This window comes from Mesocricetus auratus, unplaced genomic scaffold, assembly GCF_017639785.1.
Source record: "Mesocricetus auratus isolate SY011 unplaced genomic scaffold, BCM_Maur_2.0 Super-Scaffold_100010, whole genome shotgun sequence".
In the NCBI taxonomy this organism is placed as follows: Eukaryota; Metazoa; Chordata; class Mammalia; order Rodentia; family Cricetidae; genus Mesocricetus; species Mesocricetus auratus.
Window position 1 is genome coordinate 58761303 of NW_024429194.1, and position 72089 is coordinate 58833391.

At 43.3% G+C, this 72089-nt stretch overlaps 1 long non-coding RNA gene across 1 annotated transcript; it reads right to left on the reverse strand.

Annotated features, from left to right (window-relative positions):
• Window positions 1–33396: 33396 nt before the first annotated feature.
• Window positions 33397–47089, reverse strand: LOC110343620. Its single transcript, XR_002385917.2, has 3 exons — window positions 46984–47089; window positions 40068–40234; window positions 33397–33501 (listed from the first exon to the last, which is right to left on the reverse strand). It is a non-coding gene; the product is annotated as an uncharacterized LOC110343620 (long non-coding RNA).
• Between the last annotated feature and the right edge of the window lie 25000 nt (window positions 47090–72089).

Consider the following 72089-nt stretch of genomic DNA (forward strand, 5'->3'; position numbering starts at 1 on the left):
GATTTTATTTTAAAGTCTAGTTTGTTAGATATTAGGATTGCTACCCCGGCTTGTTTCTTGGGTCCATTCGATTGAAAAATTTTTTCCCAACCTTTAATTCTCAGGTAATGTCTGTCTTTAAGGGTGAGGTGTGTTTCCTGTATGCAGCAGAAGGAAGGGTTCTGTCTTCGAATCCAATCTGCTAGTCTGTGTCTTTTTATGGGTGAGTTAAGGCCATTAATATTGAGGGATATTAATGACCAATGATTGCTCATCCTTCTTCGATTTGCGATGGTTGTTGTTGGTGGAATTATGTGTGGAATTTCACCCCTTTGTTCTTTTGGCTGTTGGTAGAGAGAGATTCTCTAATGCTTATGTTTTTCTGGTTGTAGTTAGCTTCCTTGGGTTGGAGTTTTCCTTCCAAAATTTTCTGTAGGGCTGGGTTAGTGGACACATATTGCTTGAATCTAGTTTTGTCATGGAATATCTTGTTTTCTCCGTCTATAGTGATTGAGAGCTTTGCCGGGTATAGTAGTCTGGGCTGGCATCCGTGGTCTCTTAGTGTAGGTAGAATATCTATCCAGGACCTTCTGGCTTTCAGCGTTTCCATGGAGAAATCAGGTGTAATTCTGATAGGTCTGCCTTTATATGTTACTTGACCTTTTTCCTTAGCTGCTCTTAATATTCTTTCTTTATTCTGTATGTTTGGGGTCTTGATTATTATGTGGCGAGGGATTTTTTTGTGGTCCACTCTATTTGGTGTTCTGTAGGCTTCTTGTACCTTCATTGGCATGTCTTTCTTAAGGTTGGGAAAGTTTTCTTCTATGATTTTGTTGAATATGCCTTCTGCCCCTTTGAGCTGGATTTCTTCTCCTTCTTCTATACCTATTATTCTTAGGTTTGGTCTTTTCATGGTGTCCCATATTTCCTGGATGTTTTGTGTTAAGGATTTGTTGGATTTAAGGTTTTCTTTGGTTGATAAATCCATTTCTCCTAGTGTATCTTCAACACTTGAGATTCTCTCTTCCATCTCTTCTATTCTGTTGGTAATGCTTGTATTGGTAGTGCCTGTCTGTTTGTCCAGCTTTTCTATTTTCTGCCTTTCTTCAGATTGTGTTTTTTTTAATGACTCTATTTCAGTTTTCAACCCTTGCAGTGTTTGCATTGCTTCTTGCAATTTTCTGTTTATCTGTTCGTCCGTTTGTTGCCTTTTATGAATTTTTTGGTTTGTTCTTTCTTCCATTTCTTGCATTTTTTGGTTTGTTTTTTGTTCCATTTCTCGCATTTTGTGCTTTGTTTCTTCTTCCATTTCCTGCCTTTTTTGGTTTGTTTCTTCTTCCATTTTTTTCATTTTTTGCTTTATTTTTTCTATCATTTCTTGCATTTTTTGCTTTGTTTCTTCTTCCATTTCCTGCCTTTTTTGGTATGATTCTTCTTCCAATTCTTGCATTTTTTGCTTTGTTTTTTCTTCCATTTCTTGCATTTTTTGCTTCATTTCTTCTTCCATTTTCTGCCTTTTTTGGTTTGTTTTTTCTTCCAATTCTTGCATTTTTTGGTTTGTTTTTTCTTCCATTTCTTTGAGGGATTTTCCAATATCCTCTTTTAGGGCCTCTATCATTTTCATGAAAGTGCTTTTAAGGTCGTTCTCTTCTGTTTCGTCTGCATTGGAATGTTGGGGTCTTGCTGGTGTGGAGTCTCTAGAATCTGGCGGTGTCATATTTGTTTTTCTGTTGCTGACTGTGTTTTTGTATTGTCTCTTTCCCATCTCTTCTTCTAGTGGGTACAGAAAGAGCCCCTTACTGGTCTGGGGACCAGCGTTCCCTTTTGGTGGGTGCTAGCAAGTCCAATAATCTGGTGGTTCTTCTATTCCTTGTCCGAATGCTGGTCCTGTGGGTGGAGAAGAAGAACAGGAATCTGGGGCGCTTATCCTCTTACCTGGTCCCCTGGACCCTATGCTGGGTCCTGTTGTACTTGATCCCGAACAGCTACTCCCCTGGTCTCCCTGGGTCCTCTGGTTTCCTGGTCTCGTTGGTGGGAGAGAAGACCTGGGGTCTGGGTGCTTGGCTCCCGCCGGGATTGGGAGCTCTGTGCAGTTCCCAGGGGATCTGCAGGCACTGGAGCACAGGCCGGGAAGCCGGCCTGTTTACCTGATGCTGCTGGAAGAACCGCCGCTTCCCTGGACTCCCAGCCTCCTCTCCTTTCCTGGTCTCGTTGGTGGGAGAGAAGACCTGGGGTCTGGGTGCTTGGCTCCCGCCGGGATTGGGAGCTCTGTGCAGTTCCCAGGGGATCTGCAGGCACTGGAGCACAGGCCGGGAAGCCGGCCTGTTTACCTGATGCTGCTGGAAGAACCACCGCTTCACTGGTCTCCCAGCCTCCTCTCCTTTCCTGGTCTCGTTGGTGTGAGCGAAGATCCGGAGTCTGGGGTGCTTGGCTCCCGCCGGGATTGGGAGCTCTGTGCAGGTCCCAGGCGATCTGCAGGCACTGGAGCACAGGCCGGGAAGCCGGCCTGTTTACCTGATGCTGCTGGAAGAACCGCCGCTTCCCTGGACTCCCAGCCTCCCATTAATGACTTTTAAAATAATATTTGAATGTTTTCAAGCAGTGTATATCCAGCTTATTGATCAGATTGAGCTCAAGTTTAATAGGAATGACTTATTGTTTTAAAAAAATATATAGACACAATACTCATGATCCTCAAGAAACATACACTATTTGAAAGAACTCATCCAAAGAATACATATTGTATTATTCTATTTATATGAAACCTCAACAACAGGCAAAGACAGAGAGGTGGGAGCAAGGCAGTGGTTATCTGGTGGGGAAGAGAGTTTTGTACATGATCTTCTGGGTAAATAAGGGATTTCCTTTGGGGTGATAAAAATGTTACAGACTTACATCATAGCGATGCTTGGGTACTGCTAATTCATACTCTATTATCTAGATTAAATGGTGATTTTAATGTTATGCATATAAAATAAAGTAAGTATGAATAGAGAAGATAATAGCAACCCTCTTCTCAGTGGATGAAGACTGGCAGTTCTCAGGTATAGAAAACAATGTGTTGCATAGGCTGATGTTCAGGTGTATCCCACACGGTTGTGCGAAGTGGCCAAGTTTGCAAAACGTCAGGTTACAATTTTGAAAGTCAAATCTCTCTTTAGCTACATGATTTGGCTTGCCAGTAAAATAAAATGAAACAAAAACAAAGTCCAAGGTCACTTATGATCAGGCAAGCCCAGTGTGCACATATAATTGCATGTGACACACTCACGTGTCAATCTCAGGAGGTCAGCTGGCCCAAGATAGCAGGGTGTAACTGGTTCCTCACACAGCAAGACAAGAGTGAGACTGCTGACTTTCCTCTGCCCTGAGCCCCTCTCCACCAAGTCCCATGGCAAATACAGCTGTTTTCTCACTGTGCTGATTTAATGATCTTCAGTGCCCGTATGAGTGCACATGAAGGCTGTTTAGTCTCACTTTATTCCTTCAGAAAGCCTAGAGATAGCTACAGCTGAAGCCTCAATTCCTGCCTTTGCTATTACTCCCGCCCCCCCCCCCCGCCACTATCTAGGAATCTAATCACCTTTCAAAAAAATTCATCAGATCCATCAGGTTTAGGTGAAAAGTGGAGTGGGAAGAAGCTTCCCCTGGAGAATCGGAGAAGGTTGTGAACTGCTTTGCAGTGAGACAAAATGGTGTGTGCCTGCCCTCTGTGGGTAGCTCTTTGTGCAGGCACTTTTGTGAAATACTGGCACCCATGTTATTCATTTCAATGCTCCCAGCGTCCACATATCTGACTGGGGGAAACATTGCTGGCACTATATTTAGTCCCTTACCTCCAGTCTTGATTCAAAATGCCAGTTCTTCCTGCAGCCTAGAGTGGTGAGATCAGCTGGGGAGAAGCCTTAATTTAGATCACCAAGGAATTTAGGAAGATTGGAATTAGGAAAACGGAAGCACCGTTTATAAAGAAGTGGGAATAGGTGTTTCCAAACACTAATTTCAGAAGCACACTTGGACATTGTTTCTATGGTGATGATCTCACCGTGTGACTATGTATTGTGTGTATCCATGCAGCAGACCTCTGTGCCGCTTCTGGGACATGACACCAGTCAAAGATTTGATATAATGCTAATGAAATTAATAAAAAATTTAAACCTGCTAAGCGGGGAAGATGTTTGCCCTATATTAGTGACGATCATTTTGATGTGAAACCTACTTTAATGAATACCTGACAAAGAAACCTTTTAAAGGAATGATTATCTTTGACATGAATATATTCAGTTACTGTTTATATGAAGAAATCTTAAGTACCTAGTAAAAATGGCACAATATTACTATGCATGTGCAAAACACGGCATAAAGGAAATGTAAAGCTGGCCTGAAGAGTTAATAACTAATTCTGTTATCTGGGTTGGTGCGTCAGTGATGATTCATTCTGAGAAATGGTGATGGTATTGTGGATGCAATCTGTACATACGAATTATACCAAGGGCCTTATTAATTCTATGAATAAAATTACAGAAATTACCAAACAGGAAAGCTTTATGCTTGCATTCTGCTTTCAGATGAAAGGCAAGGCAATTATAATTTATGAGCCAGTGGCTACATTTTATGTCGCAAACATTAAATGGGGGGAAGAACAAAGTACTTACATGGGATGGGAATGTAATAAGCCTTAAAAACAGGAAGGCCTCACTCATAAGCATGGCGTCTTTTGTCTCCGGATGGCATGTTAAAGCAATGGCAAATACCTCTTCTACTGTCCAGGGGTCTTGTGTTCAGAGAAGGGGAATGAAAAATACAAATAGTTATAAAATATGGACCATGATGACAGGTTAATTATGTATGATTAGCTCAAAGAAAACAAGGCCAGATTATGAATTTGTGACTCTCCCCGATGAAACGAAAGGTAATTAAGTGGACCATCGACTCATAGGTCTCCAGTCCCACTGGTTGAGGCTTAAACTGACCGAGCAAAAGGACAATGCTACTAAAGTAATAAAGGAAAGTATGAAACACTTCTTGTTGATTTTGCAGATAGAGAACATGAATCTATTGGCAAGGACTCCTCTGGTATCAGGTCAATGGTGTGAGTCTATGAACACTGTCTCTAAAATAGCACAATTTTGCTTTGTCTCCAACAGGTGGGGCTGTCTTTTCTGCTTAATGGAAATTAAATGCCCTTGGTGCTGAACCTCACCATCTCAAGAAGTTCCCTGTAGTCACTGGGAAAAACTAAACGAGGAGTCGTAGATCCTGGTGGGTGAGAGGTTGGGGTGTGAACACCAAGGTTGGGAAAAGATAACACCAGAGTACATGCAAATAACTTTAAAAATAAGAGAATCAAGCCCAGCATTTTTCAATTTTCATTGTAATTGGAATCAGATACAGGCCTGTGCTGTTCTTTGCTGGTTTTCCTCCTTAAGAGAAGGTACCTATGCAATGCCTGTGCTCTGCTGGCCTGGGTTGAGCCCTGCCGGCTGGATTTGAGAACTGAAAACTTGCAAAGGCTTCTGCAACCTCATGAGATGAGGTAGAGCTCTGGTTCCATCGGTGCTGGAGCACTGAGAAGGTCATTCAGCACTCGGCACTTCCGGCTTCCATGTATGGGAGTGAAGGAGCTGCATGGGCTGAGGACTCTCCGGTTTCCAAGTCTCTAGAAATACATGGTTTTTTAGCTTCTTTCTTTCCTTCTCTCTCTCTCTCTCTCTCTCTCTCTCTCTCTCTCTCTCTCTCTCTCTCTCTCTCTCTCTCTCTCTCGTAGGAATATGTGCTAAAACCTATCTTCCAATGTGAGATTTATAGACCCTACCTTATACTAAAGGGGGTGAAGGGATCTGATGGCCACTGGCTTGCTTAGGCCCACTCCTCAGGTTAGAGATAGTATTATGAAAGACTTTGTTCCCAGCACTGTTGGAGTCGGTGATGGTGCAAAGACAAGGAGGACACAGTCCTATTACCCAGATGTCCATGGCTGGTGGGAGAGACAAAGTCGATCTGAAAGCTGGAATCCAAGCTCCCAGGGCAGCGGGGGTGGGGGAGGGGTGCTTTTTAAGGCACCAGTCTTCTCATCAACACTCCATGAACAATAGCATCAGCCTGCAGGGAAATACCATGAGAAATCTGTTCTGTCACTAAATTTATTCCACAAATAATTTCTGTAACTCTCTGAGGAACCTTCCAAGCTGTCGCCTGCATTGTACTTGAGCTACCCCCAAACCTCCAGCTAAGTTACAGCATGGTCCTGGCCGTGCTCCGGGGCTTTAAGGGAACACTCTGTGTACAGACGAAGCATGAAGCAGAAAAGAGCAGCAGCGGCGTGGAATAAGCAAGTGTCGATGTCAAGAGATGACTTGTGAGGCCTGAACTGCAGCTTCCAAGCTCAGGATGGCCAGACAATGGAGAGCTGCCATTTGGACAGCTCAGAACTCAGCTGCTCAAAATGCCTTGGTCTCTTCTTCCTGTTGGTGTTGAGTGTAAATGGATACATGTTCACTTATTGACTATTGGTCACTGATTACGCATTGAAGACTGTTTCACGTGGCAGGCCTGTCCTGACAGCATGGTGGTGTTCTTATACTTTTCTTCAGCCATGGCAAGGAGAATTGGAATTCCCCCTTTCTGTTCATCTCCAGGTTCTGTTCTCCCACAACAATACTTCACTTTTAATTAGCAGGTGCCATTCAGTCTCAGGGCACAGACAAGGCCATAGTTACAGTTTAAAGACCATATTTCAAACTCTGAATAATTCAGTTAAAACACACATATGTACATATGTATGCGTGCTCGCACGTGCAGATGCACACAGATACACAGACACGCACACGCACGTGCATACACACACACACACACACGAGTCTGTGATGCCAAAAGCAAAGCCAGCATAAAGTTGTCCCCAGACTATTCTAGATCTACAGTGTGATAGTAAAAAGACAAAGGAAAAAAGAAACAAAACAGAAACCCGAAACAGAACTAGCTCCTAATAGAAGCTGTTCTAAACCAGGACAAGAGGAAAATCTTGCATAAAAATTAAGAGTGGTAAAAAGGCCCAGTTGTTAAAGGCCAGGCTCACAGCCCAAAAGACAACATTATACATATCCATGGGTTAGGGGAAGACTTTTGTTCTTAGTGGCAAAAGTAGATCTACATATGGAATTAAAACAACAACAAAAACTCAGCAGGGGCATGTTCTACAGAAGGATCAGAATTAATATTGATTATGATTCGTTATAATTTATTACCAGGCTAGGAGTGACATCAAATGTACCAGGAGCCCTAGATCATTGATAGGTTACAGAAGTGTTGTCATTTTCTAAACAGAACTGACAGAATCAACATATATTAAAGGGGTTTATTAGCTTACATGATGGAGCTGGGCAATTTAACTTTGGCTTTTTTAATGGCAGAGACTAAGACCCTGGTAGCTGCTAGTCCCAAAGCTAGATACCCAGCAGTTCCAGTGTGCCGCTGGGTGGGACTTGGAAGGTTCTTAGAGAGCCACTTTTCACTCCATGCTGCAAGACTAAGATGCTGGATTCTCATGTGAGCAGAAGATGACAGCAGCAGAAACGGCAACGGTAGGCTAGGGTGCTCCCAGCAATGGCAGTTGTAGGCTAGGACACTCCCAGCAATGTCAGTAGCAGGTTAGGACACTCCCAGCAATGGCAGCAGCAGGTTAGGACACTCCCAGCAATGGCAGCAGCAGGCTAGGACACTCCCAGCAATGGCAGCAGCAGGCTAGGACACTCCCAGCAATGGCAGCAGCAGGCTAGGACACTCCCAGCAATGGCAGCAGCAGGCTAGGACACTCCCAGCAATGGCAGCAGCAGGCCAGGGTGCTCCCAGCAATGGCAGCAGCAGGCTAGGACACTCCCAGCAATGGCAGCAGCAGGCTAGGACACTCCCAGCTATGGCAGCAGCAGGCTAGGACACTCCCAGCAATGGCAGCAGCAGGCTAGGACACTCCCAGCAATGGCAGTTGTAGGCTAGGACACCCATTACCAAGCAGCAAAGGCAGGCATAAAAACAGCACTGAGTTTTTCTCAGACCTCTTTGTATCTGGGTTGACACTACTGGAAGGTGCCAGACAACCCTTAGTCAATTACAGCGCCCAAATAACCATTACAGCACTAAAAATATGAACCAGTTTTCCCATTAGCACATTTTCCAATGATGTGGGAAAGCAAGCTTGGCTTCATTTGACACTTTGCTATAGCTGTGTGTCTTAGTTTGTTTCCCTGTAGCTGCTACAAAACTAATGCCAGAAGCTGTGGAGGAGGAGGTCTTATTTGGCTTACAGGTTAGTCCATCACCAAGAGAAGCCAAAGCAGCAATTTAAGGCAGGAACCTGGAGGCAGGAACTGAAGCAGAAACCATGGAAGGATGCAGCTTAGTGGCTTGTTCCCCCTGGCTGGCTCAGCCTCTTTACTTACACAGTTCAGGCCCACCTGTCTAGGATAGCCCATCCACAGTGGGCTATGGCCTCCCACCCGCAGGGGACCAGTCCCTCCCATCCTCCGGAGCCAGGTCTTCCCACTCACAGGGTGCCTGACCCTCCCTTCCTCAGGGGCCAGGCCCTCCCACTCACAGGGGGACAGGCTCTCCCACCCTCAGGGGACCAGTCCCACCCAAATCATCCAGCAACCAAGAAAATGCCCACGGGCATGGAAGCAATTCTTCAAGTGAGATTTCCTTTTCCCAGATGTCTAGGTTTGTGTCAAGCTGACAAAGCCAATTACGACAGTGGTGAGAACTGGGTAGTACTGGGATGGACAGGAAGGTATCCGTCCACACTGGGGTAGATGAGGGTGAGGTTAGAGGTGCTTGGTTTGGGAACAACTGAAGGTTGGGAAACGGACGGACAAGACAGGGCGGGCCACAGGTGTGTGCACCTCGGAAGGGCCAGAGGAAGGTGACTCAGAGAGGAGGTGACAGTTTGGTTGAGTAGTTTTGACATTCACAGCTACTTCATGGCCTCTTAATCCCCAGATGACTGAACTTTCAATTTTGAAAATTACTTAATCTTTTGTAAAACAGACACTCAGTTTCTATCCTATCGTCAGTCCAAATGGAGATGACACCAGGGAGGCATGGATAGATTCAGGTTAGCAAGTTGTACACTACATAAAAATATGTATGGAATACATCAAAATGGGCATATTTATTTCCTAAAGCCTTGCTACAAAGGCTTCTTTCTCCATCTCCAACACTGTTATGTAGTAAGTGTTTTATAAATGTTGCCGGTAAGAATGGTTTGGGGAATCTGTGAAGGATTTTAACAAAGTTCATCAAGTGAAGTGTCTCATTTCTTTTTTTTTTTTTTTTTTTTTTTTTTTTTTTTTTTTTTTATTAATATTTTTTTATTTTCCATTTTAAATTTAGATAAGAAACAAGGTTGCTTCACAAGTCAGTACGAGGTCCCTCTCCCTTTCCCTCCCCTCCTCCCGTGCCCTCCCCCCATCCCCCCCCCCCCCCGTTATCCCCTCATTCCCCCAGGGAGGGTGAGGCCCTCCATGGGGGTGAAGTGTCTCATTTCTTACCACACAAATATCCAAATAATGAATCCAACTACTATAAGAAGTAATTTTGATATACTATTTCATTCAGTAATCACAACATCTTCTGGAGCACGCCACCTAATTTGATTTTATATATTTAGAATCCTAAGTTCCTCTGGCAATGAGCTGTTGGATACTTGTTCATTAATTTGAAAATACAGATGTTGATAAGTTAAGCTTATGGATAAAAGCTATAATTCTAGTCCCAAATGGAGAAAGGTTATATTTTCATGGTTTATATATAAGCTACAGAAAGGTCCCTGTCCCACCAAGGTGAGTAGGAAGGGATGTTAACTCATTATGCTGCTAGTTTGCCATTGGAATATTGCTCAACAATTGTGTTCTTTGTATTTTTTTGTAAGAAAATTTGAAAACATTTGACGGAATCCTTGATACTACCAGTGAGCTACAAATCAACATTTTTGGAATAAGGTTATTGTAATTTTGAGACTTGAGCTTTCATTAATTATTCTTAACTCAGTGATAGGAACTGTATAATCTTATAATGGTAACCTACCAATAAAGCTCTATACTTTTCTAATGAGACATATTACAAACAATTTGAAATATATAATTAATGAGCAATTAAGAAGAAAGGCTGCTAGACAACCACGACTCTGCTGTATAGAGGAAGGCAGACAAATTCTGAGTTACAAATTAAACTTCCTTCTTGGGGATATAGGGGATCCACAACACAGGTTTTAAATAACAGAATGAAATATCATGAAGGCAAGAAATACAGACTCTTGATACTGGGCAAAATTTGGTTGAAATACTCTTAATTCCGTGGAGACACTCTTTAAAGATACTTTTCTGTTTTGTTTCATTTTTGTTTTGCTTTTTTCATTTAATTTATGTGTATGGGTACTTTGCCTGTGTGTATGTCTTGTGCAGTGCCCACTGAGGTCAGAAAGGGTCCCTGGATCCCCTGGAACTGGAGTTACCATGTGGGTAACTGGATCCTGAACGTGGGTCTTCTGGAAGATCAGTCAGTGTTCTTCACTGCTGAACCATCTCTCTAGTCTGTCTGTCTGTCTGTCTCTCAACCCTTCTTATTCTCTCTCTCTCTCTCTCTCTCAAGAACTCTGTGACAGGGATGTAGGAAAGTCATATGACTTTCCCTTCATTTCTTCATCTACAAGGTAAAATCCATGCTCAGCGGGGATTCAATGCCTTTGACTGTGGGAAATGGTGTAACTGTACAGATGTGAACTGCTGTCTTGGCCTGCTGCATTCCAGTTACCTGGCCTGGGGCCAGGCCACTTCTACAAATTTCATTTCTTTAGGCATAAACAAGATTGACAACAATACCCATATCCTAGATGAGATAGATAACTAGCAGAGTGTTAGTACTTTTATGGAATTGTGTATATTCCAGAAATTAAATTATTTTACAGATTCAGCGTGTTGGTTGTTTTCATCAAAACTATAGTCAAAGTGGTCCTCAAGGGAGTCACTGTGCCTCTCAGACACTCATCCAGGCTAATTCTTGTTAGAGACCAGCATCTGACTTCTCTGTGAGAGCTGCCAAGGACAGGAATGTCTCAGCCTATCTTTCTTGCTGGTTGTACAGTTTGGAGAGTAGCATCATATATCTTGTATGATTAAGTCCTCAGCTGCAATTACATTGTCTACACATAGTTGTACTGTCAGCAAAGACAAGATTCCAGTCAACAGGGGCTGGGGAGATGGCTCAGTGGTTAAAAACACAGGCTGCTTTTTCAAAGAACCCAGTTTGGTTCCCAGCACGCAGTCTGTAACTCCAGGGGATCTGATGCCCTCTTCTGGCCTCTGCGGGTACAAGGGAGTGCACAAACAAATGTAGGCAAAACCACATGTACATAATTTTTTAAAAACTCCAATTAATAATTTATCTGCAAAGTTGAAACACACTTTTGAGCCAAACAGTAGAACATAAAACCAGGAAGGTGTTTGCAGGTATGTCCATGAGGAGGCTGGCTGCTTTTCTAGGTGTATGTTAGCAATGGGTGTGTGGGTCCCATCCACAGCTGCAAGGATCATATGGCAAAAGCTCTCCAGGGATGGAGCAGGCTTTGCCTTTATCTGTCTGCAGGAAGAAAGTGATAGAGGGGACTCTTGATGTCACTGTGGCTGCTGAGGTCCTGTGTCTTCTCAGAACTGAAACATTGAACTCATCCTCCCCTTGTCACTTTTGCTTTGTCCAAAGAATGTTTATGATAAGATTATAAGAAGCTGAAAATTTGGCTATAAATTCAATTTTTTGTTAGTAAATCTTGCCCTTTAAACCCAACACAAATACTCTGTCTCTCCCTCTCTCCTTCCCTCCCTCTCTTCCTCCCTCCTCCAGTGTTAGCCCTGACCCAAACTATAATTGAGCTTCTTTATAAATCACTTTAATAGCATGAAATTGCATGGAAACAAAATTAGAAAATGTGTCACGTGGTATGTTTATTATAATGCATAAGTATATTCATTTTAGAAGTGGGTGGTATTTTACATGGCTTTTTTGTATTATTTGAGGATAATGATTGCTTAAGATCTTTGTTGATTTTCTATAGTATTCTGGAGAGAAATTCGAAGGTTAAGAATAAGTCACTTAACAATCTGGTTGCAGTTCAGTCAATGTACCTAGCCGAACTGGACAATATTGAGTATATGCAAATGAAAAACCGGGCGTGGTTCTTGTTCTCTAGGGAAACAAGTTAGCATTGCTACTGTCAGAGTATTTCTTGGATGAAGAAATATGCCCACAGGCTAGAAAGCTGCTTAAGCTGACATCAAACATCTTCGACTTTTCTTATGGAAAAACATTTTTAATTAAAAAAAGTGGCACTTGAGTTGTTTTGTATGCACATGGGTATGCATGTGGGTGTAATCCCCATGGCTCACTACGGCGGTCAGAGGACAAACTGAAGAGGGTCTTCTTCTTCTAGTGAGTCCCGGGGTCTCAGTCATCAGGTTTGGAAGCCAACACTTTTACCTGCCGGGTCATCTTAAGCCCTTGGATAAAAAGTTAAAGCATGAATATAAGATGTAGGGAATTTCTATGAGTTCTTATTGGCAAGTAATACAAAGCAATAAGTATGACAATTAAATTAAAATTGTAGTGGCTGAAAGGTTCAGGCAAATGCCAGTTCCATCTAGAGCGTTCTTAAACAAAAGAATATCTAGCATTATGAAGAATGAGAATATTTGTGTTTAGATCTTCTGATGATGAAAAATTCGTATTCCTTCTAAGTAGCTAAGTGTAGCCAGTCTTGGTTGTGTTTTCTAAAATAGACTTCTCATACTGTACTCTGTGTGCCAAACATAAGACATTCCTAACCAGCCCGGGGCCCTGCTGGATCATCGCAAAGCGTGCCACGGAGCTCAGGGTGATGTTGAGCAGTAGGCTCATCCTTCAAACCAGGTGTGGTGGTACCATGCCTGTAATCCCAGCACTCAGGAGATGGAGGCAGAAATTCAATTCAGCTACACAGCAAGTTTAAGACTAGCCTGGGCTACAAGAGCCTGACCCAAAAAACAAAAATAAGACCCCAAATATACCACAAAACAAAACAAAATAATAGCAATGAAAACAAACTGAATGCAAAGGCTGAATGCAAAGCCCAAATCTGCAGCTGTGGGAGATATCTCAGAGACATGGTTCAGGCACCAAATCTAATCCCACACAATAAATCTGAGTGTGTAGTTATTTGAGTGAAGCCTGGCAACTGTCTTGTGAGTATGACTATTGAACCAAGGCCACCAGAGTTGTGCGAGCCATTCTGGCTTGCAGCTTTTCAACAGTACAGGAGCTGTGTTTCCACCGATCCACATGTGGAGGGCCTACTACCCCCAACCATGTATCTTTATGAGAAATGGAGCCTCTATGGAGGTAATTACCATTAAATAATGAGATCGTAAGGGTGGGGAGAGCAGACACTAGGGACACACACAGAGCAGAGACCATGTGAGCACAAGCAGATGGCCATCTTCTAGCTAAAGAGAGGCCTTTAGAGACAGCCATGATTGCCCTTAATCCTGAGCTCTGGATTAAGCTGGAGGAACTGGCTAGGTTACCAGTGGAGGAACTGGCTAGGTAACCATTGTCGTGTTGCCCCTTGCTGACTAATAGAGCAGACAAATGGCTGCCAGAGGGTGCTCGAGTCCTTCGGCACTACCACCGCTATCACATGCTCTCTCCGCTCATCCGCTATCTAGGAAGTTCTGTGCCTCTTGGCTAGTTCATTCCTCAAGTTCAGTTGGTGTTTTACTTAACCAACCACCTGGCCAGAGCTAAGCACTCCATCCCTATACCATACACTGATTTTGCTGCGTTAATTTAGTCTCCTAGACCGTCATAGTCTTCCCAATTCCATGCCCCAAAGGCACCCAATATAGTTTTGCTGATTAATGTAGCTAGAAATCCATAAAGCTTAAGAATTGGAAGGAACTTGTCTTAGTGTGTTTCTGGTTCTGTAACTGAATACCATAGACTGGGTAAGTTTTTAAGTGGCATTTTTATTTATTATTTGAGAATATTATAGACTCATACAATATATTTTGATCATATCTGCCTCTATGCCACTCCTACCTGGCCACTGAGGAGTTTTTAATGAAAAGACATTTACTTGACTTGAGTTCCCAGGGTTGAGAAGTGTGAGACCTGGCTGACATCTGAATCTTGGTGGCTGGGGACTCTTTACAAGGTATGACAAGGCTAGGTCAGATGTTTCCCCTTCTTCTCAAGCCACAGTCCCACTATATTAAGGCCCTAAACCCTGAAGCTTTGTTTAATCAAGACGTATATCCATGTAACATAGAGGAATTAGTTCCCTGTGGTTGTATACAGCTTGAACTCATGAGAACTTTACCCATGTGACATATTTTTAAACCCTCAGAGTACACATTCTGAGGCTGTGAATAAAGTTGACTATTGTATGAGACTTCAGGCCTCATCTATCGGCCATGTTCTCCCATGTCCCACCGTCTCTAGAGCAGTGATGCCTCCCAGTTTTCATTGCCTAATTGATGATGCATAGGCTAGCAACATAAGTTGATCTTTGTCTAACAGCAGTTTCCCTCATGCTGAGCAAAACAGAATTGTGCAGCACAAATCCTGGGCCTTGGTAATGGCGGATGCTTGGCAGTGGCACATAGACCTCTTATGTCAGAATCCCCAAGCCATCATTCCTAGGGTCAGAGCAGGAATGTTGGGCATCCCCAGACACACGACTTTCCCTGACAAACTGCCAACGATAAGTCACAACAGGCATTCTTTTCTAGTCCATCCTCTCCCAGATGCACTTTCTCTTTGATGCGGAGAGAGAATACTGAAGCTTGTGAAGATGCGGTAGCCTCCTTGCCCTAACCCTGGAGCAAACTGGACTTCATAAAGTAGGTAAACGGACCCATTGCCTTCTCTTTGGGTGGGGGGAGGGGAGCCTTTGCATCTACAGAGACAAATGCAAACAACAGCAGGTTTAAAACAACCAAAAAGGCACAAAAGAAACTGAAAATCCTGTCTCTGTAATGGAAAAAAACATGCTAATGTTATCACTAGTCAAATAAGAGCAGGGGTGGGTGGTAAAGTAAGACTCTAGTCTGCAGGCAGCTAAGTACCCGGGGCTGGGTGAGTGGAAGTGTCAGTTTCCATTGTTCAATCTTAGGATGATGATTCCCTTTGTGAGCCTCAGTCTCACTATTTGTCCTAATGGAGAGGATGATGTCTTTCTGTGGACATTGTTAGGAGGCTTTAGCGAAACAGTAAGATTCTCCAAGGAGGCCTCCTCTTCCCTTGGTAATGGGATTACAGCAACTCCATGACACACCAGTGACAACCTGAGCTGACTCTCCCGTTGCTCAGCATCACTGTGAAATCCAGAACCTTCAGGAAACAGGAGGAGTGATTTGTCTTCAACATGGGAAGAAACTTACCTACACTCCAACCTCTGGAAGATGTCAGACAAAGGAAGGAAGCACAGAGGAAAAATGCTGGGCAGTGTCCTTGTACCTGGCTGGTAGCAGCATACCTCTGCAGGTTGAGCTGAGCAAGGAGAGGCACTGCTAGCCCGGGTCAGAGCTTCCAGCCTCCCACACTGTCTAGGAGCCTAAGGAAGCAGAGTGTGGACAGTAACCAGGACTTAACCCCAACATTTTAAAACCATTGCTGGTAGTGGGAGTTTGCGGTAAGCGGGCTGTTGCCTTGGACAGAGCGGGGCCTGCTGTCACTCCTACATGGGAGCTCCCTGAAACGACTCCTTTTCATTCTTGCAGGTTTGAGGGAAAATGATGAATCTCCAGTGTCTCAAATTCTGCTCTTCTCTACACCCAAGATTTAATAGGTAGCTAATGACCATGGATGCTCTCAAGTTTGAAGCACAAGCTGTCTTTAATGATGGGAAGAAAATTCTCTTAAGAATTGTGGTTTTTCCAGATTTTCAAGCAAACACAATACAGAGAACTGGGGGTTGGGGGGAGAGAAAGCTTTGGCAGTGTGAGAGTGTTCCTCCACAAAGGGCACTGAAGTGAAAAAGGAAACACAATGGGAAGAGGGGAAGGAAGGATGGGGGCGGAGGCCGATGAGTCAGCCTGAGGGGGCTGGGGTGAGCATGTGGGCAGGGCTGTCTGAGTGTGAGGTAAGCAGGCGGTTACGACTAGCATTGAATGGAGATAATTAGGAGCAAGTTGGTACCAGTAACTGCCAGCGAAGGGAAGAGAGTGTGTCCAGAAAAAGCATTTCTTTATTTCAGTACTGAATTCAAACACCCACCCATTTTGGGCTTGAGAATTCCATTTTAAAAAACAGTTCTGAAAAAAAACATAGATGGTTGTGAGACCTGACATGCTTTCTTCCTGATGGGAGGGGAGAAAACAGTATTGAAATGGGTGAAGCTACGCCAGACCACACTTTCATGTGAAGGCATGTATATTTAAAAACATCAGCCATTGTCTACAGTACAAAGCAGGGCTCTTTAAAGTCCCATGCAAGTTATCAAATTTCAAGAGGGTATCAGCCACATGTATAAATTTCTCAGTCGTTCACGGGAGCTAGGACTGGAAATGCAAAGCTTTGGGATCCTTTAAATAGCTTTTCCGAGTGAGGAACATTATAATTAAGCTGCATCAAGTGTCACTGCAGAAAAGCTTCTAAATTATGGGTCTGAGTGGGGGCGAGAAATGCTATTTGATTGCCTGACAATCACCAGCAGAAGATGTTCGCATATGCATAACCCAGACTTACTGTAATTACATCAGATGCAGAAGTGGGAGGAACGGGAGCAGCTCTGGATTCGGTAATCACTTGTTTATCACTCTTGAAAAAAAATCATCTTTAAATCAGTCAGATACTCCAGGAAATCAGATTTACAGAGTGGCTTTGTATAAGTGACCAGTCCTTTCCCTGTGCCTCAAAAATAGGTGGTGAAACAATGACCAAGGACACCCCAAGATGATACTTAGACTGTAGAACCAGTGCATTTACCTGTCCATCAAGGGCTTCACTTGAAACACAATGTCAGAAATTGTGTTTCCCTGGGCACTGAAGTCCACTTGTTCCTGTATTTTATATCTCACCTCTACCCAGCTCTTTGTTTGCTTGGAAATCCTCCTTCTTTCTTAAGGAAGAAGGGTATGGAGGAGAGGCTATCATAATACTGCTCAGGCTCTAGAAACTTTCTTGCCTCTTAAAGAGGTTCAAAGAATGCCTCTGGGGGGGGGGACCTGTGACATTACTGTCCTCTCTTCAGCCCAAGAAACTGGCACACACAAGAACTGTTGGACTTCATTGAGACACAAGGGAATCTAAAACTGTCTGGCTAGAAACTGTCAAGAGCCTTTGTTTTATGAGAAGCCAAGACCTAACACACACACACACACACACACACACACACACACACACACACGAACTACATATGCAAAACCCCCACACCAAACCCAACCCAACTCAAACAAACAAACAAATGATCTCATGCAATACAGTCTTCTAGAATGTGACCTCCCTGGAAAGACAAATACTGCATGTTCTCTCTCAACTGTGCTTCCCCGCTCCAAATCTTCAGATGTGAATACACATCATGTAGGAACCAGAGAAACCAGAAAAATAAAAAGGGACCATTGGATTTGGTGAGGTTAGAGAGGGGAATAGCAGAATATAGGTAGTATGAAGGGGGAAATGGAAAAAATGGGAAGGGATGATGGGGGAAGTCCTGTGTATATGTCAATAAAGCACTGTTGGCCAATAGGGAAGCAAGATAGGTGGGACTAGGAGTCAAGGAGGACTCTGGGTAGGAAAAACACAGGAGTCAAGATGTAACGCCATGGGATAGGAAGCCCGGAAACTTCTCCGGTAAGAGAAATACTTAGATTAACAATTATGGAGTAATTACTTAAGTCAGAGCTAGCCAGTAAGAAACAAGCAAGGCCAACAGCTTCATAATTAATGTAGCCTCCTGTGTGTTTATTTGGGACTGATGCGGCTCTGGAACCAGGATGGTGGGAAGACTTCTCTTTACAAAGGGAGGTTTTACTGGGGAAGGGGGAGAGGGGAGGTCAACACAGAGAGGGAGGAAAGAGGGGCAAATTGCACTAAGAATGTTTAATAAAACCTCTAAGAATTGTATCATTTTATATTTACCTAAAATTATAGGTATATATATGATATACGTGTGTATACATAAGTGTTATATAGAGAGTATATACATATCTAAATATATATCTCACTTGGGCTGACAATGCACCCTATAAAAGCCACAGACTTCTAACAAAAAACTGAGTATATGGTATGAGAAACTTCAATTCTAGTTGATCAGAGTAGTTCAAATGACCCCCCCAAACCAATACAAGCTACTGCTGTTGCCCTTGGTGGCCTCTTCCAGGTTTGAGGATAAGTTCCTTGTTGAAGAGACCACATGATTCAAACACAGGGCTAGGAATATTTGAACTGGATCTGACCTGAAAGTCTCTTTCCTGTGACCTAGCTTTCATGGTACCAGAAGGTTCTGTAAATGCTGTCAAGGAGTGAAAACAACCTATAGTCCTATTGGGTTGTAATGTTTATGAACTACAACAATCACCATTGTGACAAAATGTCCTTATAGATGCAATAGTGACACACATACCTGTCTGGTAACCAACAGCTGTCTAATTGGACGCAAGGCCAACTCAACATGAGGGACACCGTGCCTGATGCTTGAAACCTAGTCAACTACTCATGGCTAGTCATGGATCTTAAAAGAGAGCCTATTACTACTGCTTTACTAAACCAGCATACACAATTCCTAACTGCATTCTAAATACTTTGACATGTGGGCACAGGGAAGTGTATCTCTTACTCTGCATCAAAGAAGCTTTGCTTCACTGCAGATAGAAACTATTACAGAAAGTCACAACTGCTCCTGATGCAAATTTCCATTTGTTGAGGTTGATAGCTCTTAAAGGAGATCTTTTAACCCCTGTCATCTCTGCTCGTCCAACAGGAGCTCCTCAAAGCGAGAGCTGTGAGTTTTAGAAAGCAAAGGGAAGCTGTGTGGGCTGTTGGAAGGCAGGGACACACAGAATTGGTAGAGGGAAATCTTAGGAGATATTGTGCTGATAGCTGGAAGCGTTGGAAGGCTAATCTAGAAAAGGCATCTTGTTACAGTGGCTCAGGACTGAGTCAAGCCCACATACACATACTTACTAGCACTTGTCTTTCCCACTTGGATGCCTGTGGATGGGCAGCAATGCTCTCTCTCCACTTGTCTCCAGCCCATTCCTGCCACTGGCTAGCTTCACATATTTTTATAACCTGCCTTTTTGCTTTACAGGATGCCACACCAGGGGAAATAATTATTTAAGATCACAGGGAGGCTGAATAGTCTTAAACCCCTCTGCTATGGGTGAAATTCTACAGTGTGAGGCAGGATGTCGGCTCCCTTTCAATTCTCACATTCTATGATTTTCTCCTATGCTGTTCATTTGTGTGTGTGTGTGTGTGTGTGTGTGTGTGTGTGTGTGTGTGTGTGTGTGTGGTGAGAAGGATTGAACCCAGAACCACGTGCGTGCTGTCTATACAAGTTCTCTACCACTGAGAGCAGCTGGGACCCTTGTTTGTTGAGGCAAGTTCTTGTTATATGGGCCAAGCCAGCCTTGAACTCCTAAACCCCTTGCCTCAGCCTCTCAAGTCTGTGAGTACAGTGTGCATATACCCCACATACACTGTCTTTAATGTTCTTCAAGACAATATAGGTCTAGAAACGATATTTATTCAAATGAATTTTGTGTTTCTAAATGCTAATCAATAGCACAATATTCATGTATACGACGGGTGTCCCTTGGGAGTGGGGGGAAAGTGGGCGCAACACCAATAACACATGCATGGGAACAAGTTGGAACAACAAGCTCAGCTTATTTCAGGAAGGGGTAAGTCTTATATACTCCCCAACCCAGACCCAAGGGAGGGAGATCCATTGAGGTGGCACTTGCTTGAGGCGATATGGTCACTGTTCATAGGCCCACGTCATCTTGAGTCTTCTGTTGTTATGGCCCTCTGGCAGACCCAGGCTGGCTGCTAGGAGATATCTACTGCACATGCTCTTACTATGGGTCTAGGCTGGCTGTTAGGTCCATTGAGGCTTAGTTATCCCACAAATACTATTATTATTTTATGCTGTGAAGGTTGTCTGAGCTAAACCATCAAAAGAGATTCCTGAAGAAATTGCTCATTACTCTTCAGGTTCAATCTGGGGACGGCTGCCACACTTGAGTGAGCTTGCTAAGATGAATAAGGACATCAATGTTTGTTTCAGCCTTACATTATTAGGAAAGACGGCATTGTCAGGGAACATTAAAAATAAAGCTTTGAGGGACTAGCCTCACACTGTGTTAAAGCAAAGAAGTCAGACTCAAAGGGCTTTGTTCTCTTATGTTCTGCTTTTGTGATGTTCTAGAACTGAGGGACAGAAATTAAAGCTGTGGCCATAGGGGGATAAGACCAAAGGGGAAGCAGAGAAGTTTGGGGAAGCTAGAAGCACTGTGTCCTCACTGTAGTGACCGTCACACTTCCCTGCACAGCTTTCAGTCTTCACCAGACCCTTCGTGGAGAAAGTGTGACTTTACCATGTGTGTATGAAATCTTAGTACATCTGACGTTTTCATAACTGAAAAGCATAAACATCCAAGTCCCAGGCCTTAGCAAGCTCAGCAAGTACTGCCACTGCAGTGGCTTTTTCAGCATCTGGAAACTTGGAGACGTTTCCCTTTGAAGTGAGCAGAGGACTCCTTGCTCCTGAGGAACGTTCTTCTAACCCTTTGGACTCCCTGTGCACCTCAAACAGGATGGAAAGTGTCCGCAGAGGAAATAAGATTGACCTCGCCACTCTCACCTCTCTGCAGTATTGTTTCCCCCTCCATTCTAGTGCTGAACTCATGTTTTGTTTTATTACCTCAACACATGCCTTAGTTCAAAGGAGAGTGCCAGTGGCTTTCCCTAATTTCCAAGAGAATTCCTGGGATATAAAGGCGGTAATTTGATAGGAGAGGTGGCATACTTGGACCCAGCCTGAAGGCTTTCAAGGTTGCACATCAGAGGCTGAAGGGGTCTCCTTCCTTGTCAAATCCCATTCTCTTTTCTTGGATCTGCTGTGTGCAGTGTGTTCTTGTAGGCCCTTGACCTAGATTCTTCCCACTGCAGAGCAGCTCTCCGAATGTGGTTTTCTCTGAGGCTGCTGCTAACGGTGGAGACCTGGGGAGTGAGGCGGGACAGTGGCTGGGGCCTGCCTTTGATTTTTCCCTAGCTGACAAGAACAAACCTTACTCTGTGCCTTGATGGGGAGGAAGCGGAGGTTGCATCCACAGCAGGCTGCCCACACAAACCTGGGGCAGACAGCCACTCACCCCATCCCAGCCCGCCAAAGCACCTAGCACAGTCCCAGGCCTCGCACCGAGTGCTCTACGGCTGTTCGTGATTTGACCAACTGATACTTCTCTCTCTCTTCCCCTAGATTCCCTGTCTTTACTTATTCCAAGTAGTTTATTCTCCTCCCCTGTAACCCTGCTGCACAACCTAAATCTCCAATGCAGCCCCTTTCCTCTCTCTCCCACTCTCAAAGGCTGTGCTAGGGGCTGTCCCTTCTCTGAGACCCCTAACAGCTAGCCTGGCCTAACAACAGTCTATTTGAACTATATCTTGACTTGTTTTCCTCAACTCCCACAATCCCCCATCTTCAATGGCACTAGACTGTAAGCCTGTAGAGACCAAAAGACAGACTTTAACATTTTCCCAGCAGATATTTCTCCCCATCTGAAGCATCATATATTTCTTAGAAATATTTGTTTGTGCTTGAAGAATTTGCTCACTCTGTTTTTGGAGGTCTTCTTGGTCAGTTGGTAATAATTTCAACTGCAAGTACAAGAAAAGCTTGCTGGTATGGCTTGGCTTATTTATTTTTTATTTAAAAAATAATTGGTGTGCAGAATAGAAGTTGCTGATCTTGGTTGAGAGGAGGAAACAGTTATGGATAGGAGCTTTGAAATTCACTAGTCTTGCCTTCAGGAGTTCAAGGTGGCTATGAATACATGATGGTCAAGGTCAAGCAGAAAGGAGCTGTAGCAGTGTTACTGCTGGCTAACAATTCCCACATGCTAAGCACCTAAAAATGACGATTGTGGTTTCTATGATCAGGGGTCTGATCACTGGTTAACTGAGTCCTCTGTGTGGGAAATCACCCAGCTGCATCATCTCTGTGTCACCTGAGTCTCAGGGTCCTCTTTCAAGCTCACTGATTATTGAGTCTAGGCCCTCAGTTTCCAGAAATCATTTGGGGCCGGTTGGCAGTGTGGTTTCTGGATTTATCTCAGAAGCCAACAGGAAGCTGGCTTTCTTGCAGGAAGCTTGCCCAATTGTTTCAGGCTCTTCTGATTGACAAGTCAAGTGTGATAATCTTCTTGTCCATGGAACTGAAGAGGAGGGGCTTATACAGGGCACACATACTTGGGGCTCCTCTCTTAGAGCCTTGTGGACTATGGAAGCAATAACGGCTGTGCCTGCCTCTGCCATCTGGAAAGTAGCCTACCTAGAATTCTTACAGACCTCTTTTTAGAAGAACTTAGTAAGAGTTTTATTCTCATTGGCTGAGACTATGTCACATGACCACCACTAGTGCAAAGAAGGTTGGTAAAGAAGATATTTATAGTTCCTAACTTCTGTGGAGAAGATGAGGAGAGGAGCCAGGAATGAGGCTGGATTACCGTATGACAGATCATTCCAGAGATTCAAATCACTTATACCCCTTAATTCTAGAATAGTGAATCTCAACCTTCCTAATGCTATATTATCCTTTAATACAGTTCCCAGTGTCGTGATGAACCCAACCATAAGATTATTTCATTGCTACTTTACAACTGCAATTTTGCTTCTGTTATGAATTGTAATGTAAGTATCTGTGCTTTCTGATGGTCTTAGATGTGAAAGTGTCATTTGACCCCCAAAGGGGTCACAACCCACATGTTGAGAACCATTGTCCTAGAATGTTAGATGAGGAAGAACATACAAATATCATTTAATACAATGTTTCTGTTTTCCAGATAATTAGCTAAAGTCCAAAGATCTCACAGGAAGTTCTCAAAGCCATTTATTATTTGCTCTTTCATCATCAAACAGAAATTACTACTACCATATGGAGGCAAGGTAGGACACACTTGTAATCCCAGTTCTAGGGAGGAGAGGCAGGTGGATCCTTGGGGCTTACTCGGAAGCCAGACTGCCCTGCTTGGTGAATTCCAGGCAAGTGAGAGACCCTGTCTCAAAAAAAAATAAGGTGGGACTAGAGAGATAGCTCCTAACTAACAGCTATAGTTACTTGTCTTAGGGTTTCTATTGCTGTGAAGAAACACCATGACCACGGCAAATCTTACAAAGGAAACATTTTGTCGAGGTGGCAACTTATAATTTCAGAGGTTCAGTCATTGTCATCATGATGGGGAGCATGGCACCATGCAGGCAGATGTAGTGCTGGTTACATCTTGACCACAAGGCAACAGGAAGATGACTGACTGTGACACTGAAGGAAGCTTGAGCGAGAGAACCCAAAGCCTGCCCCCACAGTGGCACACTTCCTCCAACAAGGCCACACTTCCTAATAGTGCCACTCCCTTTGGGTGACCATTTTCTTTCAAACTACCATACCACTGTTCCACCGGAGCTGAGTTCAGCTCCCGACACCCATGCTGGGCAGCTCAAAGTCACCTGTAACTACAGCACCAAGGGACCCAATGTCTTCATCTGGCCTATGAGGCACTCATATGCACACATCACCACTTCCTCAGGATACACATAATCAAGAATAAAATAAAACCTTAATTTAAGAAGAGAAAGGTACCTGGGGAATTACACCCAAGGTGTCTATAGAGACAAGCACTGCTCACATGTACACTTTACGGGTCTGTATACACACACACACACACACACACACACTCTTTATGGGAATGTTCACACACATATATGCACATGTGTACTTTATGGGCATGTCTACATACATGTATACTTTATGAGCATGTACACACACACACACACACACACACACACACACACACACACACACACACACGCTTAGTAACCCTAGCATGCTCCATTTCCCTAGAAGTTTATCAAATGTCCAGGTTAAATGTTCAGCATTTGACTACTGAAGGAACCTCTTACTTGGAGTTGACACCTGGTCATTTTTCTAGCACACGACTCTGGTCTCTAGAGTCTAATCGCAACTTATAATGCTCCTATTGTGGGCAAAAGGGGTGCCTAGTAAAGCAGTGTGAGTTCAAAACACACAAGAAGGCAGCAGAGCATCGAAGAGAGCTGGGGCTTGATGTGGACCTCAAGGGACAAACAGGGAGCAGCCTGGGGAGATAAGAGGAGGGGATTCCAGCTAAGGGGAGGCAGAGAGGAGCCAGCGTAGGCAGAGGGAGGCTCTACTCTATTTGATTCAGTTGTTTGTGATCCAGACCCCACTCCTTTCATCATTACAGGGTCTTACTGTGTAGCCCTGGCTGGCCCTGGAACTCATAATGTAGACCAAGCTGGCCTGGAATTCCCAGGGCTCTACCTGCCTCTGCCTCCTGAATGCCGGGATTAAAGGTGTGCACCACCACTTCAGCTTTGAGAAGTCTCTCAAGGGCTAGAGAAAGGAGGAACTGGCTCGACAGAGGGGTGATAGTTGGAAAAAAAGGATGGAAGTGATGATGGGAGGAAAATCATGCTCATTGACAGTCCGTGCTTTTCCCCTAGTCTGTTGGTTCAGCTGTGGTGAGCAGTTTCATGATCAATACCTGCACATACTAGGACATGTTTGTTCCCGTGACCTGCACATACTAGACATCCAGAATATGTTTGAGGTTGAATATGTGAGTGAGCTGGCACAGGAAAGGAAAGGATGGTACCCAGGCCATCTGAGGCTGAGTTGGAGATGTAGAGAAGGAAGAGGAGATGTAGACTAGAAAAGATGCAGAGTTCGGTTCCAGACATACTAAGTTCCAGGTGAGCCCTGGATCCAGGGGCTGACATCAGTGGGCCATGTGAATGAGGCACATGAGGTGGGCCTGACAAATGAATACATCATATACCAATAGTTACATTTTGGTCAACGGTGGACTACTTGCACGATCGTGCTCCTAAAGATTATAATTGAAGCTGATCAGTTCATTTTGCTACTTACACTTGCAGCAGTTGAAATGTCAGTGCAACTCATTACATTTGTGAGGATACTAGTGTAAACAAACCCAGTGTGCTATGAGTCATCTAACAGTGGGGCACATGCAACCAGGCACAGTATACAACACCCGGTAATGATGGCAATGGCTGTTACCGGCATAGGGGTTTACCGTACCGTACTTATTTATTTTAGCATTATCTTAGCATATAACTTCCACTATAAAAAGACATTTAATGTAAGGCACTGTGTTGTTTTATGCCATCAGCCTTATGGTCTCCTGTTTAAAAAGTTTCTCAATAGCATGGAGGCCACGTGGCATGACTGGCCTACACCATCTAGGTGTGTCTAAGTACATGCCACGATGTTTGCTTAATGACACAATAAACCTACTGATGTTGTACTTATAAAGTATCCCTGTCTCTCTGTGTTACATGGCCATATGTTCAGTTTGCAGCTATGAGCCCAGGAAGAAAGGCAGCAGAGAGCTTTGTGGACACCTTCATTTCAGAGGACGAAAAGAAGCCAGAACTTGGACATGCATACCCGTGCAATCCATGGTGGATCTAGCAAGACAAGGGACAGGAGTTTTTGAGATGTCATGCAACTGGAGTTTGCAAGTCAAAAGCCACAACTCTGACTGCCTCAGTAAAATTAGCCTGTCACTCACCCCAAATGACAGTTAAAGGAGTAATTGTGAAGAGCAGAGAATGGCAATGTAATGGACACCTCCATGAGGAGGCCGGGCAGGTCAAGGAGTCCAGTTTGCCTTCAGGGTAGCATATGAGCTGTAGGGTTTAGACAGAGCAAGAACTGGGACAAAGGTCAAGAGCTGTGCATAATTGAAGAGTTCTGGCCATGGTGTGGTCTGGTTGATCATTGTCTCAGCTCTGGGTCAGCGGGGTGATCTAATAAGGCCTTATAACTGGAAGGGGCAATCTGGTTCTTGGGAGATGATCACCAGGGTACAGCCTCACAGTGGTGAATAATTGACCTTATCAGGAGGTGGTCTGTCTGGCAAGGCTCTGCTGTTCCCGGAATCCAACAGAAGACATTTTAGGTGCCTTTCGGGAAGGGGGCTGGACATTGTAAAAGGATGGCAGTAAGATGTCACAGTTGCCATTGCCTTTGGGTCTTAGCCTCACAGGGAAATGAGACAGGTTAAGGATGGCTGGCGTTCAGCCACTCCTTGAGTGAGTCTTAGATGCTTACATGCACAGGAGACACACGCAAAAATGAAGGCAGAGATGCTAGGCTCTCCCCTGCTTTCTGTGAGGGCCCGGTACTTTTTGGTGACAGCAGATTTGAGGTGGCTTCTTTTAACAGTAGCCAGCAACTCCTAGCACACAGCTTCAGGAGGGAATGTGTGAAGCAGACTGCAAGGTTTCCAGGCGGGAGGCCAGAAAGCGAGCTGACAGCTGGTGCAAAGCTCCTTGAGAAATCAAACGATAAGAGGAAAATCAGAGGGGACAGAATCCAGGGCAGGTGGCTTGCTTTGTTTAAATTTTAGACCCAGGGTGACAGTTTCCATTTGGGAGAATAGGTGAGGAGAGAGGGAAAAAATGAGAACGAAAGGGACCATCCAGCATAAGGGGAAATGCCGGGATCTTGAATATTCCAGAAGGTGGATTTAAGAAGACCTAGCCTCTGAAAAGCAAGAAGGGGAATGGACGAGGGGAGGACTTAGGGAGTGCTCCCGTCTTGTACTCCCCACCGCTCCCTCACTCGGCTGAGGAGGACCATGAGGTCTCCAGTGACTCCTCTCTCTCTGCAGCATGAAGCCATTTGCTCAGGGTACAGTGGGTCTCTGTGTTCCAGATAGTGTAATTGTGCTCCCGTCTTCCTTGCCTGCCTGCCCTTCTCAGCCAGTGGCTGCCAACAACGGTGCCAAAGGCAGCAACACTGGCCATGGCTTTCTGAGCGACCTAAAGGCCAAATATGAATGAGATGAGACTCCGAAAGCTTCACAGTCAAGAATCGCTTGAATGGATCTTGAAGGAGGATCTGTCTGCACCCTCTCCTCCTCCCCCTTCCCCCATCTCTGTAAGAAATTAAAACCCTCAACACATTTTCTCTAAAATCTTATAATGGAGTGTAATGGGTTCCCTTTTCCCCTTCTACTTAGCTTCTGAGTTCGATCAGTCCCCATTTCACTTCTCCTCAGTTTGTGACTGCTTTAACAAGTAGTTTCTGAATTTGTGATTGAGGCTGTTTTGCACACTCCTAACCACAACGTTGAGAAGTAATTCACTGTGGGGTGTTGCCATTCTCTTCCATGCTGCCATTATTCAGGCTAGAGAACCTACCTAGATGGATGGTTTGGATACATTTTGCTTTAATTTAGGGCTCTCATTCAGCTGAGGGCTTGATCTCCACTTCCCTGAGCAGGGCTGGAGGCTGGGGTGCTTCAGGATTCCTAGTTCAAGAGCGCCCTCTTTTGTCAGTGTAGCAAAGACAGATTTTTTTTGTTTTGAAAAGGATTTAATTTTGGTTTTTCTACTGATTTTGAAGGACGTTTCCTCAATCATTGATCCCTGGAGGTCATCTGATTTCCTCCCTACCCTTTTTGTGGCATGTCTTGCCTTTCCATGATGGCCATTTGAAGAGGACCAGCGGAAAGAACCCTCAGTGTTACCAAACTACCCCTCCCAGGTGTGGCTTTAGATCATCTTAGGTTTCCCACGGTCCCCCAGGAACTCCCAGAGCAAATGTAGGAGGCAACTTTCTGGGATCTCCTGTTTACTTTCCTATTTACAATTTTTTGACTTTTGGAAACTCTGAATTCTGGTTATAGGGGCCCTGGGGGCTTCAAACAGTTTCATCTGATTTGTTTGTTCTTTACTGTTTGAATGTCTGCGTGTTGGGAAATTGAAATTTATATCACTGTCTAGAACTTCTCTGTAACGCTGACTCGGAATCTGATTTGTCCACATAATACACAAGAGTCCCCTGCATAAATGGCCTGAAAGAGCTATTTAAATCTGGCATTAGTTGTACTTTGAGTTGTGTTGCTGGAGGTGGTGACCAGCCCCCCAGAGATGCTGGGGCTGAATCCTCTGTGGCATCTTGACTTCCCTCTTTGTTGTCTGTCACTACACAGCTGCTCTGCCTTCAGCATCAGACTGGGGACCTAGTCAGGAGAAAGGCCAAACAGTGAAGGACTAAAGGCATTTTCAACTGCCAGCTCCATTTTGAAGTTCTTGACTGGAAACCCCAATCTAAAACGTTTGCTTCCCTGACTAGAGCAGGATTCAGAAGCGCTATCTTTAGAGGACAGTGGGAGCTATAGCCGTATTTTCCCAAGTATGCTACTGTTCCCCAAATGGGAGTGTGATCAGTGAGAAAAAGGGGAAGGATAGAATAGGCAAGCAGCAATTCCCCTCTACCTCCCAGTTGCCGGAGCTAGGAGCCCCTGAGACACACCACTGGCTTGGAGGTAACATCTAGGTCAATAATTACAGGGACTGTAACTCAAGAGGTCAGAGAATGACTGATCAGCTATGTGGAAAGGGGCCAGAGGCAAGTCAGAGTAAACCCTGGCCCAACATTACTGGCCCTTGCCTTGGGAGAGCATCTAATAGAATAAACATCCTTTAGGAGCAGCACATTAGGGGATTCCCTAGTTTGGAGATTTCTAAAAACGATACTTGGTTGCCTTACCCACTACCACTGCATGAGTTTACCACTGCAAACTCACATGCAAGAGTTTAGGGGCTTCCGGAAGCCTTTGACTCTCACAGATACTTGTGGTTAGAAAAGCATTAACTTGGCTATGAACACTGAGATCCTATCATTTACTTAAATGTAAACACTATTTTGGGTCTTAAATAAAAGCTACTTTTGTATTCTATTATAAGGCAAAATAGTTTACAGTAAGGACTTAGATACTTGAGTGCTGGTGTTCACAGCACCATTTATAACATCTCAAGATAAAAACAACCCATGTCTATGAACATAGAAGAAATGAAAAATTTGGTAATCATATCGTCCCCAACTGAAGATGACTTGTGGCTTTTGACTTTACACTAGTCCATGAATGATATATACTCAGTAGCAAACACATGGATTTTGAACTTTCCAAGTTTAGTAACATGGAATATAATTCTCTCAACAACTACCTACGGCTGAGGTGAATACTCTGAACACATTAAGGGCAAGAAAGACTAAACTACAATGTTCACTAGGTTAGGTGTTCAGTGATGAATAGTGATATGAAAATATAAGGCAAATAAACACCCCACCCAAGTTGATCATGGTGTTTTATCACAGCAATAGAAACCCTAAGACAAATTGGTACCAGAATTGTGGGGCATTTCTGTGACAGACCTGACCATGTTTTAGGAAGGATTGTGGGAGCACTTTGGAGCTTTGGGTTAGAAAAGCCATTGAATGTTGAGAGCTCAGTGAGCTGTTCTGTAGGAGTTTGGGAGATAAGAATGTTGAAAGTAGTGCAGACAATGGAGGCCTGGCTTGTGAAGTTTTAGAGGAAAGCAAAGACTCTACCATGCCAAGAGTTAAGAATCTGGTTTGCTGAGGCTGAATAATCAGCAACGAAGAAGAAGATACCAGAGCCACTAAAGTGAAACCTTTGTTGTGCTGGGATAATGGATGCTGGTCAGCTGGGGCTGAAGAATCGCTTGAGATTAATAAGAGGCTATCATCATTGAGGTGAAGTCTTCTTGGAAGTGTTTCCTCAGGGTCAGCACACAGAAGTTGTGTTCCAGAATCACTGAGGTTGTAGTTCCTGTTGGCAGAAGAACTTGGTCATGTAAAATCTTCCAGGTGGCACTGGTTTTGAAGGCATGAAGGGGTCATGGAGAGCTGCTGATACTTGGCACTATGAGGCAGGGTTGGAGTCCCTGAAGAGAGCCCAAGGGAGGCTACTGGTAAAAGCGCATCCAGCTGCAGCAGAAGACCGCAGCATTTTAGAAATGTCAATACCATGCGATAACCACCAAGAACAGCAAAAGCAGTAGACTGGAGCAAGGGGGAGCATAAAAGACAAGCTGTGTGCTACAGAGGGCAGAGCTGGAGAAGTGACCAAGTCCTTTGGAGGAGCCCAGGACTTGGCTCCTTGCAATAGACTGTTATTTAGTAATAAGGAGAAGTTCTGATATATGCTACAACATGGATGAATGTTAAGTGAAATAAGCTAGGCACAAAAAGACAAATATTGCACGATTCCACTTACATGAAATATCCAGAATAGGTAAATTCATAGTGACATTCAATAAGTTAGAGGTTACCAGGGACCATGGCCCATGAAAGCTGATCCCTGGAAATCTGACTGGGAGCAGGGGGAGACTAAGAAAGTCAGAAACGGGCAAAATAAAGCTGGGATCTAGTGAGCTGGCCACTTGAATGAAGACTCACCAGCAGCCGGATTCTTAGTGAGTCTGTTATATGTAACATCAATGAATTGACAGGTTACCCAGTCTCAGTAGGGGGAGGAGTCTCAGGGGTGTGTGATCAAGCAGTTATCCAGAACAAGGAGTCAGTACTTTTTGCTTGTATTGGTTTTAGCTACAGGTTGACTGTGAGCATCCATACTTAGACTGAATGAAGGCCTTGTCATTCCCATGAATCTGAGGCATTGGTGTCCTTGACATGCCCATGCATGTCAACAAAATACATTCACTAAGGACTTGACTTGCCTTTCACAAGGGGAGTCCAGCCATGGACTAGAGGAGGACAACTAGATAGTTATTGCTTAGTGGCTTCAGAGTTTCTGTTAGATAATAAAGCACTGGGGGAACCAGATCATGACTGCTGTTTGCCCAACAATGTGAGTGTAATTGATGCCATTGAAAGGCAAACCTAAAAATGGTTGTAAGTGGAAAATTGTAGGTTACATCTTCTTTTATGCAATAAAAAGAAGTCAGAAGCTAGGCATCTAATCTTATCACTCAGGAGGCTGAGACAGAAGGGTCAGTAGCCTGAGTGATAAAATATTGCCCTGTCCAAAACAACAACAACAATAACAATAAAACAAAATCAAAGACAAAAATGATAACACTGATAAATGGGAAACTTTGGAGACAGACAGCCATACTTTATAAGGAGCTGTTGGCTGATTCGAGAGACAAACACATACACACACACACACACACACACACACACACACACACACACACAATACCCATTCACATATAAGTATATTTCACACCAAGAGTTACATACCTCTTGATAAATGCAGTCATATTATTAATATATAGTTTATATGAGTTAATCTAGAATTGGGGCCAGCTACCCACAGAGTATAGCATGTAACAATATAGTTATATAGGTTAGCCAAAGAAACTGTTTATCTATATAGAAAAGCATGCTCTAAAAATAGAAGGAAGCGAAGGCCTGAACACTTGTGACATCCCATAGGTAGCTGTGAAGCATAGTTTAACAGTGCCAGTGTGCAAAGGCATGCGGATGGAGCCATTGGGAGGTGTGTGGGAGACTCAGTAATAATCAGTGTTGGTGAGTGTGTTGGAGGCTGAGTGTTCTGTGGAATGGCGGGCATGGGAAGGCAAGGGGCGGGATGGATGACACGAGCAGATGCTTAAGAACGCATTCCACCACAGCTTCCTTAGCACATCCAAACCATTTTACTCTTTCTTGTGTGGCCATCAGAGATGAACGTGTCTACACAGGTCCTTGGTAGCTATGTTAGCCCCTCCCACTGGTCCCCAGTAGTTCTCAGGTGACAGCGAGTTTCTCTCTTTAAATACTTTCTTCTGCTCACTGTGACCGCCATCTCAAGTGTGTCCTGCCTTCAGCTGTGGGGAAGCACAATGCTGGCTGGCAGCCAGCCCAGGGCCACAACTGGAATGGAAATCTCAGAATAGCCCAAGGTCCTTTACCAAGGATAAAGTGGCGGACATGACAGGCTGGGAACCGTGAGTCAGGAGCAAATGGCTCAGGCCACTCCAAGGAAGGAAACGGGGCAACAGTGCTGAGATATTACCGAGAGGCCACCTTAGAAGACTTTCAGCGCTGACCCTGGTAGCCTTTGTGATGACAGGCTGTACTGAGCAATGTGGTGGCTTACTGGAATACCCAGCTAGAGGCTGCCAGGAATCATGAGGGAGGCATGCGGCCTTGCAAGGGTCAGGACTCCACCTGTAACCGCTGTATACTCACTTTATTTCCCTCAGGGGCTAATTTTCCATACCTCTGATTAAAATCCCAACTGATTATGAAGGTTGATATCATATATTCTGTTAGGAAAGAAAGCTCTTGATTTGACAGTATTTGGATGAGCTATAGATTACTATCAGCCTTTCCAATTTTTAGGCTGCCTCTGAAAGACCAAGAACAGTCAAGACGAGTACGGGTGCAATGATTTAGTAAATACATGACACTCAAGTATGTTCTGTGTTTCTCTGAATTTCATAATAATTCTCTGAAAAGTATACAATTTGGCTTTCCACTAGAAAATCAAGAATAGTTTTGGATTTTTGACTGTATGCAATATCTTTGAAAGACTAGATGACTTTGAATTAACTTATAGGTGGGAATAATTAGGCTCATCAGAGACTAATAAATTTGGGGAAATGTTTATATATGCACGGATGACATAGATGCATGACTTTGCCAGGTGAGCTTTGTAGTTCCTGAGACCACTATTATTATTGAAAATGATTGACAGCTTTTCCATCTTTCAAATGTTACAAATCTATTGCAGGTTATCCAAACCATGTAACACAATGGTTCTTAGAGGAAATTGCCATATTCTTCACTGCACTTGGAATTCATTCATGGTAGAAAATTTTTCTGTCTTTGAAAATAATTTAGCTTCTGTAAGCATCATGCATGGATGACTCCAGGATGAACACATGCATGGATGACTCCAGGATCAACAGCAAACCTAAATGCTGACACCTCTCCTGACAGCATGCTGACTTTTCCTAGAAGAAATCAAGTCAAAGAGAAGTAAGAAGCTCATGCCCCCTTTCCGGTATAGTACCGATTTAAGGACGTATTCTTAACTTGGAGCATCTAACAAAGGATTTGAAAGGCTTTATATGAGATCTGCATATAATCCTCATGTCTACAAAGAAATAGCATACTGTGGTCTCAGAGGACAGAGAGCAGCCCATTGTCAGAGTGAGGGAGGTGAGGTGTGGCCTTTCTAAGTGATATAAACTTGGAGCAGAGTCAGGAGTCTACCCAGGAGCATGGTGCTTACCCAATCCCAGCACACCCAGGACTCCTCACAGGTTCAGGCAGTGACCAAGAAGACAGTTTATTGCTTCTTGTCTAAGCAAGTGTGAGTAATCAGGTAGTATTTCTGGTTTTTTGTTTTTTTCTTCTCTTTGATGTATCTAAGGGATAAAATGCAGTAGTTCTTAAATAGGAGATTGTTTTTTATAAACAGAAAAGTCTAATTTTAGACAGATATAATTTGTTTATATAGAACACACAGACATGCAACAGAGAAAAATATTCAGCTAGATTTAGAATGTTTAGGCAAAATAATGCAAATAATTTTATATTTACATAGCATACATTCATGTATAGTTAGTTTTTGAAAAATCCAAATGAGAGCCTGGTGTGGTGTAATTTCCAATGCTCTGGAAGAGGAGGCAAGAGGGTCAGGAGTTCAAGGTCACCCTTGATTACAAAGTGAGTTCTAGGCCTGCCTGGGCTGTGTGAGATCCTGTCTCAAGAAAATCTGAATAAGCCAAAAAGAAAAATTAAAAGGGCATATTGTTGACAAAGAGCTTGTAAGAAATGCCACTGAATATTACTAAACAAACATCATTGTTCATGGCTGCATATTATGTTGTTAGATGTAGCATCATTACCGTGTCTCCAAATGATGAACATTTATGTCATGAAAGTGTTCACCATTATAAACACTGATAGAGTAAATAAACTTGTACACACATCTGTTTATACCAGTTGCTTGTTTCCCTGGGACAAAATTCTACAACTAGAATTGTTTACTTTTTCAAGGATTTTGTTGTTGTTGTTTTATTTATGTGTTTACTTGAGATAGGGTCTCATGTAACCCAGGCTGCCCTCAGAGGATGACTTTAAACTTCTGATCCTGTATCTTCCACTTCAGAACTGATAGGGTTACAGTCATAATCTATCATACCTGGCTGGCTCTTTAAAGTTTTGGTTTCGTATAGATAAGTTAGTGATGTTTTATCAGTTTATATTCCAACCTGCTGAGTGCTGTTGGCTTGGCCTACGAATACCATCCTTCCCAAACAATGCACCTAGCAACCTTTGGTAATATAGGATCCCACTTGCCTCAGACTGAACATGCATGCTTTAATCGATGCAAGTAAGTTACTCCCATTAGCAACCTTTCAGTAATAAAAAACATGTATTGGGGCACACCTTTAAGGCAAGAGAGATGGGCTAATGTGGCCTGGATTGGTCTTGAATACATGTACAATGAGGCAAACTATGCTATCCCAGTGAACCTGGGGAAAATACCCTATTTACTATCTTATGCTTATGCGTAATCAGGCACACATACGATTATAATCAGATGCATCTTGGGAAAGGACACCTGCAGTGAGCCAAGGCTTATTTAATACAAGTCTGTCAATCAAAGTAGAGAACTGCCCACACTGTGCCCCTTAGGAATAAAACTTCTCCAGGTCTGTGGTAATTCTTGACAGCATATTTCTCTCTGATCTGTGCTATTGAAATGCTTTTGAGTAAAGTTTCCTTGCTACATTGCAAATCTATATTGGTTTTTACTTCACTAAGACCTAGAACCTGGAAATACCCAGCCCAGACCCCAACACTGCTAATATTATCATATGTATTTCTGTATTAATGTTTTAAGGAACTGATTTAAAAATTAAAATGAACTTTTAGAGAAACAATGTATAAATACCAATGGTAAAATAGGAACAGTGCAGTAGAAATTGCATTTCCCTCAAACACAAGAATTTTAGTCAGGTTTGCTCCCCTCATAAGTCCCGCTGCTACCTCGCCCTGTCCTGTCCTAAGGCACATGGTGGCAGAGAGTGCTGCCAGGCCTGTCACCTTCCCTGAAGCACACACGATGCTTTCCTACCCTCCTTCTAGTTAGGGTAAACATAAACTCTGAGTACAGTCCCTGTCTTCCTGTGTCGGCTTGCATGATGATGGGGCCTGGAGCATGGCAGTGTCAGGAAGGTGGCCCTCAGGTCTCTGAACACTTCATGCAAACCAACAACAAATACAGTGTCACATGTGCCAATAGTGAATTCTGCTATCTGAACCACCGAAATTGTAGAAACACTAGGCAATGCAGACAAGCAAGAGAAATAAACCCCATAGACTTCTAAAAGCCGGAGGCAGCCAATTTGACAGAAATTAGCACACACTGTCAAATCTTAAGCATACTGTTTATTCAGAGCAATCCATATTGGAAGTTGCGGTGAAAAGAAATGAGGGTTTGTTATTATTTTTCCTCTTTCACTGCAATTTTTCTCTCTGAATACATGTTGTGGAAAATAAGAAGCTACAACCCGTATTTATGTGTAAGGCATCGTTTCCCAAAATACAGTTATACACATAAATACTCATGTGGAAGAACAGAAAACGGGTATGACTAATAAATTTGCATCATTTCAATTTTATGTCAAGGGCCCAAAAGATGACTCAGCTTGTTGCCTAGCCTGACGACCTGAGTATGATCCCTGAGACCCACATGGGGAAGCAGGTCTCATAAAAGTTTAGAATTTGTTCTCTCCCTTCCATGTGAGTGTGTGCACATGCGCGTGCGCACACACACACACACAGAGACAGAGACAGACAGACAGAGTAAATAAATAAATAATGAATCCATAAGCAAGTGTAACAAAGCTTAAAGTTCGGCGAGAGCAATGCACGCTTGGTTTAACGGCAGATGGTGGTGCTAACCACTTTAGTTTCCCCTTTTCATCAGCTCACTTATGTTAGAAAGAGCACATGACTCTCTGACCAATGACAACTGAGCAGAAACAGCCCTGTTATGTTCCAGTGGCAGGGAGCTGGTGCAGCCTCTGACCTGGTCCTTGAGTGAGGCTTCTCCCTCTGGGCATGATGCATATGTGTCTGAGCAAGGAATAAGTCTTTCTTGTAAAGATATTGGGATTTCAGAATAATTGGACAACTGCGCCGCAGGCCAGCCTGCTGTGAGCGCAAGGCTCACACACTGTATCTTGTAACCTTCAACAGCAAGAACGTCACACACAAGCATCAAGACAGAAGGCCCGCAGCTCATTAATCACCCACAAACTGTAATAGGTATTTGGCATCTTAGCAACAATGGCTAATGTGAGGTTTAAAAAAACAAGACAAGGAGCTAGAGCAGAGTGTCTTGATGGGCACAGGGACAATCTTCTGCCCGAGGTGCCTGGCTTTCCCTGAGCTCAAGTTGCCTAGCACATAGCTCTTGCTGTGCATACACTATGCGGGAACTATTACCCGCATACACATAGCGGTTGGGACCAAAGCAGTGAGTCTCCTGACCTGCTGGCCTAGGGCTTTGTATCACACATCCTCCTGTGTAGCAATGAGTAGTTAAGTTAGTTGGTATTGGTGGAAAACGAAGTGGAGCCCAGAGTGTTGCCCCTTTAGCGTCTGCTATGACTTGGTTGTCGAGGGTCTTTCAAAGGTTCATAGGTAAATGTTGGGTGCTTAGGGTGGCAAGTGGCTGTAAGGAGAGGTGTTCTGGACCCTCTAGAAGTACAGTCTGGTGGAAGGCCGTTGGGAGTGTGCTCTCGCAGGATATTTGCCGGGCTCTAGTCAGCCTCCCTACCCCGCCTTGGGGACTGGATGTGAGTGTTTGCTCCTTTACGTCCATGTGGCACCACCATCCAGTTTCAGCCATGACCCAACCATGCTCAGCCTTAGGCCCCGGAGTTACCTTGCTGGACGAAGGGACCTGACTACCACAGGTTGTCCTTTGACCTTCACACCAGTGCTGTGAGGCACATGCCACACCCCCATATAAATAAGTAAATGCTGTGAAAACATTTTAATGACTTTTTTTTGAGAGATACTACCTGGGCATACTTACCGATCATACCTGTCATTTGAGAATATTAGAGTTTCAAAGATTCCACTGACATTCTATGTGGATTTGTGACTTCTCTTTCTTTATGTGGGACCTGCATATGTATGCATGTATGTAGGTATACTCACATGTGCACATGTAAATGTATAGGCCAGACACACAGTGAAATACCTAGTCTCCCTACTATCACAGGCTGAAGGTTATTCTTTGGCCTATCTCTCCAGCTCCTTGGACTCTTAGACTGCCCATACATTCAAAGTTGCCAGGATCAGGAATACAGTTGTGGAGTGGCCAACATAGCGAGAATTTGGGAATTTTTGTTTTTTGTTTTTTGAGATAGGGTTTCTCTGTATTGCTTTGGAGCCTGTCCTGAAACTAGCTCTTGTAAACCAGGCTGGCCTCGAACTCACAGAGATCTGCCTGCCTCTGCCTCCCGAGTGCTGGGATTAAAGGTGTGCGCCACCAACACGTGGCAATTTGGGAATTTTTAAAATAGAATTTCTGTGCATAGACTCTCCACATTAGTCTCGCAGATACGCAGCGGTGTGGCAAGCTCCTTTTATGATGCTGAATTATTTCACTGTGTCTGCAGGTAGGTATTTCACTGTGTGTCTGCAGGTAGGTATTTCACTGTGTCTGCAGTTAGGTATTTCACTGTGTGTGTCTGAAGGTAGGTATTTCACTGTGTCTGCAGGTAGGTATTTCACTGTGTGTGTCTGCAGGTAAGTATTTTGGAAGCCATCAGGCTGTATCTGTGGATAAAGGCCCCTTTTTCTGTCATCCACCCTGGCTCCTTCTGCCTTCACAAGTTACTTGCTGTCATCTTCTGGTTTAGGAATAGCTGAAGGTCATTTTAGGGAAAAGATTTTTTTGACTACCAGAAATAAAAGATAGAATTTTATATGCAGCAATTACCAAATTTCAAGCACATGGTCAATGAAAACAGACTAGAAAGGAGGGGGTAATTTAAGTTCTCTGTGGGAAGAAATTGGCATTTTAAATATTCCTGTATGTGGCCTTTGTTTATCGAACACTATTTTAAAGGGCTAAATAAAGCACTGTGCCTTTAAATTGATTTTATCACTACGGTAGTTTACTAGTTGTAGATCTGCACTATTTATCTCTGGCTGTCTCTTTCTGACACCCACAGATGTGTCCACCCACACATCTACCCACGCAGCCCTACACTCTGACTCATATTCAGAACCATTGTCAAAAAAAAAAACAGCAAACAATTGCACTGGAACTGTCTTTATTTCAAAGATATGCTGAACTGTTTGATCTATTTCCATGCACTGTGAATCACCGAGTGTTGTCAGTTGTCCCTAGTAGACAGAAGAGGCATGCATGCTTGTCTTCAAACGAGTTTAGCAAAAACTGATACACTTTGAAGCATATTGAGGTTGCAAGAACTAGGGGATATTTACTATAATAAACCCTGACCATACAAATCCTGGCCATTGTTTCTAATTTACACTCTTATCCTCAGACTGTCAGTATGTCCAGAGCTATCGTGTCTGCCTAGAGAATGAGAATGACTCCAGCTCTGCCAGGCCCAGCACTGAACAGTTTCACAAGGGAGAGAAGAAATGACTCAACTCATCAAATGGTGGTGAGGTACCATTTCTTTTTCTGTGAGTCTTCAACCCAGTGTCACTAGTGTCTGAAACAAAGCCAAGATCCCAACGGAAGGGCAAGAGAAAATCCTCCTGGTAAATGCCAGAAAGCTCCTTTGCTGGGTCCCAAGGACTGACCTGTGGAGTTCATTCTATGCCCACTTTATGTTATTTACTGTAGGTGTTTGATGAGTGGTTTATGTGACTTACTAACCCGTCAGCTAATCACAGGCATCAGGTTAAAGCAGCAGATCCTGAAGGCAGGCTTCAGGAAAACAGGCCAAACTCTGTCCACAAATAAGGAAGCCGACCGTCTCAGCCACTCAGAGAACAGAAAGTTTATGAGAAGTAGATTAAAAGTCAGAAGAGTTAGGTTAGGAAGAAGGCATTCAAGGCTCCCCTGGAATTACTTGAAGATGGCCCACTTTGTGTCTCAGGGAGGAACCAAGCCTTGACATGATGAGAATTAGGCATCACAGGAGGACTGAGTTTGCTTCTGATTGAAGAGCCAAGAGTATGCAACACCCTTACTTCAAAGAATGTTGCTTATCCCTCCCCATAGTCCCTCCCTATCCCTTCCCATCCCTCCCCATTTAATCCTCATATTCTAGTTTCTTCTTTGTTGATTTATAGCTATACTATATTTCCCCTTCCGTGGAACTGTTGTGATTATTTTGAATAAAACACACACGACTAAAGATAATAGCTAACATACATCTGTAAGAGAAAACATGCAAAATTTCCCTTTTTGGTTCTGGGTCACCTTACCCAGGATGATTATTTCTAGCTTCATCCATTTAGCTGCAATTTTCATTTGTTTGTTTGTTTTTAAATAGCTGAATAATATTCTATAGTGCAAATGTACAACATTTTCATTATCCATTCATCAGATGATAGACATCCAGGCTATTTACAATTTCTGGATTCAAGTAAGGTTTTAAAAAACTATGTAAGTGCCAGGCAGTGGTGTCACACACCTTTAATCCCAGCACTCGGGAGGCAGAGGCAGGCAACTCTTTGTGAGTTGGAGGCCAGCCTGGTCTACACAGCGGAGTTCCAGGACAGTCACGGCTACACAGAGAAACCCTGTCTAGAAAAACAAAAACAAAGCAAAACAAAAAACAAAAAAATACCTCCAAATACCCCAAGCCAAAGCAAAGCAAAGCAAACCCCAGCAACAACTACAAAAGTAACATACACCAGTTATCTAAAAGTCTTTTAGAGAAGACCAGAAGGAAGAAGTCAAGAGTTTCCATTTACCCACCTCTCTCCAGCAGCCACGGTCCACAGAAGTTCTCCCATTGTCTGTGGTTAATATTTTTATAAGTAGTACAGGGAACTCCAGCAATTTCGGAGCTTTTGTTATCCAGAGGAGTTGTGTTCTCAGGCTCTTCACCAAAGGAGGCAGATGCATGTCTGCAGCCAGGGTTCCTAGGGGGTGGACAGTCAAGGATGCACATACTGCTGGCTTCAAAGTAGGAGCCCCACAGAGCCTGCTATCTTTTATCCACACAATCTTGAGACTCAACTGGTCTCTTGAATAGGAGACAACTCTCTGAAAGAGCATCTTTCTTACTCATAGAAGTCTGTGTGACTCAATGCCCTTAAAAAAGATACCAACAAATCTAAGCTCTCTAGAAAGAGTCACAGAAAGGGGGCAGTGGCTTGGCTTAGCAGGAGGGCTGGTCCCTTTGCCCATCACCTCCCCAGCCCTTGCTGACTCTTCAAGAGGGAATCAGATGGAAACACCAGCTTGACTACCTCCTACAACAGGAGCTGCAAATCAGTCCAGTCAAGGGCTCTAGGGTATTAAACTAAAGTCTGATTTATCTGAACTGAAATTCCTGTGTACCCGAGATATCTATCCAAATTGAAGCAGCTGGCTTTTATTCACTGAGGAATAGAGAGCTGTTTTAAACAATAGGTAACGTAGTGGTGCAGAATTCAAGTGTAGGCTTATGTACTTGAGGTAAACATTTGCTCAGCAAGAAACACAATTCTACTTTTTAATCAATCTCATGTTTTCCATGCAGATTGCAACCGAAAGAAACATCTATAGGAAACAAGACTTTCACATGAAGCATGTAAATTTTCCATGTATTCATAATGGAGATGGGCTGGTGGTCATCAAAGTAGAGCAATATTTCAAAACAACAAGCGCAGAAAGGCAGGGTCATGCTACCAAATATAGCAACCCTATTTCTGGCAGGCTCAGAGCAAGGTCAGCCCCAGGGACAGCCAGGCAGTTTCACCAAAATGGCATCGTCAGGGGTGAGAGGTGGTGCTTAACCCTCCTCCCGAGAACACCACAGTGCTCTTGCAGGCCTGTTTATAAATATTTGCTTCTGAGCTGTTTTAGGGGAGCGTTCCATACACATTTGGCTTCCAATGAGTCGTTCCTGATCTGGTTCTCACCCAAAAACACCCTGCTTGGCTTTTAGTGAAGAGTGGGCCTGATAGCTCAGTGACGTATTTACATTTATAACTGACTCAAATGAAGATGGAAGGAGGTGCTGGAAATATATAGACATGAGGCACCTTTGTTCTTTGAGTTTGACAATGATGTACCTCAGCTGCTATTTAAGATACTAGGTAAGAACACCTCAGAATTCACGTTACTAATATCAACTTTTACTATTACTGTTATATTTAAGCTATTCAGCAACAACAACAAAAATCAATTGAGGGATACTTGTAGAACTGTTCATCTTTTTCTTCTTCTCTATTGAACTTGAAGAAAATGAGGGCTTTTTATTGCGATTGTGGTGAAGCCATTCCAAACCAGAGCTGAGGAGCCTCTTTCTGTGACACAGCATGAGGCATAATGAAATGTGTGAACCAGCAATGAATCTCTCTGTCTTTCCATTTCTCAAAGGCAGGATATGGGAAGTGAGTGGGTCCCTATGAGCGTTGAGATGAAGTCAGTACGGAAAAGGTTTTGCAGAAAAGTGACAATTACAGTGTTCTTCCTAAGGACAAGGGAGGCAGAATGTAGCATTTATTTCTCTGTAGATTAGAGTAAGGATTGCAATCACAAAGTCCTTGTGTTTTAAAATGAACTCTACAGCCCCAGTCATATGTTAATATTAAACACTTAGGAATGACTTTTATTCCTCCTTACTTCTAGAGAAACTCTCTTCTCATTTTTCTTGATATATACTCCTCCATGCATTTTTAGTTTTTTTCCAATTTTGTGAAGAATTTGGGTATGAAAAGAGTATCACTCTCTTCTTAACTACAGTTTAAGAAAAGTAGTTTCATTTGTACGTAGATGAATGGCGGCTGTCACTTGGTCTTGTGTGGAGGTGACAATAAAGGATGGTGGAAGGAGGAAGCACAAAGCACTTGGCCTATCTAAATGAGCATCCGTTTCTATGATTCAGTAAAAGCAGTGTTTGCTACATCTCTACATTTCTTAAGATAAGATTGAAAGTATCTTTGCATTTTACAGCCAATTCAAGTGTTTCAATGATAAGCAATTCAGGAGCTAGTGAAATAACTCAGCTGGTAAAAACAACGATCACCCCTAGCCCAACAAATTGAGTTGATTCCCAGGAACTATATGATGGAAACAGAGAACTGAACTCTGCAAGTTGACCTCTGATGCATACATGCCTGCAGTGGTGCATGCTCACATGACAGCAAGTGTCAGAACACACGCATGCATGAATGCATCAGGAACCCGAAAATTAAGGAAATTCCTCCCACCTTCTCAATCTCTCTCTCTCTCTCTCTCTCTCTCTCTCTCTCTCTCTCTCTCTCTCTCTCTCTCTCCCCCCGTGTGTGTGTGTGTGTGTGTGTGTGTGTGTGTGTGTGTATGAGTGCCCAGGCACTTGTGTATTCATTGTCTGTAACCCTCAAACACTGGGAGTTAACTGGGAAAATAATTGAGTGTGTCAACCCACACTGGGAAGGAGAGAAAAAGAAGAGACGATGAGAACTGTGAGGTGACCCTCATCACCTGACTTCCACCTCTCAGCCAGCAACATGAGGCTCTATGATCCTCATGTGGAGACCTTTCTCTTATTTGCTCCAGTAGGACTCAACCTTGGAGTTACAGGGTCTGGAAGTGGTAGAAACACCTTAAAGGTAATTACAACAATAGTAACAATGAATACATATTGAGATTCAGTCATGGTGGTTTGAATAGGAAATGTATCCAAACATTTGGTCCTCAGCTGATGGTGCTATCTGAGACGGTTACGGAACCTTCAGGGGGTGGAGGAATTACGTCAGTAAGGGTGGGTTTTATAGCCTCAAATTACTTCTGCTTTCTCTGCTTCCTATGTATGGTTGAAAATGTGATTAGCCAGTGTGGTGATTTGAATGAGAACAGTTTCCATAGGTTTGAATGCTCAGTTACTAATTAGTGGAGCTGTTTGGGAGGGATTAGGAGGTGTGGACTTATTGGAGATGTGGCCTTGTTGGAGGAGGTGTGGCCTTGTTGGGGGAGGTGTGGCCATGTTGGGAGAGGTGTGGCCTTGTTGGGGGAGGTGTGGCCTTGTTAGAGGAGGTGTGTGCTGGGGGTAGGCCTTAAGGTTTCAATAGTTCACAACAGGCCCAGTGTCTTTTTCTATCTGCCTGCAGATCAGCATGTAAGCTCTCAGTCCCATGCCTGCCTGTGTGAGACCATGCTTCCTGCCATGATGACAGTGGACTGACCCTCTAAAACTGTAAGCCAGCTCCGATTAAATGTTTTCTTTTATAAGAGTTGCCGTGGTCATGGTGTCTCTTTAGCAATAGAACAGTGACTGAGACTGCTAGCCTCCTGATTCTGTCATCTCCTGCACCAGAATGGACTGTATCCTTCTGGAACTCTAAAGCAAAAATAAACCTATTTCTCCTCTAAATTGTTAGAATCATGCTATTTACCACAACAACAGAAAAATAACTAATAGAGACAGGGACGATTCCTTCTTTCTATTACCAGGTACCTATTTGCTGTCCATAAACCCACTATAAAGTGGCTATGGTGTGCTTGGTACTTTGTGGCCACTGGGGAACAAATGATCCTAAAAATACAAAACTACCTTTGTCATAGAGACTATTCACCGGGAAGACAAAAAAAGATGAAAATAACAGTGTTAACATGTGCTAGTTTGGAGAAAAGAGGTAAACTAGAAGCCACCATTTCTCTGGTTCTCTAGTGTACAATTGCAATGAATGTACTTGACAGTTGTAGAGCTTCTGCATCGATTTCTTGAAGTGTGAGCTTGAAGCTACAGCAATAGGGGTCATAGCAATATGTTTGCTCTCTCACTAACATGATCATAAAGGAGAAATGCTGAATCCCTCGGGGATGGCAGACTGATGGTGGCCTTTAAAACCCAAAGGATGCAAAATAACAGCCTTTGTTCATCCCACTCAATCTACTCTGACTCTTCCAAAGAGCAATTGTGTCCTTGAGGATGATAAACTCAACCAAATAGTTTTCCTACTCACATTTGCTGGAGTAGATATAACACCTTTGCTGCAAATACCTTGTGTTGTTGGCAAATGTGCCCATTTCCATTTTCACTATGAAAGAGAAATAAAAATGGCACAGACTTTTATAGTTTTAACCGGGGCTAATTCTTTTGCCTGTTGTCAGCTTGTGTCCTTATATATCCAAGGAGCACCTCTCCAGGGGTGGCACCATACAGTGGGCTGGGTTCTCCCACATTAATCACTAATCAAGAAAATGCCCCCACAGGCTTGCTTTCAGGAAATCCAAGGGTGGGGCATTTTCTCAGCTGAGGTTCCTCCTCCAAGATAACCTTGGCTCATGTCAAATTGACAAAAAACTGAGTGTGATTCTACAGCAGGGCTGGCATGGTCTCCTCCCACCCAGCCTCGATGGGTGTGAAGCGCCATGCCTGGTTTATCTTTCACAAGTCTTTTCTTTCTCTCTGCTATTCATATTGGGTTCTATATTGCTTTGTCTTCTTGTCATTTTCATTTTGCCGTTGAGCCCATCTGTCCCAGTTAGTTTTAACTGTTAACTTGAGCCTCAAATGAATAAGTGCCTAAGTCACATCGGCCTGTGGGCATGTCTTTGGGAACTGGTCTTAATGTGGCCTGCTGTAGGTGAGTTCAGGCATAGGACTGGACTTTGGCTGGTGCGTCCTGGGGCAGGCAGTCCTGAGCTGTGTAGCTGTGTAGGAAAGCCATCTGACTGTGACAAGCTGTGTTGCCATGGTCCCTGTGGTACTTCTTTGCTTGAAGTCCATTTCTTAGTGAGAGATAATGCCATGTGGAATGCAAAGCAGAACCGACTCCAAGTCCTGCCTTGGCTTCATCATCTCTCAGTGATGAACAGAGACCCAGAACTGTGAACCAAATAAGCCCTTTCCTTCCTCAAGCTGCTTTTGTTTCTTACCACAGCAATAGGACCTACCAAGAAAACCATCTAATGACATTTTTAATGTTTAGTTATTGGCTCATTTTATATTTAGGTGTTTTATTTCAGGACTAGAGATCAAACTCCAAGCATTGTGTATGCTAGGCAGGAACTTACCACTGACAGCTCCCCCACACGGGGTGCAGTTTTTAATTCTAAAGTGTCCATTTAGTTCCTTTTTTAATCTTCTTTTTTTGCTTAGGTTTTCTCCTTTTTCATAGTATTCAAGAATGTTTATGCTCTGCAAGCTTTTTTTTGTGATGAGTGCTATAAAATCCCAGTCTGAAGGTAACTGTGGAAATGAGGGCTGTATTAATTTGCTTGACCAGGTTAAGCACTTTCGTCATACATAAAGATACCCAGACACTGAATTAGGCCTTTCAATATACAGAAATGGCATCAGCCCTGAATGTGCTGCCCGTGTAAAAGTAAGTATAAAAGATACAATTCTAACCCAGGAATCCCACACCAATTTTAGCATCGGCATCTGTTTTCTAGCTATGTTTTAGACATCTGGTTCAGGTTCGGGGGAAATTCAGTGGTCCTGTGCTTGCCTGGCATGCATGAGGCCCCAGATTCAATCCTACACACAACACACACACACACACACACACACACACACACACACACACACACACACACACACCCTACCACCACCACCACCCAAAACTAAACCAGACCAACTGGTTTCTGTTTGGATCACTTCTTCCAGCTGTTCCAGTCGTGTGGCCTAACCCACTTGGTGGTCTGTGGCACATGTGCTGAACAGTTTGTTCTGTAAGTGGCTACAGTACACAGAACCATGCCCCTCAATATGGTGCACACTCACTCTCATTTACTCCGCACCCTGTAAGTTATCTTACAGGTTGGGAGAGACTGTGGTGCTGTGAAGATCTTCATCTGGAGGGAATTATGGTCTTTATCCATTCAAATCTGGGCCATTTATAATAAACAGAAATGTATTGACTGACACTGGGGGGCTGGGAAGTCCAAGATTAAGGTTTTGGCTTCTGATGGTCTTCATAGGATGTCACCTTGCCCAAGGTGGAAGAGAAGAGACAGCCCACTTCCAAAAACTCCCAACTCCACATTTTTTTTTTGGTCAGGGCCTTGCTAAATAATCCAGGGAAGGAAGGAGAAAGACAACAGGGAGGAGGCAGGGAGGGAGGGAGGGAGAGACGGAGACACACAGAGAGACACAGAGAGATAGAGACACAGATATTGAGACAGAGACATACAGAGACAGAGAGATACAGAGACACAGGAGGGAGGGTTAGTGTGATTTACTTTGTACCCGGAAGGCAGAGGAAAGGACCACACGTCAAAGGAATGCAGGCCACCTCTAGAAGCTGACAATGACAAAGGAAGGATTTTCCTCTAGGTCCTCCAGAGAGAATGTAACTCTTTAACCCCATAAGATCCATTTTGGATTTTGGATCTTCAGGAATACAGAATAATATATTTTGTTCCTTGAAGCCACTACTTTTGTGGCAATTTGTTAGAACAACCACGGGATGTCTTCAGTGGTGGCAGAGTTTTACTATTCTACCTCAAGCAACTCTATTCGTGCCCCACTACAGGAGTGAGTTGGGGAGGGTGCAGCTTTTCCATGGTGCTTCAAATCACCACAGTTAATGGCTTAGAACAACACAAACATATTAGCTCTTGGTTTCCTTTAGTGAGGCGTGCCATGCATTGTAGCCCAGAGTCTCGATGTCTTAGGGTTTCTATTGCTGTGAAGAGACACCTTGACCATGGCAACTCTTATAAAGAAAACATTTAATTGAGAGGACTCGCTTACAGTTTCAGAGGTTCTGTCCATTGTCATGATGGGGAACTTGGTGGTGCGCAGGCAGACGTGGTGCTGGAGCTGAGAGTCCTACATCTTGCAGGCCACTGGAAGTCGACTGGCTGTCACACTGAGGGAAGCTAAGAAAAAAAGATCACCAAAGCCCGCCCCCACAGGGACATACTTCCTCCAACAAGGCCACACCTCCTAACAGTGCCATTTCCTTTCAAACCACCACACTTGCTAATATTCAGTCAAGGTTCTGGGTGGTCTCAGTCTCATGTGGAGGCCCAGCTAAAAGACTGGACACACTTCTACAGTCCTTCACATCACTGGGAGAGTTTGTTTCCTTTGAGTTACGAGACTCAGAGCCTCAAGTGGGGCCAATCCTGCGGGATCCTGGCTTTGTAACTTCTGTTGATTAACTCCAGGCTGATAGTGTCAGACTGAACCACAGGACACAGCTGGTCTTAGGGAACCTGCTGCTGTAGAAGACCCACACACATTTGGTGAGCACAGTGTTTGAGAAGACAGGAAAAGCAATCTGTTTCCTGGGAGCAGTAACCCACTTCACCCCCCCCACCTGTCAATCTCCAGTAAGTGAGTTTCATATTTTGTCCTTGTGGGGAGTGTGGTTACTGCTGCTGGGAGATTTAAAAATGGGTTGTGTTTACTCCATTCGCCAGATCTGGAGACTGCTGTGTTTTGAAATCAGACATTAGAAGAGTGAAAGATAATGAAGTCAGAGGAGAGGCCAGTGAGAAATAAGTTCTGGGCCAGATTATGCAGTTGACTAGTGTGTATTGTGGGCAAAGGGCTTGGAAGTGTGGAAACAAGCTGGAGAGGTTCAGGCCACAGTTTAGTTTCTGCACTAAAAGTCTCAGTTTGGGGACAGAGCTGTAGCTCAGTTGGAAGAGTTCTTGTTAGCATCCATTAAGCCTGGGATTCAGTTCCCAGTACTGTATAAACTGTGCATAATAGCACATGCTTTTCTTCACAGCATCTGGCAGAGGAGGGTGTCTTGCAGGCAAGAGAATCAAATTTTTGGATTCTTCTCAGCTACATAGGGAGTTCAAGATCATCCTGGACTAGAGCCCCTACCTCAAATATCACCACAACCAACAACAAAAATCAATTTTGATTTATATGGTTTATAATCACACATCAATATGAGATGAACTGATCTGCCACAGTCTTGGTCTTGACTTTCCACATTCTAGAATTATAGAAATCCATCTATTCTTTCTGTGCATGTGTGTGTGGTGTATTGTGTATTGTGTGTGTGTGTGTGCATGCATGTGTCTGTGCATGAAGTGTGTGTGTGCACTAGGGACCGAACCCAGGGCCTCCTGCATGCTTGCTGATATCAATGAGGTGAGTATGCTCTTCCTCCACAAACTCCTGCTACCACTATTCATGGTGTCCTGCCTCTAAATACTCCAGAGTGTCCAGAGACAGCCGACCATGAATAGGACTCTCTGAAACCATGAACCGAAGTACGTTTTCTCACTCTCAGTTGCTTATGTCATGTATTTGGTCACAGCAATGACAAAGTGCAGCTGGATATCTAGAATTAGCCTCCCTGGGATTGTTAGAATATTCAGTTGCCTTAAATATCTCACATTTGGTTTGGAATTAACTTCCTTTGATGTAGAGCAAACTGTGAGCATATTAATTAACTAAGACACTTTCATGTATCTTAGGTTGAGAATATAACTCTTAATTCTGAAAAGCTTCTTCCATTCCTTAGAACTTTTCATATGGAACAATGATTGGACAAGGATGACTCAGTCCTAGAAACGGAGCACAAAGAACAAAATATAACAAGCATAACCTAGGCCTGTGGTTCTGACCTAATCAGTTAAAGTGCGCAGAGATGCTGTCTTGAAGGCACACCTGTTGAGGCTGACTGTAGATCTTCACCACTCTGCTCCTCGACAATACCCCCAGCCCATCTGTAGCTCTGCAACAGAACTGCAGCCCCCCCCCCCGTCTCTAGCCCCTGCCACAGATCTTCCCTTCCTAATTTCCCTCCCCTACTCATTGCTTTACTGCTGCCATTACCTTCCCTGGGAAGCCACAGGTAGGTTAACTGTAGATCTTCACCTCTGCCCCATTCCTCCAAGTCCAGTCCCCAATCTCATCCCCGACTCTGCATCAGCCCTTTTACTATGGCCTCTCCTTACTCTCTGTGCCCATTCCCAGGAGACTAACTCAGCAGAGCTGGGTGGAATAGCCTGTTTTTCTCTGTCTTGTGAATGCCATCAGTCCCTACCCCCACCACAAGCCCATTCCCATTCCTAAGTGTTACCTCCCAATACCTAGAAAAGCATTTTACCTTGAAACCCCAGTGCCCACACCTGGCAACATCCAGATGAACTTCCTACCAGGAAACCAAAGCCACCACACTCTCTTAAGAACCAGAGAGGGCAACAGAAACCAAAGAACAAAACACCCACGCAACCAAGACAAGACCAGATATCAGCACCTGGAAATACAATCTTCCCAATCCAAGATGCCCAGACACCAGCACAAAAACACAATAACACCCAGGACAATATGTCTTCCAAGAGCCCAGCAACCTTAGCACAGCAGGCCTGAATATTCCAACATAGCTGAAACACAAGAAAAAGACTTTAAAACACCCATTAAGAATATGATAGAGATCCTTAAAATAGAAATTAATAAATCCTGAGCTTGATAGTTTTATGCCAACTAGACACAAACTGAGGTTATTTGAGAGGAGGGAATCTCAATTTAGAAAATGCTTCCATAAGATTGAGCTGTAGTAGGCCTGTAAGGCATTTTCTTAATTAGTGATTGATGTGTGAGGGCCCAGCCCATTGTGGGTGATGCCATCCCTGGGCTGGTTGTCCTGGGTTCTGAAAGAAAACAGGCTGAGTAAATCATGGAGTGCAAGCTAGTAAGCAGCATCCCTCCATGATCTCTGAATCAGCGCCTGCCTTCAGGTTTCTGCCCTGTTTGAGTTTATATCCTGACTTCCTTTAATGATGAGCAGTGATGTGGAAGTATAAGTCCAATAAATTCTTTCCACCCCAAGTAGCTTTGGCCATGGTGTTTTGTTCCAGCAATAGAAACTCTAACTAGGACAAACACTTAGAAGAAATCTGTGAAAAAAAACAAACAGTAGAAGGAAACGAATAAAGCAGTTCAAGACCTGTAAGTGAAAATAGAATCAATAATTAAAACTCAAACTGAAGATCTAGAGATGAAGAATTTAGGAACTCAGATAGGAACCACAGAGGCAGCCTTCTCCAAAAGAATACAAGAGATGAAAGAGAGAATCTCAGGCATTGATTAATGATAGAAGAAATGGATACATTGACCAAAAAAATGTTAAATCTAAAAATCTGCTGGCACAAAACATCCATGAAATTTGGAACACTATGAAAAGTTGAAATTTAAGAATAATTGAATAGAGAAAGGAACATCAAGTGAAAGGTACAGAAAATATTTTCAACAAAATCATGGAAGAAAATGTCCCTAATCTAAAGAAGGAGATGCCTATCAAAGCACAAGAAGCATACAGAACAGCAAATAGACTGGACCAGGAAAGAAAGTTCCGTAGGCACACAATAACCAAACATTAAGCATACAGAACAAAAAATGAATAACAAAAACTTCAAGGGAAAAATACCAAGTGGCATATCAAGGCAGACCTATTATAATTACACCTGACTTCTCAATGGAGACTCCAAAAGTCAGGACAGATATGTGGACAGATATGCTCGCCTGGACAGATACACTGCAGACTCTAAGAGACCACAAATGCCATTCCAGAGTACTATACCCAGCAAAACTTTCAATTACCATGAACGAAGAAGATATTTCATGATAAAACCAAAATTAAGCAATATCTATTTACAAATCTAGATCCATAGAATGTGCCAGAAGGAAAACTCCAATGTAAAGAAATTGACTACATCCAAGAAACCATAGGGAACAAATATTCTCACACAAGGAAAATCACACATAATAACAATAACAAAACAACAAGAATCAACAATCATAGGTCATTGATATCTCTGAACATCAATGGTCCCCAATAAAAAGACAGACTAACAGAATGGATGCAAAAATAGAATCCATCCTTCTACTGTATCTGAGAAATACATCTTAACATCAAAGGAAAACATCATCTCAGGGTGAAAGGATAGAAAAAAGATATTCCAAGCAAAGGGACCTAAGAAGCAAGCTGATGTAGCCATTTTAATATTTGACAAAATAGACCAGACCAAAACTAATCCGAAGAGATAGGGAAGGACACTACATACTCATCAAAAGAAAAATCCCTCAAGATGACATTTCTTACCATCTATGCCCCAAACAGAAGGGCACCCAATTTTGTAAACCAACCAACCAACCAACCAACCAACCAACCAACAAAAACATGACTATGGGTTAAATCGAATATTGATCCACACACACTGATAGTTGAAGATCTCAATACTCTGCTTTCATCAATTAACAGGTCATCCAGACAAAAACTAAATAGAGAAATACTGGAGTTAACAGATGTTATAAACCAAAGGGGCCTAACAGATATTTGCACACCCAAAATGAGTAGATGGCAAGAAATAATCAAACTGAGGAACCGACAGAAATCAACAAAATAAAAACAAAAAAGTTTGCAAAGAGTCAATGAGACAAATGAAATCATTAAGATAGACACACATCTAAGTTAACTGAAAAACAGAAAGAGAGAGAGAGAGAGAATCCAAATTAACAAAATTAGAAATGATAAAGGGGACATAATAACACACTGAAGAAATCCAGAGAATCATAAGGACATACTTTAAAAAGCCTGCACTCCCCCAAATTGGAAATTTTGATCAATATATATCCCTTACCAAAGCTGAGACAAGATAAAATAAACAGTTTAAACAGACCTATAACCCCTAGTGGAATAGAAACAATCATTAAAAGTCTCCTAAATAACAAAACAAAAACCCCAAGACCATATGGTTTTATCACAGAATTCTACTAGATTTTCAAAGAAGATTTAATACCAATGCTTCTCAAATTATTTCACAAAATAGAAATAGAAATAGGAACATTGCCCAATTCATTTTTAAGGGCCATTCATCCTAATATCCAAACCACAAAAAGACCCAACAAAGAAAGAAAATTACAGATTAATTTCCCTTATGAACATAGATATAAAAATACTCAATAAAATACTTGCAAACTGAATCCAAGAACATATCAATAAAATCATCCACTATGATCAGTAGGCTTCCTTCCAGAGATTCAGGGATGGCTTCACATATGTTAATTGATAAGTGTAAACAAACTGAAATAAAAACAACACATGATAATCTCATCAGATGCAAAAAAGGCCTTTGATAAAATACAACACCCCTTTATGATAAGTATGATAAGCCCTAGAGAGATTAGGGATCCAGGGATGTACCTCAGTATAGCAATAGTAGTTTACATCAAGCCCATATATTAAACTTCAACTTGAATTGAGAGAAACTTAAAGCAATTCCACTATTAGCAGGTACAGGACAAGGCTGTCGACTCTCTCCAAACCTATTCAAATGAAGTACTTGAAGTCATAGCTAGGGCAGTAAGACAAGTCAAGGAGATCAAGAAAACACAAATTGGAAAGAAAGAAGAAAAACTATCTTTCTCTGCAGATGATATAATAGTATACATAAGCGACCTGAAAAATTTCACCAGGAAACTCCTACAGTTGATAAACACTTTCAGCAAAGAAGCTGGATACAAAATTAACTCACAAAAATCAGTAACCCTTCTTCATACAAATGACAAATGGACTGAGAAAGAAATCAAGGAAACAACACATTTCACAATAGCCTCAAATAATATAAAATATCTTGGGGGTAACTCCAACAAAGCAAGTGAAAGACTTGTATGGTCAGAACTTCAAGTCATTGAAGAAAGAAATTGGAGGAATTATCAGAAGTGGAATGATCTCCCATGCACATGGATCAGTAGGATTAACATAGTAAAAATGGCCATCCTACCAAAAGTAATCTATAGATTCAATGCAACCCCTATCAAAATTGCAACACAATTCTTCACATATCTTGAAAGGACAATTCTCAACTGCATGTGGAAGGATAGTTAAAACAATCCTGAACAATGAAAGAACTTTTGGAGTTATCACCATCCCTGTTGCTGGAGATTTGTTCCACTGTCATTCTGAGACTGACAATAAAGTTAAACCTTGAATCAAAGGGTACATAGTACATGTTCATCTGGCCAGAATTAACAACAGAGTTTTTGGTGGACTCAGATTAGTACAGAGAGAGACAGGAAGGACTAGGGAGGGTATTAGAAAGATTCCTGGGCTAGTGGAGAGGCAGCGTCAGCTAAATGTTCTTCTATTATTCTTTAGTTCTGTTAGGTTTTTACCCCAATATCTGACTTCTGAGTTTTATTTAATAATAGAACAATATAAGCAATTGCCTTTTATCCTGATTTCAAGTTGCATTGCAGAACTACAGTAATAAAAACAGAATGGTACTGGCATAAAAACAGACCCATTTATCAATGGAATTGAACAGAAGACCCAGACATAAATCCACACACCTACGGTGTGATAAAGAAGTCAGAAAGAGCCGGTGGTGGTGGTGCATGCCTTTAATCCCAGCACTCAGGAGGCAGAGGCAGGTGGATCTCTGTGAGTTCGAAACTAGCCTGGTCTACAAGAACTAGTTCCAGGACAGCCTCCAAAGGCACAGAGAAACCCTATCTCGAAAAAACAAAAACAAACAAACAAAAAAGTCAGAAAGAAACACCGAAGAAAAATGGCAGTATTTTCAACAAATGGTGCTGGTCAAACTGATGGCAGCATGTAAAAGAATCCAAATAGATCCATACATGTCACCATGCACAACACTCAAGTCCAGATAGATTAAAGACCTCAACATAAAACCAAACACACCGAACCTGATAGAAGAGGAAGTGGGAAATAGCCTTGAACTCATTGGCACAAGAGAAGACTTCCAGAAGAACCCCATTAGCTCAGGTACTAAGATTAACAATGAAAGAGACCTCATGAAACTGAGAGGTTTCTGCACGGCAAAGGACACCATCATTCAGACAAAATGGCAGATTACAGAAAGGGAAATCATTGTCACCAACCCCACATAGGACTAATATCCAAAACGTATAAAGAACTCAAGAAACCAGTTATCAAAAAAAAAACAAATAAACTTAAAAAATGAGGTACAAATCTAAATAGAGAATTCTCAATAGAAGAAACTCTAATGGCTGAGAAACTTTCAACGTCCTTAGTCATCAGGGAAATGTAAATCAAAGCTACTTTGAGATGTCATCTTGCTTCTGTCAGAATGGCTAAGATGAATAACACAGGTGACAGCTCATGCTGGTGAGGATGTGGATGAGGGGAACACTCTTCCACTGCTGGTGGGTAGGTATAGAGTAAGGGTCTAGAGGATACAGAGAGATCTCTTCAGGAAAGAGAAAAGAAATAGGTAATTATGGATGGATTGGAGGGCTGGAACAGGAGGATCAAATCTGGAGTGTGTGTGGGGGTTAAGGGAAGCAGTATGGGGAGAGAAAGCTAAAATTAAGAGGTTTGTGAAGGGTAGTATAGAAACGTAATACAGTAGAAACTTCCTAAAATATATGCGTGTATGACAGAATTAAATGAAATCATTAAATAATAGGGGGAGACAGAGCACCAAATAGACGTCTCTTGTCACCAAGTGAAGGACTGATACTGTATTACATCTAGCTGACCTGTTGGCCTGATGGAAACACCCAAACCAGCCAGGCTGTTGTCAGGACGACATGTTGCTCTCCTCAAACTGACAGTGAAGCTCAGTTGTTGAAGACAGCACTTAACATAACTCATTGAACATGGCAAAGTGAAGCTGATGCCTACATAGAGCCTTCACCCTTATATCATAGGATCTTTGGTACAGGAAGGTGTTCTGCATGTTACCAAAAGAGAAGTGTAAACACCAAGCCAATGACAAACTCTTTGATCCACAATGATCCTGCATGCAAGGTATGCTGGTGTAATGGTGGCACAAAGCTTGTGGGAGTAACCAACCAATGTCTGATTTGACTTTAGGCTAGTCCACAAGATGGAGCCCATACCTGACACTGCTCAGGTGACCAAGAAACAGAGACTAGATAGCCCAGGGACCTAGAGTAAGACCAAATGCTACTACTGGTCTGAAAAAAAAAAGTAGTGATGAAATAATTCCTAATGACATTCTTCTATACTCATAAGTCAGTGCCTTGTTCAGTCATCATCAGAGAACCTTCCTCCTGCAGCAGATGGGGACAGATACAGAGACCACAGCCAGACATCATGCAGAGAGTGAGAAACCTTGGAACACTCATCCCTTTATGTGATGTATCCACCAAACCCCTCTTCTCAGAGCTCAGCGAAGTATAAGAGCCAGATGGGATGGAGGACACCAGGACAGCAAGGCCCTCTAAATCAACCTGGGAAAGCTCTTGTGAACTCACAGAGACTGACGCAGCAAGCACAGGGCCTGCATGGATGTGCACCAGGTCCTCTGTGTGTGTATTATGGCTTCCAATTGAGTGTTTTTGTGGGATTCCTGAGTGTGTGAATGAGTGGGTCTCTGATTCTTGTGCCTTCTCTGGGGCTCTTTTCCTTCTGTTGGCTTGTCTTGTCCAACTTCATTATGATAGTTTTTGTTTAATCTTGTGATGGCTAATGAAAAACTCCATGTTGTTCTTGGGAAGCTACTCAAAATTCCTAAAAGATAAGTTCCTGACGACTCTGAATCCTTGCCCCCTCCTAAGAATTGTGTATTTGCAGTGAAATGATTAACTGCTTGCTCCGGCTTCAGGAAACTTGCCTATCGCTGTGTGCAGGGGGGGGGATGAGGGAGTTCCTCATGGAGCTGTAAATTCCACAGAAATGAAGTAATTGTGTTTTTCACCTTTAAAAGCCCTTTCTTCACCCGCTTCTGGGTGGCTCATCTCTGAATTGGGTTAGAGTCTGAGGGTTCTAGTATCAGTTTTAATAAATTTGGCCAATTATAATCTGAATGGAGTCTGGAGGTCTTTGAACTCCACAACGATCTTATTGTATTTTATTTTGTTATATTTCATTACAGTCTCAGAAGCCTGATTTTTTAAATAAGAGGCAGAAAGGGAGTAGGTGTGAGGGGAGGTGGAGGGGGACTGGGAGGAACAGAAGGAGGGAAACCGTAATCAGGGTGTAGTGTGGGAGGAAAGATCTACGTCACTAAGAGGACAAGACAAAAGACCACAGCTCTCTGCTAATGGCCAAGTCCTATTAGTGTGCCCTCTGTCACCAGCCTCAGTGTGGATCATCTCATTTAAGGACAGCCTTTGTCCCGCCTATCTACCCTCCCTTCCACAGCACCTCTACCCTCCCCAGGATGACATGACAGGGCCAGCAATTGACCCCACCTCTGCTTTCCTAATTCAGCCCTCACTGGACACTCGTGAGTCTTGACTGTCAGGTAACTGCTTGCTCACTGGAAGATATAGACCCCATCATTCCTTGTCGTGCAAGTGTAGACAACTGACTAAGTTTTGCCCAAGGGGAAGTGAGCAGAAGAGGCCTGGAGCATCTGCGTCAAGTTCCTAAAAGGGAGCTGCCTGCCAATCACTTCTTCATTCTTCCCCCCTCAGGCTACAGTGCAGCTGTGGGGGTGGCCGGCAAACCTCTGCAAGGAGGATGGGGGAGGGTCAATGAGTACAACAGAAGGAGGCCTGTGATCTCCAGGAACAGAGCAGCCTTCCCAACAAAAACTGTCCGGTAGTTCCAAATTGCTGCTAGAGACATAAGTAAACACTGCCCAAGTTCCATATTTTGGGGTCCTGTAATCTAATAGATCTAGCATCTATTTGCCACACATTAAGCTCCTATTATATAACTACTAGTGTACTGTTCTAGGCTCTATCTTGACACAAAAACTTGAATTTGGTACACTTCATATTCTGAAGAACTCCTGGCTTGAGAGTTAAAAGCAGTTCTGAATGAAAGGAAATGGGAGACCCGACCATGCTTTTACCCTGCCATGGTCAGTGGCGCTGTAACAAAATATCCTAGTTTAGGTGGCTTTAGATGACAGAAACATGGTCATCAGCAGTTTGTCATTACTGCAGAAAACAAAAACCACACATTCATTTTCCAGCAACATCCCCATCTCTTACTGAGATCTACCCTTTTCCTACTCCCCTACCCATGTTCATTTGGTTAAGCAAGACTATACTTCTGGCCTCTCCCAGAAGAGAATATACCTTAAGCCTCAACCAGCTGATGCACATCCCCCAGTCATGGTTACAAGCTCAGGGTTGCACCCAAGGTTCAAGACCTTCCCAGAAGATCGTTTATTCTTGCTTGCTGGTTTTAGCCTGAGTGGAATGACAAGGGTACCTGAAACCACGCAGAAGACAATCAGATGAACAGTGCCCCCACTGCCACTGAACTCTTGAAATCAGCATCTCTGCAACTAGGATTTTCAGTTACACCAGCAAATAAATTTCCTGTGTGACAATTTTGGTCGGGTTTTCTTGCATTTGTAACCCAAATCCCATTCATTCCCTAGAGTCCGAGTCTGCGCTAATGGTGAGGTTTTTTTCTACTCATTAGCAGAGGTGTGAGTCTTTCTACCCCGTTTTTCATAGTTTTATTGCTTGACAGAACCGCCAATATTCCCAGTAAACAAAAAATTATCATGGAAAACACAAGATGCTTTTCAGCCTCATCAACACACAGCCCTCCTGCTGTTTTCAGAGAGACTGATGCATCTTGCTTGGTAATTGGGGTCTGTTTCAGCTCTTGGCTTGTATGTTTTTATCAGTAGCATTGATGGTTTTCTTGTGTTCTTTCAAATGTCTGATTTCTAATCTAATTGTGTACTCCTAAATCTAAAAATAGGACATAATCAGTAATAAACCTTGCCAGTAGGTTTATTATTCCTATATCATTGGAAAGATAACCTATATTTTCTTCTTTTCTGGATTATTAGAGCTAATCCAATAATATTGTCTTATACTCCCTTCTCAGAAAAAAATTAACTTATTACATCCACACAGGTATATGGTGACCGAAATTGGATTGGATTAAACCCTGAGCTACAACAGTCACTTTTAAGCTCATGGATTGGCCTAGGATAACTACCTTTTTCATCAATTCTACTGAAAGTCATTTTTTCTAAAACACATTCTCTGTATTTTACTGAAGACTTTGAGTGACACGCACACGCACACACACACACACACACACACACACACACACACACGCACACACCATTCTTCTGTACTCCTAACTTTCATTTCTCCTTCATGCTAGCTCCCTTGGGTGAAGGAGAGAGAACAAGCGTGTCAGGACTCTGTGTGAGGGCTGAATGTGGAGGTGTGAATGTGGGGGCATGTGTTTTAGACATCATCTGCTGGTGTGTGGGAGCAGAGGTCCAAAGAGCAAAGATGTGTGTCAGAGCTCAGGCTGCTCAGAACTGTGCATAATGCCTTTCTTTTTTTATACCCGTTTTCAATTAAAGCTGTGGCTTTCCGGGGTGTGCGTGTGTGCGTGTGCGTGTGTGTGTGTGTGTGTGTGTGTGTGTGTGTGTGTGTGTACACTATTATAAATCTCAAATTAACCCAGAGCAGAAGGAGCCATAAAATTTTAAGGAGGGTTACATAGAACTTACCGGGAAATGTCAACTGTCGTCCTTAAAATGCAACTTGACATTTTATGACTGTTACCATTCTTTATTATGTTTATATTAAAATGATTTACATCTTTTTCACATATTGACGCTAGGAACTGCCCTCAACAATACCCCTTGCATCGACATGTGCGAACACACACAAGGACTGTTAACATACCTCTATTGTTGAGACAGCTTGTTGTCATTAGCTTGACTTTTGATGACACGCATTTTGGAAAGATGAGTTTAACAAAAACAGTGGAAAGATTTTTGTCACTGTTTTTGATTTGCAAAGCACCTATGATGCGTGTGTAAGAACTGATGAGCTCTCCTTGCAGCCCTGATGCCAGCCTGGCACAGTGTTCTTAGCAAACTGTTAGTCACCTATGACACTGCCTTCTCATGTAAACTAAGGTCGTTTGATGACATCATCCCTAAGGTCTTTCCAAATCAGAAACACAACAGGGAGGGTGTGATGTTCCTCTGAGGTTTATTTTTTCTGCTGTCTGAGGCTTATTTGTAGAAAGGTGCACTAGACTAGCTCCTCTCAACAACGTCCCACAGTCACATGGGTCACTTTGGGGGCCTTCATGGGCCCTTCCTGAGTGCCCTCGGGAGCCTGGACTGCACTGGCACGCAGGCCTTCATTTGAGCATCTGTCTTTGTGCCTGTGCCTTCATAGGGGTAGGCAGGCCCACTGAGCTACCACTGGCACCTGGGGACCTTGGGCTTAACTTCCTTGAATATGCCAGGGGCTTTGATGCTTTCATTGTTCCCTAGCCTCTTCAAGCCCTTTTGCAGTGCTGTTTGATCCTCAGGCATGTGGGATTTAGTTTCCCATGATGCACATCTTGGGATGGGTTTCTTTTCCAGTTGTGGTGGTTGGTGTAGGCCTTTGAATGTGTATGTCTTTTCTGTAAGCCTGGGGAAGGGAGGAGAAAAGCCCAGTGCTGCCTGGGAAGGAGTCATTTACTCTATTATTGTTCTTAATCTTGTAGCAGAAACTTTGTAGGTATCTCATTAGGAATCAGAATGCCTGACCATCCATGTAGGTTGTCATCATGTTTTCTCAGTTTGGGAGGCTTTGAGATGCAAAGACTACAAAATAATATGCAAGATGCAACGAGCCTTGCAAATAAGAAGAGTTTTGTTTGCACCATTACAAGTCCTCCATTCCCAAAACACTATTGCTCACACACAGGAACTTAAAGCTTGATAAATAACAAAATGCCAAATAGAGGGATTTATAAACCTTCCTTGAAACAGTGAGCACTTTTCGGAGTGTGTGGTAACTGAGCTGGGTCTGTAAGGGTGAACTACAGGGAAGGAGTGAAATGGAAAAATTAATAAAGGTCTAATAACTTAGATTCCAAAAGCCCAAATAGAAAAAGAAAAACTCTTAAGCCTCTCTGATTTCCCAAAAGGCAGCCCGATAGATAAGACTAAACAAAGAGCTGGGTACAGAGGCCTGGGAACAGATGACACACCCCAGCTGGGAACAGATGACACACCCCAGCTGTGCCAGCATTTCTCTGTCCTAAAGATGATGAGATAGCTGTCAGTTTGAGGTTGTAAAAATCCCTGGTCTGGGAGATAATTAGCAAACTTACTTCCTCTATAGCATCCTGCCTGAATATACAGTTATGGTTTCATCCTATGTAACCATAAAAACTTTGATATCCCAATACGTCCAGTCTTTTGAACTTTCCCTTTAAACCCTTCTCCCCCAAGTCAAAAAGCAGCGCTCTGCAAACAGGCAGCCTCCAAGTTGCAACTCACAATAAAGAAACCTTTGTTTTTACATTTGGTGTGTTGCTTCCTTAGTGGTGGATTTTTGGGGCTCTGTGATCTGGGCATAGCCGAAGGAAAGCATATCAAAGTAGTGTCAAAGGTGCTGTGGCAGAGATGGAAGTCACCTCCCAATGTCTGCCCTTCTTCCTTTCCTAGGAATAAAATGCCTGGGCCCATGGCTACCAAGACCACATTTGGTCTCCTGGATGGCCACAAGTAGGCAACTGTGGACCTTAGCCTATGAGGTTGAAGTACCTTTGATGTCTTCAGACACAGGAGGGTGAGCTCTTCCTCCATCTCAAGACTGAACTAAAGCAGGATCTTTCTCATTCCAAACAACTTTTTAAAGAAACAACCAGACTCTTTCATTGATTACAGTAGCATGTAACAGGCAGGAGAGCAGTGGGGAATGAGGTTAAGCAGATGATTTTGAAACTTCTAAGCCTTCCCATACAGCAAAAGATAATAAAGTCAAAAAATAGTTTTAGTAGTTCAAACTTAGATCATTGCCATAAAAATGTTAAAGAAGAAGTCAAGGGGATGATGGGGAAGATAGCAGGTGAGAGTCTGCTCCTGTGAGAGCCAGTGAAGGAAAGAGTCAGAATTAGGAAAAATACAGGCACATTGGCCAGCCAGGTCAGCCAGAACCTGAGCTCTGAGCTCAGCAAGAGACTGTCTTTACAAGTAAGATGGAGAAGTTATTGAGAAAGATGCCTGATGCTGACCTCTGGTTTCCCCAAACGCACAAATATGTAAGTATATCTGCAGACATGTGCACATCTATGTATATATGCAAACAACACATACACACACCACATATAGCACACACCACATACGACACACACACACACACACACACACACCGAGGGGGAAAAGGATGAGGAAAAAAAATCAACTCTTTTCCAACGAAAGGAAGGAAGGCCTTTGAAAATCTACAAAGACATGACAGGATTCCTGTGGATGTTTGAATGTATTGGCCCCCATAATCTTATAGAAAATGACACTATTAGGAGGTGTGCCTTTGTTGGAATAGGTATGGCCTTGTTAGAGGAAGTGTGTCACTGTAGGAGTGGGCTTTGGGGTTTCCTATGCTCAGGATAACACCCAGTGTCTCTGTTGACTTCCTGTTCCCTTCAAGCCAAGATGTAGCCAGCACCACATCTGCCTGCATGATGCCATGCTCCCTGCCATGATGACAATGGATTGAACCTCTGAAACTGTCTGAGTTTTCTCTGTAAGAGTTGCCTTGGTCATCATTTCTTCTCACTGTAATGAAAATCTTAACTAAGACAACACCTTACAGAAATAGAGAAAAAGAAGTCTTCCAGACACAACTTGTGTAGCACAGCTCCCTTCAGGGATTGGAGCAGTAGCTGCTCCTTCCAGAATGGCATTGAGATAAAAGAGCCCCAAGCTGGAAGTGAAATCCCAAGCAACATATGTGCAAACTGCAACTCACAAACACAAGAAATTCGGGAAAGTGAGGTAATGCAATTTCTCTAAAAGATCACAATCTCTCAGCTACTCAACTCCAAGACAAGGACATAGATGAAGATTCCAGGTGAAGATCTTAAACATCTCCTAGTAAAAATGATCAACAAGCTAAAAGAGGATCCAAAAATAAGTGATACATTCAGTGTAGGACCTGGAGAGAAGAATAAGAGTTTGGTCAGCAAAATGAATGAGAAAATCAGAGAAATAGATGAAAAAGTTGGCAACATGGAGAAAATAGCAAAAAGAAAAAGAAAAAATAATAAGAAAATTGAGATTTTGCAGAAAATTCTAATAGAAAGGTTGGCAAAAAAATCGAATAAGTATGCATGGTAGCATAATACTTGTTATCCATCCAGCAAGTTTGAAGCCATCCTGGACTATGTGAGACCCTCTTTCTTTCTTTCTTTCTTTCTTTCTTTCTTCCTTCCTTCCTTCCTTTCTTCCTTTTTTTGGTTTTTTGAGACAGGGTTTCTCCTGTTTTTTTTTTAATTGATTGAGAAATAAGGGCATTTCAAGAAAAGCAGAAACTCAAGTAGTTTTTGACCATCAAGCCAGCACTACAGAAGGGACTTGAAGAATATTAGACATGAGGTAGGAAGATGGTATTAACCACAAGGGCACAAGAAAGAATAAATTCCATGAGAGGACTGGGTAAATAAAGGAGAGCTGGGATGGAATCATCGTGCTTAGCATACAAAGCAGAAAAGCCTGCTGTTGACAGGGGAGAAAGAAAAGAACAACCTGACTAACCATTGAAGGCCAGGAATCAGTAACATCTCTTAACTGTAACCCCAACATCTATGGTTACAATGTACCAGTAAAGAAGGCCAGATGCCTAATAAAAACTAGATGCAGCTACTTGTCCCCAAGAAACACACCTCACTGGCAAAGGGCATGACAAAGAGTGGAAAACAACCTCTCAAATGAATGAAAGCAGCCCCGAACAGATTGCCATATCTGTCCTGACATTAGGTAAACTAGAAATAAAACAAAACTTAGTAAGAAAAGACAAGGCCACTATATGCTCATATAGGCAACAGTTTATCAAGAAGAAAGAATTATGGATTTATATGGACCAATGTTGTGGTTTTCAATTTTATATGTTAAAATAAATGAAACAAACAAGCAAAGAGAGAAACAAATACTAATGGGGATGCCTGGGCCATTGACTGTGCAGAAGTAGCATGTGAATGGCCTTTCTCTGTGTTCCCAGGGTCCATTTCTGTCCTTGTCCGGTCCTAAAACTTTCCCAAGCTACTTCCCTCCTGCCTGTTAGATCCCACTGCTGCCTCCAGTTCAGTGAGATGCCTCTCCCATGAGACAGTGACAGAGGACATGGAGGCCTAAGCTTGACTTCCGGGGATCCATGAACTGGACATAGTTCCAACAGTGACTTTTTCTTCAGGAAGCTTTCTCTGTCTCCACACTCATTGCCACTCCCTCAGCACGTCTGACCCCGTACAAAGCTGTTGCTTTCCTTGTGTCTACTCTGTGGTGGTCTTCAGGCAGTGTGTCAAGGTGGGACAAAGGAAAGGATAAAAGGGATTCGTCTCTCCCCTGTAGTTTCTGAACGTACCGAGATGAACGAGAAAGGCCAGGGAAGGAGCAGATCTGCAGTTGTCCCTGCTTGAGGAACTCTTCACTGAGGGTCCCACTTCTGATGTGCTCCCAAGTTGGCCCCGGCGACAGAATATTTTCTTCTAGCCTATAGGAAGAGGCAAGACCCTGGGGCTGAACACCACAGATATAATTGATGGATTCATGGAAGCTGCTCTCACACAGTGTCCTGCTGCCCTGTTGGCCACCAGAAAAACAAATGTTAATGGATAGAGAATACCAGTTGGGACCCAGTGCATAGGTGATTTCAACACTCTCTTATTTTCTGCAAAGTAAAACCGAAGAAACCTCGGAGTAAAACCACACACAGAGGAAATGTCTTCACAGATACAATGAGAATATTCTAATCAACAGATACAGAATACACCTTCTTGTCAGCAGCCCATGGAACGTCCTCTGAAACAGACGAAACTAACCAAGTCACAGTGAATGCAAAACAAAACCAACTTTGTATGTACTGCCAGGTCACCTCAATGTAAGAAAAGTGACAGAAAGTTCCCAGATCTAAGGCAATTGAGCGCCACATTCTTTAAAGATGGGTAGGTTATTCAAGAAATCAGAGGAAAAAATGGACTAAATCCCTGGGATCAGATGATGGAATCAGAACTTCCAGCATCTTAAAGCCATAACAAAAGCATCTCTAAGGGTTTATAGTTGTGGACGTGCATACTAAAGAAACAGCAGGCTCACATGAGCAGCAGCCCTGCAGCATCCAACAGTCCTGGGTTCCCCAGAGTCCTCCATCCCCTCGGACTCTTACACTCCTCTTCCTCAGAGATCCCTGAGCTTGGGAGAGGGAAATTTGATGGAGTCGTCCCCTTTAGGGTTGAGTGTCCCAAGGTCTCTGACTCTCCGCATAATGTGTGGTATTTGTTGTCATCTGCTGCAAGAGGAAACTTCTCTGATGACGGCTGAGCAAGGCACGGGTCTATGATTATAGGAGAATGCCGTTAAGAATCATTTTATTTCTATGTTCCTGTAGCAGAACAGTAAGTAGTACTTCATTTTCCATTAGGTCTGTCCCTGGCTTATCTACTTTAAGGTTGTCGGCCAGCCGAGCAGCACTGAGTAAGGATTCCATTTCATGGAGTGGGCCTGAAGTCAAATCAGTTATTGGTGGGTTACTCCTACAATGTTTGTGCCACCATTGCCCTAGTATATCTTGCAGGCAGGACAGATTGTAGGTCAAAGATACTCGAGGCAAGCAACTTAAGGAAGTGCTTATTGGGGTCACAGTCCAAGGAGGGTGTGGAGGCAGAATTGTGAAACATCTGGTCATCGCTCCGTACAAGGGCTCCCCTTTTGTCCTCCTGCTTGTGTGTCAGAGTAGTTTGCTACAGCGTGGGCAGAGTTCAAGGACAAGCTAACCAGGGCACGACTAGTACTTCAGGGCACATTCACGGCTTTGCGTGGCTGTGTACTACTTCAGCTGGTTCTCACACAGCAACGGCCCCTTCCAAACAGTGACGAAAATCAGATTGTACGCTAGACTATTTTAGAGAATTCAAAGATAACAATTAAACACAACTTGTTCTTATCTACTAATATTAGAGACTCTCCCGGCAAATGAGAAATATCACAAATAATACTTAGAACACAAAAATGCAATTGAGAATAAAAATAATTTAGGCAAGACAATATTGTTCAGCATTTCTAAATCTGCTTGATTATTTCCCAGGGTTTGTCCTTTTTCACGTCAGCTCTCCACCGTTTGAGTTCAGTCTGATATGCCCTGTAAGGAGAAATCCATTTCTTTTCTATTAATGTGTCCTGTGGCTTCTGGTCTTCCGGGCTAGTCCATTAATTCCCTTTGATAGGCAGAGCTCTGCAGTGCTGTGGGGTCATCCACACCTGCATCCACTTCATCTTATGCCTCCCACGGAAACCTGGCAAAGCAGCAGCTACACAACATGGGCTTATTCACTGACCCAATAATGCTGGGAGAGCCAGGGTAGAAAGCACACAGGCAAATGCAAGGCCTTGGATTTGATCCTGAGCACCACACAAGTACACACAGATGCACACACAGATGCACACACACACACACACACACACACACACACACACACACACACACCAATAGGGACTAGCTATGTGAACATGACAAAAACACATCAAAACAGCTGACTTGTACATACACAGTCATATCATTATCTTATATATTTTGTCAGGAATTAATGTTTGGAGAGAGACCACTATGAAAAAAACCCACAACCAATCCATAGATGGAGTTGTGAAGCCAAGCCCCAATGGATGCATTTACAAAGCATTCCCACACTCCCACAAAACACTCAGGGAGCATTTCAGAAGAGGGCATTTCAAAAGAGTGTAAGAGCCAGAGGATCAGGGAGTTTACTGTGAGATTGTGTCTCCCAGTGACATCAGAAGCTACACCTGTAAAGTTTCCTCTACACGACTGTCCAAAAGTGAGCTGAACGAAGATGATTCCAATGGACTCCCCACACTGGACAAGAAAAAGCCGACCTCAATGCCATGTAAAGAACCACAGGCAACTGGGCAAAGCTGGAATTGGGGGAATAGCCTTCTCCAGGGAGGAGCACACCGTTTGGTGGTTCATTGCATTGTCAGTCCAGAAAGCATACATACAAGTGAGTGTACAGATTCAACAGGTTATATTTAGGAATGTATATATACATACAAATACAATAATGCATGCAATAATAATTGATGAAAAATCATGAATTTGAAGGAGAGTGTAGAGGGACACATGAGAGGGTTTGGAGGAAAGACAGGGAAGGGGGAAATGTAATTAAAATGTAATGTCAGAAATAAAGAGAAAAAAATGAATTAATGCTTGGTTACAAATAGCAAAAGCCTGAACAGTCTTAAACAAATTAAGAGTTTATTGTTCAAGCACATAAAATGTAGCTCAAGATGTAAGATATTATCTGAGACCTGCGAATACTCCTGTTGTCTGGCTTTCCCATCATTCTTGTAGTGAGAGCCTCATCTCATACTCTGGAGACAGCTGCTGCAGCCGGATCCATTGTCTGCATTTCAGAAAGCAACAAATGGCAAGGCCAACAGAGAACAGCAGCCACCTGCTGACTGTGCTCATACCCCAAGAGGATGCCCACACATGCGCTGACTGGAACCTCAGCCTCTGTGCCCACGGGGGAGTCAAGGAGCTGCAGACTGTCTTTTTTTTCCTAAGCTGGGAACTTTGCTGCTCAGACAAGATCTGAGTCCTGGAATAAGAAAGAACATAGACCTGGAATTACAGCATGCACCAGCACACCTGACAAAGTCTGCATGTCAGGAACTTGATGGACAATTTTGTATAAAATGAACCATCCCACTAGCACAGGAAATGTCTACATTATGTTTATTTGTTAGAAAGGATGAACCTTTAGTGTGTAACCATGTCTCAATGGCAGTGAATTATATATTTTCTACCATCCATAGCTGAATAGAGTTTTAATCACTTGGGACTATAAAGAACTCAAACAGTTCTCACTGAACAATATGAATACTTGTAGCTATGGCTAGCATATAGAGCTGACTGGTTTATCATTAAACTTTTAAAGCATTTTATTTGGAAAGGTCAGATAAATTCAACAAATAATATCCCCCTTACATTTTATATTTTTCATGTTCATCGTAATTGTACCTAAATGAAATATAGCATGTGTTTCTACGAGTTCCCCACATGGGGTTCCTAGCCCCCTCTCAGTTACCCCAACTTCAATTCAAGCTTTGGTTTAGAAAGCTCTTCTAGGGCAAGCTGTCTTAACATGCTCTCTCTCTGTTGTTTCTCAGCTCAGCACATAAGCCCATGATCTGCTCCTGAGCTAGAAGGCTACAATCACACTTGTCAGCCTTCTGCCAATGGCTTCCTGTTGGTGCCTGCCAATTACAGTCATTGGGAAGGACGAGAAGGTTGGAAGGAAGCAGGAACTTCCTACTTCCAAATTCAACTGCAGCCATGGCAACCCTTAGTATCCTGAAGACTCGGGCAGCCCAGGTTGCAGGTGGTTAGGGAAAGTTGACAATTCCAGTCTCCCACCCATAGCTTCCCAGAGACAAGAACAGATTGATGGGTGGCAGCCTAGGAGCGTCAGCTTTGCCATATTTGTCCCACAAACACCTTTGTAAGCAGTTCCCTGCATTCAGTAGTTACTGTTGGGAGCGCCTGTTTGTTGTCGTTTCTGTTTGTACTAACTAATTCCAGACACTACACTGACTAGTTGAAGAGGAATTATTTTTTCTGTCCCAAAGACTCTGGCGCATCCCAGGACAGGGGTGGTGTAGGTTGCATTCAGGCCGCCGTAACCCATGAGAGCATGTGAACTTATCAGTCATTCTCCATTTCCCGCTAAACTCAGTGAAGCTTGGAGAGGGCACCGAGCATGGGCCATGGGTGAGAGATAAAAGGCATAGTAGTAGCAAAGAACTTCTGCAGACCCACTGAGGGGGACCCTTAAAAGCCACCAGCAGCTCTTAGTTAGCTAGAAGAGGATTATATTAGTCAGTGTTCTCTAGAGGAACAGAACCCATAGATTGAATATGTATTACAAAAGGAATTTATTAGACTTACTTACATACTGTGAGCCCGGCAGCCCAATGAAACACGCATGTGAACACACACTGGGAAGGCTAAAAACCCAGTAGCTCCTCAGTCTGTGGGTAGGATGCCTCAGCAGTCGCACACTGGTGCTGAAGGCCTGGGGGGGGGGCGGTTCCTGGAAAGCCTATGATTCACACTGGAAAGCCAGAACCCCTGGGTTCTGAATCAGTGAGGGTAGCAACAGAGGCAGCAACGGGGTAGATGCACTGGCCAGCAGCAGACAACAGTGGGCAGACCAAAAGCAACAATCTTTCCGCTTTTCCCTCAGACACCTTTAAATCTGATCTGGCCTTTCTGAGGGTGTCTCCTCCCCTCAGATAACCCTTTCAGGAAAGATGCCTGGGGATATGTCTTGTAGCTGATGCCAGACAGAATCAAGTTGATAAGGACTCTTCCAAAATTTCTGTGAGGAAATTAATGTCAGAAAACAAGCTAAACTCTCCTGTGTTACAGGTCCTTTCTCACCTTTTACCTACAGTCTGTATGTCTTTTCAGTGTTCCTTTACTTTGTATTAGTGACACCACTAGTAACTTTTCAGCCCTTAGAAAATTAGTATTCCCAAACATCATGCTTAATATATTTATCTAGACACTTAACCTGAATTGGAGTCTTGAGACCTCTAGAACTAGAGGGAAAAAAAAACCAACAAAAATAAAGAACAAACGTGTCTCTTCTCTTGATTCACCAGCAGTTGAGTTGGTAAGGTGCTTTCTTCATCCAGTGTTTAACGGAAGATCAGCAGAACAAGTGATATGAAGTTATACCACATATATCTGCTCTGGAGAGTCATAAAAACACCTCCTTCCTACTCCGCATCAGTTATCTGCATTCCAAGATGTCCGTGGCATTTCTAGAAATGCCAGAGACCTGGCTACAATAACCTGTGGCTCTATGTCAAATTTACATCCTCTGTGGGATAAAGTGCACCTTTACCAAATGAATACCTACAAGCCGTAGTGCATGCGTTTCTCTGCACTGTGCAAAGTCCCCACTACAGGAGTTCCACACTGCATTCTTCGGGGTGCACGTTCTTCACAATGACAAGAATGATCGCTACAGAGTGTGACAGGCCTTTCTCCACTTCTTCAACTTCACCTCCCCTAGAGCCGTGTGAAAATGGAGCGGTAGGAGAGGCAGAGCTTGGTAGGCAAAGACTTTGGCAGCATCCCCAGGGAAGGCTTGAGTAACTGTACATCCTTTCCACCCCAATTGTTTACGTGTCTTTGAAATGAAATGTCTCTCAGAAAAAAACAGGTGCATTCAAACCTCAGAAGGTTTGTTCCCAGTAGTGGGCCGGTGACTGGTTAGAAATATCCTACTCAGAGCCAGAGTGTGAGCTGCTAGCCCGTGTCCCCTGTGGGTGTGTGGCAGGATATGAAATGGTGACTAGGATGCTCAGCTTGTTTTTAAAGTCATTGTGGAATCTATACTTTTAATGGCTTTCAGTGCAGTGGTTTCCACTAATGCTTGCTTGATAAACTGTGCTGTGGAAGTATACAGAGTGTGTTTGTAAATACACAGGTTTTAGTTATAGTTAATGTAATCATGTCACAGTTAAGTGGGAAAAATGTTCCAGAAATCTAACCCAATGATTACTGTACAGCAGCAGTTTTATTATGGACTCCCTTCCTTCAATAAGTCAAATAGAAATTTTACCTAAAATTTTATAATGTTCATTTGCCATATGCCATTCCAGAGCCCATCCCCTTCCTGGCTATGCTGCATTTTTTTTTTCATAAAAATAGAAGTCAGGCCAGGCGTTGGTGGCACACGCCTTTAATCCCAGCACTCGGGAGGCAGAGGCAGGCAGATCTCTGTGAGTTCAAGACCAACCTGGTCTACCAAGTGACTTCCATGACAGGTTCCAAAACAACACAGAGAAAACCTGTCTCAAAAAACCAAAAAAAATAAAATAAAATAAAAATCAGGCTGAGATGGTTCTGTGGGTGAGAAGGCTTCATATACAAAAAGGCAGCCTGAGTTTGAGTCCTTAGCACCCAAGTAAGACAGTTGGGCATGGCAAAGATAGGACAGTCGCTGGGGCTTAAGTGGCCACCGACCTAGCTCCAGGTCAAAAGCTTGAGATTATGTCATAGGGGAGTAAGGCAAAGGGTGATAGAGCGAAACACACGATATCCTCCTCTGGTCTGTGTATAGATCTGCACACACACGTGCACATACACCACACACACATTCACCAAAACACATGTGCACAAATACCATACACATGTGCACATACACCACACACATGTGCACAAATACCATACACATGTGCACATACACCACACACATGCACATACACCACATACATGTGCACATTCACCACAAACACACTGTGAAAAACCCTCAAATTTCTGTTGCACGGTATGTGGCTACAGAGGCATAGCTGAGAAATCTTGCTGTGCTATGAAAGTCTCTGTTCCTCTGAGAAAGATGGCCCTTTGCACTCCAGACACAAACAGAGAAACTGATGTTTCCTACTTTTGCTTCTAGCAAACTAAGAAAAGTTTTTTGATTTGAGTCTAAGGGGTCACATGGGGGAAGACCAAACTCCTAGAGTGCTGGCAGTGGGTAGGGATGTTTCCAGAAAGAGTGCACATGTATCAGTGTAGGACAACTCACTGGGACATGGGATGGAGTCGTCACAAGTTTCTATTATCTATTCTTACCTGTGCATTTAAATGCGTCATTCACAGGTACATTCTTACATAGGCGCTAAGGGCTCAAACTCAGGTTGCCAATAAAACAAACACATGTCCATTTGTTTGGGGGAACCAGATCTAGGACATGGGAGGCCTCCATCCTGGGACACACAGCTTATAAATTATGGGTGACAGTTCTCACAGGAATCAAAACTCTTGCCAAGAAAAGATGCCCTGAAAAGAGCAGAGAGAACGAGCCTTGACACTCTGCTCACAGACACATATAAAAGGGGCATGGGAGGCACAAAATCTATTTTGACTGTGGAAAGAACAGAGTGTAAAACTTTAATTCTGCCTTGGGGAGGCAGGCCGGGAGTCAGAAGGAGAAGTGCTGGCATGGGAAGCAGGGAGAGAATCTCAACCAGGAAAGATCTTTTGCACAGGGAGAAATAGCACCTGTAAAGGGGAAACGCCAGCCTTCTCTGGTGAGTAGTGTGGAAACCCAATGGCTAAAGGGACAATGCCCGTGCAGGTGGGACAAGACAGGCAGAGTGGCTGAAGCCAGTGCACGCCTTGGGTGCCCTGCTAAGACGTTTAACACTCTTCTGAGATCGTGAGAAAAATACTGAAGCTGTTCTGGTTTTTCAGCCGGAAACTCACTTTTTCCAAAGTTTACATTGGGAAGATTAACTTGGCAGTACTGTCGGTGTGATTGAGAAGAGAACAATTAGGGAACTGATTCTGTCACCCATATGGAAAGTATGATGGCTTGCACGAGGCCCCGATGGTGAGGATTCCGAGGTCACATTTGGGGCTGTCACAGACTTGGAAGGACTGAGTCGGGTGGGCAGAAGAGAGACAATGCTAGTAACTGAGATCAAGCTGTAGAGGAGGCAGGCCTTGGGTGAGAGGTGAGAGGGCATGACAAAGCAAAGGAGAGCTGTGCCCCCAGTCTCCACATAGGGCACTAAATCATGCATTTAAATTTTCTGGATGCGGATTCCCGTGAGCAATCTGCCTTGGATAGAGTCCGACATGATGGCACTTGTGTGACTTTTGCTCAAGTCAAATGGAAAGATCCTAGCACTGGATTATGGAAAGGACCCGGTCCTGTTTTAATATGGGGTCGAGGCCATGTTTGTGTTTTCTTGCAGGAAGAAAACCAGGTTCAATGGCTGCCAGAGCGTCTGGTGAGGTGAGTGGAGCAGAGGAACGCCAGACCTGATGATACTGTGACTGCTGGAGCCCCTCCCTCCCCCTCAATGAATGAGATCCACTGCAGCTGTGTTCCTCTGACG